The 69026-nt window shown below is 40.6% G+C and overlaps 3 protein-coding genes across 3 annotated transcripts in view; all 3 read left to right on the top strand.

Moving 5' to 3' along the window:
* The window catches only part of LOC134301978 (NACHT, LRR and PYD domains-containing protein 3-like), an 18518-nt gene extending 18421 nt beyond the window's left edge, over positions 1-97 (top strand). Inside the window, exon 6 of the mRNA XM_062986927.1 lies at positions 1-97. This exon is cut by the window's left edge and continues 81 nt beyond it. Coding sequence (XP_062842997.1) covers positions 1-97 — 97 coding nt within the window.
* An 11672-nt stretch (positions 98-11769) lies between these two features.
* LOC134301971 (cytosolic phospholipase A2 gamma-like) lies at positions 11770-33380 on the top strand. Its single transcript, XM_062986914.1, has 12 exons — positions 11770-11795; positions 14751-14859; positions 15616-15758; positions 15850-16045; positions 16859-17000; positions 17232-17378; positions 20183-20260; positions 25210-25338; positions 26467-26553; positions 28236-28393; positions 31946-32108; positions 33171-33380. The coding sequence occupies exons 1-12, from the start codon at positions 11770-11772 to the stop codon at positions 33353-33355; spliced, it is 1563 nt and encodes a 520-aa protein (XP_062842984.1). The 3' UTR covers positions 33356-33380.
* Positions 33381-57775: 24395 nt separating this feature from the next.
* mgp (matrix Gla protein) lies at positions 57776-67564 on the top strand. Its single transcript, XM_062990908.1, has 5 exons — positions 57776-57827; positions 65839-65908; positions 65989-66018; positions 66835-66901; positions 66997-67564. Exons 2-5 carry the CDS (start codon positions 65848-65850, stop codon positions 67136-67138), a joined length of 300 nt encoding a protein of 99 aa, XP_062846978.1. The 5' UTR covers positions 57776-57827; positions 65839-65847; the 3' UTR covers positions 67139-67564.
* The last annotated feature ends 1462 nt before the right edge of the window (positions 67565-69026 follow it).

The raw sequence follows: 69026 nt of genomic DNA, 5'->3' as shown, positions 1-69026 counted from the left end.
TCTAAATATCACTCGAAATAAACTGGGAGATTCGGGAGTGAAGCTTCTCTCTGCTGGACTGGAGAATCCTCACTGTAAACTGGAGAAACTGGGGTAAGATTATATCCTTCAGATTCACACATTCAGCATCAGTGTGCTGTGAATGATTTTGTTTTACTGTTCACTCAGCATTCAGCATAAAAAACTTAGAGATTTAACAAATTCTATTACAAGGTGGTGAGGATAAAAGACAGAGCCTCACCACCAGACAGATTTTGGGCTTAAGTGCAAGTACAGGACAGAATTAGGAAAGATACAGAGACGAAATATCATAGCAAAAATTTGTGGAAAGTAAAAGAAAAACTATTTACAGCCTAAGCTATGTAGTGGCCTGGAATACCAAAAATATAAACAGGGAAGGAGTTCGATAAGCGATGAGTCAGGTAGTCAAGTCTTTCCTCACATTGACTTTTATGAGGATCTAACTGTGGAAAAAGTAGAACAGCAACTGCAGTAAGCAAGCCAGCTACTCAGTCCATCAGCAATTGACATGTAATCATAACCTGATGCCTCTCACTCAATCTAAACTAAAAAAAAAAAAGGCGGGGACGAAAGAGATAAGGCAGGGAGTGGCGTCCTCAGGAATGTGAAAAATGGCAAAATCTGAGAGCTTTTTCTGAGTAAGGATGCAACAATGTCTGTCTACCTTAGCAACTAAGCTTTGTCATGTGACAGCTCTCAGACTTTGCCGATTTCCCTTGTACATATTTGGCTAGAAAACCTTAAACAAAAAGGGTAGTGTGGAAAAAAAACAGTGGCCAAAACAAAGTAACAAATGAAACCTCTGCAGCTTGCAATGAAGAAAGTGGATAAAAAAGAGATAAAGCAAAAATAGATAGCACTATGGACCACTGAGCAACAGGCCCTTAGCCCAGATAAGATTCTTTAGACGTTGTCTCAGGTTCAGGTGTGGACTGATATTAGGAATGCCTCAGGAATTAGCCGCAGTCCACTTTTTGTGAAGCTGTTTTTCTTGTCCTACCACATTGTCCTCTTCCAGCCAACTTTTCATTAATATGCTTTGACACAGCACTCAGCGAACAGCCAGGCTTTTTAGCAATGACCAAAAAAGGTTTTTTGACTTAGCCTCCCTGTGAAGGACGTTGATGATCATCTTCTGAACAACTGAACAACAAAGTCAGCAGTTTTCCCTGTGATTGTGTTTTTTGTATTGATCTAGACAAAGAGATACACATTATTTATACTGTTTGAATAGTAATTTACTCAAATTCTAATAATTTGAGATACTGGATATTGATTTTTATGAGCAATAAGCCAAATAACATTAAAACAAACAAGACTTGAAATGTGTCACTTCACATGTTTACCTTTTTTAATTAATTAAACTATGAACAAAATGAATTGTAATTTACTGAGACGTACTACTACTTATAATAGATACAATTATTATGTTTTGTGTAACAGATTATCAATTATAAATCAATTATAAAAAAATTTATTGTAAAATGAAGTGTATCATTGTTCTCTCTACAGGTTGGCGTCTTGTAGTATATCAGATGAAGGTTGTACTGCACTGGTTTCAGCTCTGAGATCAAACCCCTCACACCTGAGAGATCTGAATCTTTCTTTAAATAATATCGGAAAGCTAGGAGTGAAGCTTCTCTCTGCTGTACTGGAGAATCCTCACTGTGAACTGAAGTTACTGGGGTAAGATCATCTCTCTGAGATTCACACATGATCTGTTCCTCGTGTTCTAGCATGAATGTGTCCCTAAGCATAAAGCTGGACTATGGAACATGTGAAGGAGCTCCAGTGGCCTTTTCCCCATTTTGTCCAGATTTGTGGTCAGTCTTTTGACATTTTGAGGTTAGACTACTGCACTGCTGATCGGTCTTCCAATGTTTATTATCAGACCTTCACATCTACAGCCCCAAATCAGAAAAGAGTTTCTTACATTTACTTTGACTTTTATTTGATTGCAGACAGGATGAACCTGAGATATTTCATGTTTTATCTGCTCAACTTCATTTCATTTATTAATAAACATCCATTCTTGCATATCAGACCTGCAACACATTCCAAAAAAAGTTGGGACAGTAAAGCATTTACCACTTTGTAATGTTGGCACAGAGGAGACCAAGTGATTTAGTGTTTCAGCTTTTAATTTGTCTCGTTCTTCCTGCAAACACGTCTTAAGATGTGTAACAGTACAGGGTGGTCGTCGCACCACTTTCGTTTCAAAATCCTCCACACGTTCTCTATTGGGGACAGGCCAGGACTGCAGGCAGGCCAGTCCAGTACCCGTACCCTCTTCTTCTGCAGCCAGGCCTTTGTTATGTGTGCAGCATGTGGTTTTGCATCGTCTTGTTGAAAAATGCTGGACGTCCCTGGAAAAGATGACGTCTTGAAGGCAGCACATGTTGCTCTAAGATCTCAATGTACTTTTCTTGTAGCTGCCTGCATTCAATTCAACAGCATGATACTTGCCTACAAAGCCAAAAATAAACCAACTTTGACCTGCCTTAAGCATTTATCACCCACATCCTGTACCTCATAACTTTCAAAGTCTGGCTTGTCTTCCACCTTTCAGGACTCAAAAAGAAAGACATCAAGGAGCTTAGTTATTGTTTTAACAAAACACTGTGTTACAACTCTAATAAACAAACAAACATTGTTCTAATGTTTAATTTTGGCTGGTGGTTGCATAATAGAACTCAGCTTTCCTGTGTCCATGATGACGTAGTGCCACTAATTTACTAATACACTATTTTCTGTTAGCATGATCATGAAATTCAGTCCAGTTCATGGCTAAATCAGTTGTTTTTTATACTTCCAGATTGCCACCTCCAGATTGATAAAGACTGAGACAAAAAAAACTCAGTGGTTATAATGGAGACTGTACAGGATTCATGGGAAAGCTGGAGACCAAGTGTTCATCAAAGTTTTCAGTGTGTTATTGGATATTGAAGATAAACGACCTTAATGCAATTTCACCACCTTATTTGCTTAGAACTTTTAATATCTAATGTTCACTGTTTCACCTTTTAATATGAACAGAGCAAGAACAAAGGAGAGAGATAAACATTTAAGTATTCGGGCAAATTTTATATATACATTTTTTTTGTATTTTTATTTTTTTATTTTATTATTATACATTTATTATACATATAACATTACATTTTAAAATAAATTTTAGAAACTTGGACCTGATCCACTCTGCTGTATAATTGTAAAAATTCGGGTGATCGGGTGGTGCAGAGGTCTAATTAGCTAACACACCACAACTCCTAAAGGTCTGTATGAGGTTTCAAAACTTGCAAGTATATAAGAAGCAGCTGGCCCGCGGTCGAGTATTTCATGTATTCATGTCTATCAACCACTTTTACCTCTGCGTACCATTTCTTTGCAATTGCTGAACGTAAAATAAAAGATTTTTTTACCAAAAAAAAACTTATTTAGTAAATCAGAAATAACTTATAGGTTAACTTACTGTATGTTAACCTATTTTTGTGCATGTTCTATTTGAAGGACATAACAGTTTAAAGCTTTACATTTAAAAAGCTCATGATAGAAAATGTATAATTTGTTACACAAATCCTCTTAAAATATCATACAAAAGGTAAAGGCCATGAGAATATTTTACCATGTTTAAATGATGTTTACAATATTTTTACTCCAAAGTTTTAGTCAGTATAAGTGCTTGTCTGTAATGCCATTTACATTTCATTACTGTGGCAAAAGTTTGCAATCACCCTACCAAATTGTTAGTTTATAACTAATTCTGATCTGGGGGTATTGCAGTTGGATTAAAGAGAGTCCATATGGTCTCCAAAAGTCTCCAAACCTTTCCAACAGAAAACAATACTATATTGCAAAAACGCATCATTAATTAGTATTTTCTAGTGTCATTTTACAATACGTGTGCCTTTCTGCCTCTAAAAGCCTTCCAGACCAATTACAATAGACATGAACTCCACTAATTACCATCTTTTCAAAGCTTGATGTCAAAGGGTGTCAGAGTGCAAACAAGTCACCAAACTACTCAGACGAAACATTGATCAGTTTCATTGTCTGATTCAGGATGGAATTATGTGTTAAATGGATCCACAGGATTCAGATGAACATTATTGCACACGGTGAACAGGGTACTGACAGATATACATTGTTAAAAGATTTTAAATTCCGTTTAAGCAGAATGTATGTGTATATACTGTAAAGATTTTCTTCTGTTTCTAGATTATATATAGCTCAGAGGTCAGATGAGTCCATGTTTTAGCTTGTTTTTTTTTTTTTAAAGTGGACATCAAGTTTCCTGTGGCAAAAACTCAAAGGACCATCCAGACTTAAATTTTATATTTCTGCTTTTATTGCGATATACTCCTGACATTCTAAAACATTCTGTACTGCACACATCCATGACAGTTTACCACACACACATAGTTCTGCAACCCACTTGTTTATACCAGATATGGAGTTGTGTTTGTGCTGTTTTGTCTGCTGAAATCTTTTTTTAGTTTAACTTTTCTGCACTTGTTACAGAATGTTACCCCATTCTACATTACTGTCCATATATACACTGTAATAAAATTCAGATCTGCTATGAACAGATGACATGTGTCTCTCCTTTCTGAGCTCCTGGTAACAGAACAGAAGAACTTTGACAGATTAAAGTACTTGTATCTGAAGTAATCAGTTTCAGACCTTACAATTCAGGGACTGAACTAAATGGACCTGCTACATCCTTTCTTAAACAGGGTCAAGTCTTCACTGACCTGAATAAATCTGAACTGATCTTTACCAACAAACAAGTCTGAATGCTAGAAAAAAAATTAAAGAACATGATAACCACTGTGAATGAAATGCTCAGAGAGTAAGTTTATATGTGTAGCACATTTCATTCACAGAGGTCAATAAAAGTGTGTTAAATTGAAAGAAAATGTACAACCCCAAATCAGAAAATGTTGGGACTGCAGGGAAAATGTAAATAATAAAATACACAGAATTTCTTACATTTACTTTGACGTTTATTTGATTGCAGACAGAATTAATCTGAGATATTTCATTTTTTATCTGCTGCACTTCATTTCATTTATTAATAAACATCCATTCCTGCATTTCAGGCCTGCAACACATTCCAAAAAGCTTAGGATTAGGACTAAGGTTTTTGTCAGGTATTAAATGCACCCATGTAACAAAATGAGTTGCCACTGAGATACCAGTTTCTGAAGGAAAAATTTCTTGATTAATTTGAGTTGTAATGGTTAAATGTTCACTAGAAATGAAGTGATTTGATATGATGCACACTGTTAGGAATGTGGCTAGACGTACCTGATTGCCACTCCTGTAACCTATTTCTGGTTCTGCACTACATTGTTTTGTTTGGCTGAATTTATGTTGAAATGCTGTCTGTTACATTTAAAGATCTGTCTCTCATAGTTTTATATTCTCAGTTTAATTTGTGTTTGCTAATGTAGGCAGATCCACATGTTTAAAAAAACAAAATACATGATTTAGATTGAAAAACTTACAGCACCTCCTAAGTACACCATCAGACCCCTGTAACTGTTCAATAATATAGCTGCACATGTGCAATACCCATGTACTCAACACTGCCCCACCAACTCCAAGTTGCTACTGTTGGGCCCCTGAGCGTGGCCCTAAACCTTCAATTGCTAGATTTGTTGTCAGAATGACTGTTTTGTACTTTCTAACCTACATGACTAAGTCCCTTCTTGTTCATATGCCCAATGTGGCTGCCAAATGGCCAACTCTAGGAAGGTGAGAGGTTGTGCCAGGCATTTTGCATTTCAAAATTACTGAAGCCTTTGTGGTACATGACACAAAGCTCAGATATTGTTTAAAAACCTTGCCATGATCTATGCTCTGCCACGAGTTGTTTGGGGCTTTATGGCTTGTTTGTGTGTGTGTGTGTGTGTGTGTGTGTTTTGTGACACTGCAGTGTAACTTGTGTGCTCACTATGTTGTTGGGGAAAATGTAACATACCCATATGTATAAATATATGCTTATATGCCAATTAAACATTAATTATAGACTGCTGTAGACAAGAAGAAGCAAAAGAAGCGTGAACGGAAGCAAAAACTGCAGACAAGGCAAAGAGGGGTCTTTGAAATCATGAATCTAAAAATGCAGCTGACTGACACCTGGCAGAGAATACAACAAACCAGCGTATCCGCCCTAGTCTAGCGAATACGCTGCAGATGCATATGAGACACCTACAGCAAATAACCCAAAGTATTGAGGCAAGGCGATGCTTCATGCAACGAATAAATCCCCCTTACAGAGCTAGCCCATACGGGTGTTATGAAGATGATCTGTCTCATGGGTTAGCAACAATGAGAATGAATGGCTGGTAAAGGAAGTGGTTTGTAAAAAGTTCAAACCACAATGTTATGGTGCATAATTAATGAGTGTAAAATGTTCAAATAGATTTGCATGTTTTAGCTTCAAAACCGCAATGTATTTACTTAAAGCTAACCCCATCTATGAGGCTATAAAAAGGAATGTTTAGGAGTATACTTTGTCTTTAATTTCTTTGATTGCTTATGTGATAATATGGCGGAAACCGGAAGATAATTTCGACAACGCCACCCCCAGTGGGGTATAGGCCCCCGAGGGAAAAAGAGTTTTTAATTACAAACACCCCAAATTAATCACGGTTCCCACAATTCACATGATACCCGCACAATAGCTAACAAGTTCGTGCAATCAAGACAGAGACAAGGTTCTATTTCTAATCATATACATATTTATTTACTTTCGAACGTATTCCAAACATATTCTTAAATCTTTTGTTAAAATGGTTGCGCCCAAACACACACACACTCACTTAGTTACACACTACTGCGGGTATGGTTAGAGGTAGACCCACTAGAATAACACATCAAAATAACCAAACATAAAAGACATAAACCCACATACTAGAATAACACATCAAAATAACAAAACATAAAAAGACATAAACCCACATCTAAAAGATCAAATAAACAATATGATTAATACTATACAATACCCGTCAGGAATAGCTGAGCCCACGGAACCGGCAGTAAGGCAATTTACAAAACGGTGACAACACACACGCACAGTAAGCTATACACCCCAAGAGGGCACAGCAAAGCAGCATCACCAACCCAATAACTCGTGAAAACCGACAGGGAGGCCCACACAGGCCCCGTCGCCCAACTACCACCCCACAGGATGTATATAAAAATCAAAAAGGAAATCAGCCAACAAACAATAAAATAAAATAAACCAAATCACCAAAACAACGTGCTCAATAATAAGCAGTTAATACCCACTTACCACCCCACACCCTCGCACATACACTAATTAAAGTCAACCCACACACGCTGCCGTTTGCTATGGCGGCACACGGCCTCTCCCAATGAGGTACCGCCACCATCCAAAACGAGCGGCAGTGTGAAAATGTACTATAATAAAACACAATGGAAGCAAAACAGCAGCCGGAGTGAAGCCCGACGATGCAAAGCTGGTTATAGGCCCAGTAGAAGAGAGACGAAAGCACCTGGCATCCTACGAGGAAACAAATATTTCCAAATTAGCTAAGCTCATTAATAATTACTCTAACTCATAGTAGCAGCGATATAACAAAGCTGCACTACTTACCCAGAGTCCGATACTAATATACACCAAGCCCGAATCCACGGCAAAACCAGATAAAGCCCAAAAGAGCCACTTCGGAACACAGGCCGCCGAATACAATTCCCTCCGAAGAGAAACGTGAAAGTCCCTGTCTTTGTCTCCACAAGAAAATCGCTCGCAAGCGAACAATCGCAACGAAACCAATCCGGATAGCCAGGCGGAACTGCGTGAGACAGCCCAAGCTTGCTCTACTGGTCGTGTCTGCTCCGTGAATTTAAAGACTACCGCTAACGCTGGACAACAAGCCAGCGTAATGACGTAACCCGCGATGCGACACGGCTGCAGCACACTTAAAGGTGCCAAAGCACCACCACAATCTACCCCCCGCACCTTTTATCGTCGACCCGGCGATACCACATATACGTCCCCATATCCAAATTAAGGTAACATCAAGAATTTGGAATCGCCCCGCCAGGCAGCCGGTACGGGTTGGAATGTTGCCCCGCAGTGGCCCGGGTGGTACGACGTGGCAATTGCTCACCCCGGCAAGGGCTGCGACCTGGCGGCCCAATGGCCGACGGGCCCGCAGCTGAACTACTAAAAGGGGCATCCTGACGGTTCCAACCCAACCCCTCACCTCCCCCTGGAGCATAACCTTGGGGGGCATAAGGCCCAGCTGGAACGTATGGGCCGATGTTACCTGCCTGCTCCCCAAGAAGAACATCTTCCTCACTAGACAGCTCCCCTAACCCAGTGGGAATTGATTCTCCAGGGTGGGTCAACCCCAAATGATTATCAGGGGCCTGAGGCCCCACCAGTTCTTTCAGCATACTGCGATGCACGTGCTTCAGTTTCGTCGGATCACCGACAGGGGCAATGGTATACACGGCCCCAGCTTCCAAAGGAGCACGCACAACCGTGTATACCAAAGAGCTCCACCGGTCTTGGATTTTATTTCGACCCCGCACGCTAAGGTCACGAACGTACACCGACTGTCCTACTTTTAAAGCAGGGCTCCGCACCCGTACATCATGCTTGCCTTTGCGGTATTCCGCCGCCGCTACCAGACGTTCCCTAGCTCCCTCAAATGCCACTTGAAGCCGGGTCTGATGTTCCTGTATCCAATCACACACTCCTCCCTGAGCCGACGGCCGAATTCGGCCCAACAGAAAGTCCACTGGCAGTTGCGGCTCCTGTCCAAACATTAGGAAGTGTGGCGATTCTCCTGTGGACTGATGCGGAGTGGTGTTATAGCAGAATAGTACGTGTGGCAAACAAGTAGCCCAGTCGCGCTTACGAGAGACCGGCAGGGTGCGCAGCAAATTGTGCAACGTACGGTTGAACCGTTCGCATTGCCCGTTCCCAGCCGGGTGGTACGGGGTTGTTCGCGACTTCTGGATCCCGTACATACTGCACAATTGTTGGATTAATATGCCCTCGAAACAGCGCCCCTGGTCAGAATGAAGCCGACTAGGGATCCCAAACCTATAGAACCACTCCGTGATCAAGACCTGGGCCACGGTCGGGGCCCGCTGATCCCGTGTTGGAACTGCAATGGAGTACTTACTAAAGACGTCGGTAATTACCAAAACGTTCTCCACCCCACCCGTCGTAGGCTCCAGGACTGTAAAATCAACGGCGACTGTTTTGTTAGGCCGAGATGCCAACAAATGGCCCATAAACGTGGAGGCTGGCGGAGCCGTCTCCTTAGCCACCTGGCATCTAGGGCACTCCTCACACCACTGGCGTGGTGTGAGGAGTGGCCAGTAACACCGCTGCCGGACCAACTCGAGGGTCCGATTAACCCCTTGGTGGCCATGCTGTTGATGGAGTTGTCGCAGGACCTCTGACCGCAAAACAGCTGGCAGAAGCAACTGACGGCACTCCTCGCGACCACTGGGGTGCAGAACACGTCGATAAAGCACCCCTTCATTCTCAACTAACCGATCCCACTGGCGCAACAGGACGAGAGCCAAAGGCGAAAGGGCTTCCCGTTCTTCACGAGTTGGCCGCCTACGATCCTTCCAGAAGACCAGAACCGACTGAATAATAGGGTCACTCGCCTGTAAAGCACACAAATCTGGAGAAGCATGAGATGGCAATACCGAGACCACCAACTGGGAAGCTATAATGCGGTCTCCACAAGCTGCTACCTGTTGCAGCAACCTGGGGACCGCAGTCCCTGAGACCAGATCACCTGCCCCCTCTCCATCAGGTTGGTATTGCCGCGAAAGCGCGTCGGCATTACGGTTAGACTTTCCGGATCGATATTTAAGCTCAAAATCGAACGAGGCTAACTGCGCAGCCCATCGATGTTCTACGGCCCCTAGCTTCGCAGAGGCGAGATGGCTCAACGGGTTATTATCTGTATAAACTAAGCACTTCTGCCCCAGTAGATACTCCCGGAATTTCTCTATAATCGCCCACTTTAGGGCGAGAAACTCAAGTTTCATCGAGCTATAATTGCTCATGTTTCGCTCCGTCGGCCTCAAGGTCCTACTGGCGTACGCCACAGGCCGAACCTTTCCATCCACCTCCTGAGAAAGTACCGCACCTAAGCCACTATAGCTTGCGTCTACTTCCAGGATGAATGGCCGGCCGAAGTCCGCATACGCCAGTACTGGCGCAGCAACGAGCTTATTTTTGAGCCCATCGAAGCTCACCTCGCACTCCCCCGACCAGGCGTCCTGAAACCGCTGTCCCGAGGCCCGTCTAGATCGGCTCCCGCTTAATTCAGCTACCAACCGACTTAGAGCATAGAATTATTGACCATTGTAGGTTCATTGCTTGAGATATATTGTTTATAGGGACAAATATATTGTTTGCCTATTTCTTAGCAATAGAGTGTGTAATAGAGTAGAATTCTCAGAGGAGAGTTTAAGTTTTATTTTCAAAAATTATTGTAATCCATGTTTTATTTGTAACTGTTTATTATATTACTTGAGAAAATAAAGTGAATGAGAGATTGCCTCTCAGATGCGATAAAAGACTCCTGACTTAGTGTGAGTTTCTTACTCGTCTCAAACAAGCCCACAGACCTAGAAGATGCAAGATCAACCACTAACGCAGATCTTCAACTCCTATAAAGTCATCTTGCCTTAAGGTAAGTGCTGTAATCGGTAGGGGTGATTGGTATTGAAGGGACGGTTGATTTGTGTCTTTGAAAACAATGTCCATCCAATTTAAGCTGCTGATGTTGAGTCACATCTCTAGGATAATTAAAGCAAACAGAATGTACCTGACCAAAGTATGGACTGCAACAGCAATGGGTCTAAATTAGATGTTTACATTTTTAAACATAATTTTTAAAAAAACAACTAAAACCTATAATTTACCTTATCATTATGGTTAAGTATAGAAGGGTAGGTAAATAGGGCAACTCCGTCCATTCAAAGAAAACCAATAGCACGTCAAGTCAAGAGGTGTATATACTCTCTCTGTAAAACCCAATATTATGTGTGTTGTTTGTATGTATGCTTTTTTTTTAGAAAACCTAAAATGAACATAAAGTGTTTGTATTCATAAAAGTGTTTTGTAACAGATATGTGTAACAACCAGTAGAAATCACTGAAAGTCCAAAATTGCATAATATACAGTACCTGTCCTTTTACCAGTGTATGTAAACTTTTGACCTAAACTGAACTGCTTGTGATGGTAAAAACAAATAGTTTTATTTTTATTATTATTATTATTTTTGTGTAAATTGCCATTCTCTCATTTGTTTGCTACAGCTTGCTGTTCCCACCCTTGCACAAATTCTTCACACACACAGACACACACACACATACACACACCTAGAACAGATGACATGTATTGTTGTTTTTGTTGTTACTTGTTACTCATGGGAAACCTGCTGCTCTGTTCTCCTGCTGTAGCGTCTTGTCTCTATTAAACTTCTTTTAATCTCACACACCTTTAAACACAAACTCAGCCTTGTTACAAATTCATCATTTATTTTTACCATTTCACTGTGGACGTCTGTACCTGCATGTAAAGGTATGTACTGTACTTTTACTGCTTGATCAGATATTTTATGATGCAATGAAAGCAAATTAGATTTTCTGCTGCTGCTATGCAATGCTAATGCTAGTATTGCAGAATTAGCATTTTTTTTTACTAAACGTAAATGTTCTCTTAATGTTTTGTAGATGGGACTGTCAGAGAGTCATGAAAGGTAAAAATTGTAGCTAATGTATACGTTTAACAGACAAATTGTGAAAATGTACAAATGTTTAGGTAATTATGATAAACTTTTAACATATTTATAAAGAGTTTTGTACAACCCCAAATCAGAAAAAAAGTTGGGACAGTAGGGAAAATGCAAATAAAATAAAAACACAGTTTCTTACTTTGACTTTTATTTGATTGCAGACATAATGAACCTAAGATATTTCATGTTTTATCTGTTCAACTTCATTTCATTTATTAACAAACATCCATTCCTGCATTTCAGGCCTGCAACACATTCCAAAAATAGTTGGGACAGTAAAGCATTTACCTCTTTGTAATGTTGCCATTCCTTTCACCACACTTAAAAGACATTTTGGCCCTGAGGAGACCAAGTGATTTAGTGTTTCAGCTTTTATTTTGTCTCGTTCTTTCTTCAAACACGTCTTAAGATGTACAACAGTACGGGGTCGTCGTCATCGTCGCATTTTTCCTTTCAAAATTCTCCACAGATTATCTATTGGGGGACAGGTCAGGAATGCTGGCAGGCCAGTCCAGTACCCGTACCCTCTTCTTCCTCAGCCACGCCTTTGTAATGTGTGCAGCAGGTGGTTTTGCATCTTCTTGTTGAAAAATGCTGGATGTTCCTGGGAAAGACGACATCATGAAGGCAGCACATGTTGCTCTAAGATCTCAATGTACTTTTCTGTATTAATGCTGCATCACAGAAGTGTAAATGAACTGACACACCCGCATACCATGACAGACTCTGGCTTTTGGACTTGTTGCTGATAACAGTCTGGATGGTCCTTTTCATCTGATTACAATCACCTGTTGACATCGCCTGTTTGAAATCACATTATTATTTATATTTTATACCTCAATTCCAGCCCTAAATTGCCTATGTTGCAGGTCTGAAATGCAGGAATGGATGTTTATTAATAAATAAAATAAAGTTGAGCAGATAAAACATGAATATCTCAGGTTCACTGCAACTGTCTGCAATCAAATAAAAGTCAAAGTAAATGTAATAAACTCTGTGTTTATATTTTATTTACATTTTCCATACTTTTTCTGATTTTGGGTTGTAAATTAAAGAATTAGATGACACAGTAAACATGACATGACACTTTTTTGTAAATCTTGTTTTAATGTGGCGTTCTAGTAATGAAACGAAAACCAATATCACAAGTGTATAAACTATCATTACTGTTACTTTTGAATTTGATTTTGCCTTCATTTGTGCAATTGTATTATTAATATAATCATATTTACTTTGAATAATTTTACTACTATGACAACTGTTATTAGTATTTTTATTATTATTATTACTTTTTTTATTACTTTTTTGCCCTTTTATTACTTTTTGGTACTTGTTGACGGTCAAATCTGTCAAACGTATGTGGAAAATGTTATTATCTGACTGAACCAAGGTTGAACTTTTTGGCCATAATTCCAAAAGGTACGTTTGGCACAAAACCAACACTGTACATCACCAAAAAAAAAAAAAAACACTATACCAACAGTGACGTGTGAGGGTGGCAGCATTATGCTTTGTAGCTGGGGTTTTATGTTTGTTTGTTTGTTTGTTTTTTGGAAGAGGATTGAAACTGATCCCTTAGTCAAGGTGAAGGGAATTATGAACCGTTTCAGATATCAATATTGGCACAAAACCTCCAGGCCTCTGCCAAAAAGCATGACAACAACCCAAAGATCCACATCTTCCTCACCAACAAAAGGATGGCTTCATTACTGGGTCAACGTTTTGAAACGATCCAGCCAGAGCCCTGAGTCCTGAAGACCAGAGACTTGAATCCAATCATAAGTCTGTGGGGTGACCTGAAGAGGGCTGTGTACAGAGTATGCCAATTGCAAGAGCAAGACTGAATGTTGACAAAAAAGTAAATGGTGTCATAAAATTAAAAGGTGTTTCAAGAAAGTGTTAGTTTAAGGGTATGTATAGTAATGCAAAGGCAATATTGTGTTTTATTTTATTGCTCCACCTAAAAGATTTCAGTTTAAAACATCACAACTTGCTGGGAGATCAGTTTAATATCAATGAGACATATATGATATTACATATATACATATACAGATGGTACCTTGTAACTAATCCCCTAAACTCAAAATCTTTGAAACTTAAAACCCTTTATCAAGAATTTTGTACCTCCAAACTCAATGTTTCCTTTAAACTCAATGTGAGTGCGACTGCTGCTTTGTTCAGTGCTCGACTTGAGCGGTAAAACGTCATCAAAGTGTGAATATGAGACGAATCTTGAATAGTGTTGAATAACGGTCAGATCCAGTCTAAAAGCTCCACATGTATCTGTGTTTATCTGCATTTTCCCCACTGTTTCACTTTTAAACTTGTGTTACATCTCGAGCTTCTGAGAAACGCTGAGAATCAGCTTTTTAGAGAGTCTAAAACACTCATCGTTAAATAAAGCTTAACGTGGTTTAATGTATTAAAAGAACGACATAGAAACACTAAACTTCTCTTAATTGTTACTGCTCATTAGTTCTCTCCACTAATTAAGAAGCATAAGAAAACAATAAAGTAGTTACGATAAAGTGCATGTTTTATTGTTTTTTATTGATTTTTAACCGTTTTTAATTGTATTTCAGTGTTTTTATATTATATTTGTGTTATTTTCAGTGTATAAGGGTCAAAAACAACCTCATTATTTTACATTAACATAAAACATATGCAGTTCCGTGGGACCATGGAACACATTAACAGGTTTTCCATACATCCTTTTAGGAAAAATACCTTAAAACTCAACAACTTTTAAACTGAACACCACTCCCAGAACCAACTGACAATGAGTTTGAAGGTGCCACTGTATGTGTGTGTGTGTGTGTGTGTGTGTGTGTACCTCATTATATGATATTAAACTGATCTCCCAGCAATAACTTTTTTCCATTAAAGTAATAATCAAAGATGTATTACATTTTATTTTAGAGAGGTGACAGCTGGACACTCTCTGAATAGTGGTGAAACAGATCATGTAACATCGAGAAGAGAAACTGTTGTACACTGCTTAAAACTACATGACATATCCTGCACTGAGGTAAAACAGTTTATTAATAATAATATACTAAAATATACAGTACAAAGGGCAATTTCAGGTTTAGTATACTTTGTTTTAAAAAATAATAATAATATAGTCACGTTTTTCAGAGGTTTTAAAAATTAGTTCCTAAAATAAACAAGGATCCTTATAAATGGAAACAGAGTAATCAGATTAGTAGCTTTGGAACTTCCAATCTCTACGTATTCTGAACAGTACTCAACAATTTCAACATAATATTTCCTCAAAACAGAGAAACAGATCAGCAATCCAGTAGATAAATAATCTTAAAGAAGATCACTTACCTGGATGATGCGCACTAAGACTCACCTTCCCAGTTTTATAATACTGCTGCCCCAATTTTTTTCAAAATGTGCTGAAGGTATTAGAAAATGTACAGTATATCTGATCATGCAGTTTAGTTCATTGTACTGTTTTACTGTTTTAATCCTGTTCTGAACAGGATGTAAAAAGAAATGGCTTAAATCTTTACCAGTGCTGTCTTACCCAATCTGCATTATAGGTAATTAATTATTAGAATGATTAATTATTATGGTAATATTTTAATGATAATTAATTCTAATAGTACTAAACTATTCATTTGAAGGTCGCTGTTTTAAGCCCCACCAATGTCAAGTTGCAGTATGGCCCTTTGTTTAAGACACTTCGATGAAAGAATCTAAATGTTATCAGTGTAAATGATAGAGTATGTGCTGTGTTTAATACATGTGCAATGATCACGATGTTTGATTGCAGGATGTGGTGCCAAACATCGCTGTACTTGGTTCTGGGGGAGGTCTGAGAGCCATGGTGGCACTACTGGGATCACTGTGCCAGCTGGATAAAGAGGGATTACTAGACTGCATTATGTACCTGAGTGGAGTCTCCGGATCTACCTGGTACTGATATGAATGAACAGGAATTAAAAACTTAACATTTAAGTTGACTCCTGATTAACTACAGATCTTCTCTATTTTCTTTGCCCTTAAGGTGCATGGCATCATTATACAAAGAACCAGACTGGTCCACCCAACTGCAAGCTGTTACAGATGGCATAGTGGAAAGGCTTGTTAATGGTGAAGTTACAATTATGGAGAAAATAAACAAGTTGGTGCAATACTCTAAGTATGACAACTTTAGTCTCACACATGTCTGGGCTGTGTTTCTATCAGGAATAGTGAAAGAGGTAAGTAAGTAGTTTGTAAGAGCATTTAAAATGCTGTTTTTAGCCCTTATTTATTACATAAATGATAGCCACAACCTGAAACTTCACTTTAATTATTAAAGTAGATATTCATTTCTCATTCATTTTTCATATCTCAGTAAAGAGTGAGATAAACCAGCAGGCTTTTTACACAAGTCTACATTTATTTTAAACATGTGATAAAGCAACTCCTTAGAGTTCTGCATGTTAGACAGAGAAAGGAGGTGTTCAACACGTTAAAATTCTTGATACAAATGTTGGATTGAGTTAGACTAACCTCTATGTCCAATGTTCTTAATGAACTTTCTAGTTTAGGGGAAAGAAAAACATGCTGCTACAGTGAAAATGTGCTCATAACCTGATGCTACTATCAACATTTAACAGTAATTGTGTTGGCTGGCTGTGCCTTGTAGTTACACTCTGCATACTGCCTATAATTAATTGAAATAGCTTTTCCATAAAGGCTATTTTGGTGTAACAACTTGAACAATCAGCTTTAGTAGTGGACACTCCCTTCTATACAGCTGTGAGTACAGTAGATAATCTTTCCAATTCCCTTGTATTTGACGAAATTCAGGTGACTGTAACATGAATCCACAGACCTTTGATAATTCTTTCCAAATCTTTCTTATGTACATTGTATCTTAGATAGCAATAAAGATAGGAGTGTGTTTTGTAGGGTTGCAAAGTTTTAACATGCAGTCACGGACCAAAAATGTTGAGAACCCATGTTCTACGTAAACACTTTATGTTGGTGTCAGCACAACAAACAGCTTTGTGTATTTTTCTCTACAGCTTGATGAGCAAGTTCTTAATGAGCAGAAGGATGAGGACAGTGAAGATGACGGCAAAGAGTACAGTGACGATCACAGTGAAGACCCATATCCCATCTACACTGTGATTGATAAACAGTGCAAAAACCAAAAACTCCATAAAGGTATTGTATAATATGTGTATAATAAAATAAACGCTCTACACTTATTAAACACCTACTCTGGCACATTAATGTACTTATTTAATTGCCACCTTTTCAAATGTGGAATATTTAACCTAGCTAACTAAATAAAACTAGTTAGCTGGCCAACACATCAATTATAAACTGATGAGTGTGTGCATATGTCTGTATTGACTGTATAGGTTTAAAATGTTTGATTTTGTTTTTTTACAGATGTTTGGTTTGAAATCACTCCTCATGAAGCAGGTTATTCCCTCACTGGGGCGTTTGTGGACTCATCTTGGTTTGGAAGTGAATTTAATAAAGGAAAAAGACATGAAGAAAAGTCCTGTCCCAGTATTGACATGCTGTACCTACAAGGTAAAACTTTCAAAAAGAATTATTTTATAAATTGGAACAATATTTGTAAATTTAATGCAATTAAAACATTTCCATTGCCAATAAATAAAAATGCCAATTACAAAGTAAAATACAACTTGAAAAACAACTAGGCACCCAGGTGGTGCAGCGGAATATTCCCCTAGCACACCAGCACAGAGAGTCTGAACTTCTTAGTTTGAACACGGCTTTGCCACTGGTCGGCTGGGCGCCATCTAGCGGGTATACCTGGCAGTGCCTGCAGGGAGGGATGACCAGACCAGAATATGTGGGTGGGGTCTTCAACTATGTAAGGACCCTGATTGGCGGATAGAGACACCTGTGCAGAGTGCATGGGTTCTGTTAAGGACTGCGCGTGAGATAGAAGACTTCCCTCTTCAACTGCAAAAAATGGGGGATCCCCCAGCAGCGGAACAAAAATTGACAACGATAAATTGGTAGAAAATGGAAGAAAACACATATACAGTGTATCACAAAAGTGAGTACACCCCTCACATTTTTGCAAATATTTCATTATATCTTTTCATGGGACAACACTATAGACATGAAACTTGGATATAACTTAGAGTAGTCAGTGTACAACTTGTATAGCAGTGTAGATTTACTGTCTTCTGAAAATAACTCAACACACAGCCATTAATGTCTAAATGGCTGGCAACATAAGTGAGTACACCCCACAGTGAACATGTCCAAATTGTGCCCAAATGTGTCGTTGTCCCTCCCTGGTGTCATGTGTCAAGGTCCCAGGTGTAAATGGGGAGCAGGGCTGTTAAATTTGGTGTTTTGGGTACAATTCTCTCATACTGGCCACTGGATATTCAACATGGCACCTCATGGCAAAGAACTCTCTGAGGATGTAAGAAATAGAATTGTTACTCTCCACAAAGATGGCCTGGGCTATAAGAAGATTGCTAACACCCTGAAACTGAGCTACAGCACGGTGGCCAAGGTCATACAGCAATTTTCCAGGACAGGTTCCACTCGGAACAGGCTTCGCCAGGGTCGACCAAAGAAGTCGAGTCCACGTGTTCGGCGTCATATCCAGAGGTTGGCTTTAAAAAATAGACACATGAGTGCTGCCAGCATTGCTGCAGAGGTTGAAGATGTGGGAGGTCAGCCTGTCAGTGCTCAGACCATACGCCGCACACTGCATCAACTCGGTCTGCATGGTCGTCATCCCAGAAGGAAGCTGACGCACAAGAAAGCCAGCAAACAGTTTGCTGAAAACAAGCAGTCCAAGAACATGGATTACTGGAATGCCCTGTGGTCTGACGAGACCAAGATAAACTTGTTTGGCTCAGATGGTGTCCAGCATGTGTGGCGGCGCCCTGGTGAGAAGTACCAAGACAACTGTATCTTGCCTACAGTCAAGCATGGTGGTGGTAGCATCATGGTCTTGGGCTGCATGAGTGTTGCTGGCACTGGGGAGCTGCAGTTCATTGAGGGAAACATGAATTTCAACATGTACTGTGACATTCTGAAACAGAGCATGATCCCCTCCCTTCGAAAACTGGGCCTCATGGCAGTTTTCCAACAGGATAACGACCCCAAACACAACCTCCAAGATGACAACTGCCTTGCTGAGGAAGCTGAAGGTAAAGGTGATGGACTAAACCCAATTGAGCACCTGTGGCACATCCTCAAGTGGAAGGTGGAGGAGTTCAAGGTGTCTAACATCCACCAGCTCCGTGATGTCATCATGGAGGAGTGGAAGAGGATTCCAGTAGCAACCTGTGCAGCTTTGGTGAATTCCATGCCCAGGAGGGTTAAGGCAGTGCTGGATAATAATGGTGGTCACACAAAATATTGACACTTTGGGCACAATTTGGACATGTTCACTGTGGGGTGTACTCACTTATGTTGCCAGCCATTTAGACATTAATGGCTGTGTGTTGAGTTATTTTCAGAAGACAGTAAATCTACACTGCTATACAAGTTGTACACTGACTACTCTAAGTTATATCCAAGTTTCATGTCTATAGTGTTGTCCCATGAAAAGATATAATGAAATATTTGCAGAAATGTGAGGGGTGTACTCACTTTTGTGATACACTGTATATATATATTTGTGTTATACTTTACCTAAATGTTTTAAAGGATAATTCTAATTGTTATCATCTATAAACCTTGTCAGGTCAATACAAAACCTATTTTTATATTGTTGTATTGGTTTGGGTTGTATCTAATTTGTAATTGTTAACAGCTACTAGATTTGCTGTCATTAGATCACTATCACAAACTCTTGAGTTCACTACTGTTTTTTCAAGAGGTTGTAAAATAGTTTATATTATTACAGATGTTCTCAAGTTTATGAATATCTGTCAGAAGAAGTAATAAAATGAACAAACATATATCTATATGAGAACATACAGAGCTGTTTTCTCTGCAGGAGCTTTGTACACATCTCTTTCAGCATGTACAAGGCCACTGTGCCTCTGTAAACGGGCAAATTCTCGTAGAAAGACTCAGCATGTATGCGGACCATGCTTTTCTCTCTTTATTCTTTGGCCTGCACATTGACGAAACAGTAGGAGTCATTGTTAAAACTGCAATTAGGGAATAACCCCATCCAGCCATCCCTCCCTCAGACATGGCCAGTTGTGTCTGTAAATCACCTGACCTGGACAAACAATATTTATAGAGACACAAAATTTGGAAGCTTGTGATTGCAAATCAGCTGTAAAAATAAAGCTCTTTTCAACATCAGGTTCTCTCAGGATTAAATCTTGTGAGTTGTTTTGGTTGGTTTTTTTTTTATCATTTGTATCATTTGTAATATCTGCAAGGTCTATGTGGCAGTGCACTGGCTAAGAGGGCGGTGATTGTCTACTGGATACTGGACTGGCTACGTGATTTACTTACATGTATGTAATTTCCTGTTTTTTTAGCTACTAATTACAACTGCATTAAAATGTATTTACCAACAATTGAAGTAATCTGGTTTTACATACAGAAGCATATATGTAAGCTTTGACCTTTGTTTATAATCAATGTTTTATTTCTCTATAACTGCTAGATGAAGAAGTACAAGCCATGTCACCGGGACTGGAAGGGAAGCAGGGTCATGCGATACTCCTAGAAGTTCTGGGTTTAAATCTTTCTGTGTTAAAAGGCGAAGACTCTTCAGTTCACATCACAACCTTAAAAGAACTAATGAGAGGTTCTGTACACTTTAATTTATTACTCTTAAAAATTCTAACAAACAAAACAACATGTCTACTACGATTATTTTAACAATATACCATTGTTGAATCAGTTGAAGTCAAATGTTTACATATATTTAATGGTAATGTTAAGGGGTTTTTTTTCAGTTTTTGATTGTGATTGAATAATTATAACACATACTTTGTCAAATTAAATAATCTTACTCAAACATATAATAAGTTTTTTGGGGGGTTTCTAAAAATACAAAGATTATACAATACTTAAAGACTCAATGTAAATGCCGGTATAAAAAGTTATATTATATTATTTACTTTGTTAACACAACCTCCTAATACCTCTTTAGTGATTATGATTGACTACAGCTGATGACTTTGCCGTACCCCTGTGAATAAAACAAGTATGATTTTGTTCTATTTAACACTGTATTTAACACTTTCTTTTTGAAAGAATTCTGCTTTGGGGGTCAGAACCATCTAGACTCAAGTTTGATACAGTGTATGACGTTCTCCCAAGCCCAGCCAACTTGCATTGCTGGTGTTTGTCCAACTCTCCAGCATGCCCCCTGTGCCAGGGAAGAGGCTCCCTGGAGCACATCTTAAGCTGCTGCCCAAAAGCCCTGGGAGAGGGGATGTACAGGTGGCACCATGACCAGGTGTTGAAGGCAGTAGCTGACACTATCCATACTGGTATAACTTTGCCTTTGTCAAAGCTGGAGAAAGACGGCAACCTGAGCCCAGGTCATCAACTGGGATGTTAGCCCTAGTTCGTGACTGGCAGCTGGAGGTCGACCTCCAGTTGAGGTTCCCATAACACATTGCAAGAACGTCACTCAGGCCAGATTTGGTCTTATCATCAGACTCTTCTAAGCAGGTGGTGTTAGTGGAGCTCACTGTCCCCTGGGAAAACCATATGAGCGAAAAAAGGCAAAATATCTGGAGCTAATGGAGAAGTGTAAAAGGAATGGGTGAAAGAGCCGCTGTGAGCCTATACCATCAAGGTAACTGTGGATCAAAAGGGGTGATCCATGGCGTAGCTTCCTACTTGGACACAAGTCTGGGGCTGATCAACCCCGACTGGGATACCCAGGTGAGGGTGTCTGTTGATCTAAGACCCGAAACTCCCTATGACCCTGGGTTCATCACTGAAGATCCAAGTGTCCAAGTTGCACCACATGTTTTTTTCAGAACAACGAAGGCAGCATGTGGCAGATTTTTCAGTTACAGAAAAAAACAGTCCCAAGACATACATATCCCTACATGCGTGTGTGAACATTGACTTCAGCTGTACAACAGAACGAATATATGTAGAGCTGAAGAAATTGATGCAAGGCAATATTCATGGATAAAACAAATCCAAGGTGTTACAGCAAAATGGTCTTTTGGACTCGCTGCAGTTCTAAATAAACACACCCTTGCATGAAAACAATTTCTCTTGGATTCAAAATTTTTGGCTTTGATTCAAAACAAAGTTTGTGGTGTGAAGGTACATCAGACAGGTAATCATGCCTGCTGTCTTTATGAAGGAGGTGTCCTGGTGTACTGGAGTGCTTTGTACTCTGGCTGCAGTGGCCCTCGAAGCATTGTTGGTCCCATGCCTACAGCTCCCCACTTGGTTCTCTGTTTTTTTTTCTGGATTTAGGAAGCTTTTACTGCCTGTTGTATTCTTACTTTATTGTTTAAACTGGTGCCAGTGGCACATTATCCACATAAGGAGGCTCATTTATTGAAAGGGAGTGTTCTTGGCATGATTCACTTGTGAAACTGGGCCAGCAGGTCCTATACTAAAAGAGTGTGGCAGGACAGGTGTGAGCAACCAGCCTTTAAATAGGCATGATAGATAGATAGATAGATAGATAGATAGATAGATAGATAGATAGATAGATAGATAGATAGATAGATAGATAGATAGATAGATAGATAGATAGATAGATAGATAGATAGATAGATAGATACAGTGTATCACAAAAGTGAGTACACCCCTCACATTTCTGCAAATATTTCATTATATCTTTTCATGGGACAACACTATAGACATGAAACTTGGATATAACTTAGAGTAGTCAGTGTACAACTTGTATAGCAGTGTAGATTTACTGTCTTCTGAAAATAACTTAACACACAGCCATTAATGTCTAAATGGCTGGCAACATAAGTGAGTACACCCCACAGTGAACATGTCCAAATTGTGCCCAAAGTGTCAATATTTTGTGTGACCACCATTATTATCCAGCACTGCCTTAACCCTCCTGGGCATGGAATTCACCAGAGCTGCACAGGTTGCTACTGGAATCCTCTTCCACTCCTCCATGATGACATCACGGAGCTGGTGGATGTTAGACACCTTGAACTCCTCCACCTTCCATTTGAGGATGCGCCACAGGTGCATCCTCACCTGTGGCGAGGGTTTAGTCCATCACCTTTACCTTCAGCTTCCTCAGCAAGGCAGTTGTCATCTTGGAGGTTGTGTTTGGGGTCGTTATCCTGTTGGAAAACTGCCATGAGGCCCAGTTTTCGAATGGAGGGGATCATGCTCTGTTTCAGAATGTCACAGTACATGTTGGAATTCATGTTTCCCTCAATGAACCGCAGCTCCCCAGTGCCAGCAACACTCATGCAGCCCAAGACCATGATGCTACCACCACCATGCTTGACTGTAGGCAAGATACAGTTGTCTTGGTACTTCTCACCAGGGCGCCGCCACACATGCTGGACACCATCTGAGCCAAACAAGTTTATCTTGGTCTCGTCAGACCACAGGGCATTCCAGTAATCCATGTTCTTGGACTGCTTGTCTTCAGCAAACTGTTTGCGGGCTTTCTTGTGCGTCACCTTCCTTCTGGGATGACGACCATGCAGACCGAGTTGATGCAGTGTGCGGCGTATGGTCTGAGCACTGACAGGCTGACCTCCCACGTCTTCAACCTCTGCAGCAATGCTGGCAGCACTCATGTGTCTATTTTTTAAAGCCAACCTCTGGATATGACGCCGAACACGTGGACTCAACTTCTTTGGTCGACCCTGGCGAAGCCTGTTCCGAGTGGAACCTGTCCTGGAAAACCGCTGTATGACCTTGGCCACCATGCTGTAGCTCAGTTTCAGGGTGTTAGCAATCTTCTTATAGCCCAGGCCATCTTTGTGGAGAGCAACAATTCTATTTCTCACATCCTCAGAGAGTTCTTTGCCATGAGGTGCCATGTTGAATATCCAGTGGCCAGTATGAGAGAATTGTACCCAAAACACCAAATTTAACAGCCCTGCTCCCCATTTACACCTGGGACCTTGACACATGACACCAGGGAGGGACAACGACACATTTGGGCACAATTTGGACATGTTCACTGTGGGGTGTACTCACTTATGTTGCCAGCTATTTAGACATTAATGGCTGTGTGTTGAGTTATTTTCAGAAGACAGTAAATCTACACTGCTATACAAGCTGTACACTGACTACTCTAAGTTATATCCAAGTTTCATGTCTATAGTGTTGTCCCATGAAAAGATATAATGAAATATTTGCAGAAATGTGAGGGGTGTACTCACTTTTGTGATACACTGTAGATAGATAGATAGATACTTTATTTATCCTGAAGGAAATTATTGAACAAAATGCTACCACATGCACCTTTAACAAACTCAACAGCCATCACTAATGTGTTGAAATGGAAAGGGTTTTACCTAAAGTCCACCATTTTATTTTAATTTGTTAAAAATTAACATTAGGATTTAACTATAAGCAGGCACTTTATTATTTTGGACAGGTCAACATACTTGATGAAGGAGCTGACTGCTCTCATCTAAATTTACGGCATTTAGCAGACGCTTTTATTCAAAGCGACTTACAGTTGTGACAGTATACAGTCTAAGCAATTGAGGATTAAGGGCCTTGCTCAAGGGCCCAACAGTGGCAACCTGGCAGTGGTGAGGCTTAAACCGGCAATCCTCTGATTAGCAGTCCTGTACCTTAACCACTAGGCTACAGCTGTCCCAATATATAAATATATTAGCTTATTGATACCCAATATCACAGGTGCCGAGTTAAACTGCAGCATTAAAATCCAAAACTCTGAATTTGTATCAATACCATCTATCTTAATAAAATTTACATTTTAGAAGCATTAACGTTTTTGGGTTTATGGTGACTTTACACTGTAATGTTATTCTGTTTGAACAGGAGATACAGCTCAGGTGGCGCAGTAGTAAAATACACTAGCACACCAGAGCTAGGATTTCTAATACATTGTATCAAATCTCAGCTCTGCCATCTGGCTGGACTGGGCGGCTATATGAACAACGTTTGGCCTGTTGTTCATCCAGGTAGGGAGCCGGATAGGGACCTCATAACTGTTGCAATTATGACCTCTGCTGGCTGATTGATGGCGTCTGCACAAGGTAGAGGAATAATGCTGATCAGGGTGTGGATCTCAGTGCACAAGGCTGATCGCATATGAACTCGCCTCCTGCTGGTGAAAAGATGCAGTCGGCTACTCTCTGTGTGTGTCAGGTTGCTCTCCTTAATTGGGGCAGGGCTCAGCATCGGTAGAGAGGAAGCATAATGCAATTGGGTAAAGATTTTATGCACTACAATCGGGAGAAAAAGGGAGAAAAAGAATAAAAAAGAATGAACTGATAAAAAAATCTGTCTCTTACAGGTAAAAAATTTGATGATACCGGTGTTTACCCTGGAATCTGTATACTGGAAGGTTTAATCACACAAAAAGAAGCAGAGGAGTTCACACTGCCCGTGTGCAATTCTTACCTGCAATGGTTCCAGGGATGTGGTGAGTGGAAGACTATCATTGGTATATTTACTTTAAAAAGGACCACAAATGTATTTAACGCCTGTGTCATATTACATTTAAAAAAGTAGTTGCCTCATTCTTTTACATAATACCTGGTGGATGATTCTCAGCACTGCGTGGTGGTGGTGGTGTGTTAGTGTGTGTTGTGCTGGTATGAGTGCATCAGACACAGCAGCACTGATGGAGCACTAGTTGGTCCACCTTGTAGATGTAAAGTCAGAGATGATCGCTCATCTATTGCTGCTGTTTGGCTTCTAGACCTTCATCAGTGGTCACAGGACGCTGCCCTGTGACTGGATATTTTTGATTGGTGGACTATTCTCAGTCCAGCAGAGACAGTGAGGTGTTTAAAACTGCATCATCGTTGTTGTGTCTGATCCACTCATACCAGCACAACACACACTAACACACCACCACCATGTCAATGTCACTGCGGTGCTGAGAATGATCCACCACCTAAATAATACCTGCTCTGTGGGGGTCCTGTGGGGGTCCTGACCATTGAAGAACAGCATGAAAGGGAGCTAACAAAGCATGTAGAGAAACAGATTAACTAGTCAGTCATTGTAAAACTACAAAATGCTTCTATGTGGTAAGTGGAGCTGATAAAACGGACAGTGAGTGTAGAAACAAGGAGGTGGTTTTAATTTTATGGCTGATCAGTGTATATATGGCATTGGGACACTTGTCCACTTGACTGCCAAAGGTATTGGGACAGCTGACCATGACCTTGTTGGACATCCATTCCAAAACCATTTATATTCAATTGCTCCCACTTTCTGTTGTGGCTTCAATATTATCCACTTCTCTAGGAAGCCTTCTGACAAGACGTTGGAGTGTTTGTGGAACTCGATGCCTATTTAGTCAATAGAGTCAGTGAGGTCAGGTACGGATGTTAAAGGAGAAGTCCTGACCTGTAATCCAAGTGTAAAAAGTGTTGTGTTGGGTTGAGACCAGGGCTACAGTATGTGTAGGCAACTGGAGCTCTTTTGCACACAACTAGTCAAACCACATCTTTATAGACCTTATACTTGTGCTCAGAAATATACAATGACTAAGATCAGTTTAGCCCTGTGTAAGTGTATTTTGTTCCTCTTTTCTTGTTAGATGTATTAATTGGCGTTGCTAAAGCTTTAAAGCTAACTCTGAGTTGGACCTGGGGAACAACATACAACTTCCTTGATGAGATGACAGGTAAATAATTCAATTTAACAGAAAAGTGCACTTTTGTATAGTATTATACTCTTATGTGTAGAGTATGTACAACCCCCAAATCAGAAGAAGTTGGGACAGTATGGAAAATGCAAAAAATGTACATTTACTTTGACTTTTATGTGATGTCAGACAAAATGAACCTGAGATATTTCATGTTTTATCTGCTCAACTTCATTTAATTCATTAATAAACATCCATTCCTGCATTTCGGGCCTGCAACACATTCCAAAAAAAGTTGGGACGGTAAAGCATTTACCACTTTGTAATGTCGCTATTCCTTTTCACCACTTAAAAGATGTTTTGGCACCAGGGAGACCAAGTGATTTAGTGTTTCAGCTTTTATTTTGTCCCGTTCTTCCTGCAAATACGTCTTAAGATGTGCAACAGTTGTTGTGGGAATTCAAAATAACCCTTAAAGATTGACACAGACAACCAGGATAATGATAATAGCAAATAATCAATGTATTACTCAGCTGAGGACTAATCTCATAATGCACACACACACATGCCTTTACAGGAGAGAAAGGTGTATACCGTCGGCCCTATCACAGTATTTATACCCCGCTTTACTGCCACTTCAGGCTAACTCTTCTCAGCGACCCAGCTCAAGGCCAACCTTCCACACTAAACTTGTTTATCATCCTACAGAAAAAGTCAGTTTGTTAGAAACATGGCGTACCTCCACAAGAATGCACCAGTATCAAAACCGCACGTGCACCCCCGCACACACAGTCCCGACACCCATGCATTCCCACGAAAGCAAGAAGCCCATGCCAAGGTCAACATATCTCTGGACCTAAGAAACCTTCCAAAAGTCTCTTCTACCTCTGCTAATTGAACTCAGAAAGCAGAAACTTATGAGTTCAATGCAAATAACTAATAAAATATAAAATTTTCAGTCACACAGTACATGCAGCATTCTCCACACATTGTCTATTGGGGACAGGTCAGGACTGCTGGCAGGCCAGTCCAGTACCCGTACCCTCTTCCTCCGCAGCCATGGCTTTGTAATGTGTGCAGCAGGTGGTTTTGCATCATCTTGTTGAAAAATGCTGGACGTCCCTGGAAAAGACGACATCTTTAAGGCAGCACATGTTGCTCTAAGATCTTAATGTACTTTTGTTTTTAGTTTTTTACCTCATTACTAGCCTTAAATTGCCCCCATTCCAACTTCTTTTGGAATGTGTTGCAGGCCTGAAATGCAGGAATGGATGTTTATTAAGAAATAAAATGAAGTTGAGCAGATAAAACATGAAATATCTCAGGTTCTTCCTGTCTGCAATCAAATAAGTCAAAGTAAATGTAAGAAACTCTGTGTTTTTTTATTATTTGCATTTTATATGTAACTTTGTGTGTACATACTGTACATGTTTTTCTACTCAGTAATGGGTGTAACCAATTTCAGTTAATTCCACAAAGTATGTTGTGTTTGAGTTATGCTGTATCATTTCTGGTAAAGTTAAATCTGTATTTATGCTGGTCTAGAGTGTTACAGGGGACATACAGATCTCATACAGACCTGCTTTATTGTAATTGTTAAAATTCTGAAAACATTTTCCTCCAGACATAACAAAGCTCAAGAGTCTAAAACAACATGACAGTGTCCTTTTGTGTTGTGTGTAAACCTCATGCTCTATGTAATGTGTAACTGTTCTGATCAGTGAAAGACGTTGACCCCAGTGTCCTGAAATCAACAAAGAGAGAATATGAGGACGCTGGACTGTTACTCAACTCACCATACTTTTCAGTGCTCAGAAAAGAACGGAAAATTGATCTCATTATTTCCCTCGACTTCAGTGAAGACGACAATCATTTTAAGGTAGCACACACTCATACACAGTTATCAAAAAGTAATAATATTTTGTCAGAGGTATCTGTGTTTTCAGGGGTTTTTTTTTACATCTACATTTATGGCATTTAGCAGACGCTTTTATCCAAAGCAACTTACAGTTGAGACAGTATACAATCTAAGCAATTGAGGGGGCCTTGCTCAAGTGCCCACCAGTGGCAACCTGATAGTGGTGAGGCTAGAACCGGCAACCTTCTGATAACTGGACCAGTACCGTAACCACTAGGCTAGGGTTTTGTAGAAAGTAGGGATTTAACATGTATACAATCTACCCACAATGCGATACAATTCACGATACGATTTTTTCCCAATTTTTTTAAACAAAATGAAATTAAGTTTTATTTTATTATTTCTCTTAAAAAATAAAATCTTTTATTTACCTAAATAATGAAAGTCCATTTATTTCTGAGGTAGTAAAAAAAAACAAAATTAAATTTTAAAACAAATTCCACATTAAATAAATAAATGAATAATACTAATAAAGAAAGTCTCCTCACATAAATAAATGTGGCTCGAAATTCCTGTACAACTCTGTGTAGTGACGTCAACCAGGCGAGGTGAATAGCACCAGCGCCCTCTGCTGTTTAAAGTGAATATCGATTCATTTTACATGAGTTACAGATTTTTAACTGCCTTCTGGTGCATCGTTACATCCCTAGTAGAAAGAAAACAAAGTTGAAAGAAAACAGTGTTATTGGGTCAAATTTCCATTGTACAACCTGCACTGTCAAAAAATAGAACAGGTGAAATGCTAAAAACAGACAGACAGCATACATTTGTAAAATCACTTTAATCTGTATTTGTGAAAATGGCACAAAAATTTTTTACCCTATAAATAATTTATTATTAATTTATTTAAATATTATTTTTTAAATGTATGCTCAGTCCACGCTCGTGTTTTGGAGCAGGGGTAAACTAGGGCACTTCTGGCTGGTTGGGTGTCTACATACAGACATGATTAGCTATGTCTTGGGGGATGGGGGTCTAAGACTACCTGATGGATTGGTGTCCTGTCTAGGATGTTACTGTAATGCGTCCAGTAATTTTGGGGAAGCCAAACCCTCTGCAACACTGACAAAGATAAAGCACATTTGAGTCCGCAAAATGTTTCAAAAAGAGTCAGGACAGGAGCATGTTTCTACTTTTCTACTTATTTTTTTCTCTTTTTACACAATGCTCTAATAAAGCTGTTCATTGATAGTACATTAACATGCATTCATGGATGCTGACACTGATTTGGTGAAGTACTCCCGAACCTATGCAGTGATCCATCACAGAATCATGTTGGTGTTTAATGCACTGCCGTCATAAGGGATTGAGTGTCACAACTATTCAGCAGTGTTTTGTTTTGAGATCTTTAAATACATATATTATGCAGTAAATACTATGACAGTAATATACATGTAACCCTTGCAATAGCTCAATAATTACTAGGTGGATTATTTTCTCATGCACTTTTGGCCAAGTGGCAAGTCTCAACCCATCCCAAAAGACTAGAGCTTTCATGGATGGAGTATATATTTATAGAAGTAAAGCATTTCATACACATTATGGTAAAAAAAAAATATTTGGACACCTGACCATGAGCTTGTTGGACGTCCTATTTAAAAAACAAATGGTTTTAAAATAGCGTTACCTCTATGTGATCTTTTCAGCTCCTGAGAAAAGGCTTCTCACAAGACTTTGCACTATGTCTGTGGGAATTTGTGCCAATTTAGTTAAAAGTGCATTTGTATTTCTGGTCAAAAAAGCCTCAGTTGATGTTGCAGTTCATTCCGAAGCTGTTGAGTGGGAAAGGGCCTTCCCTAAACTGTTGCTGCAAAGTTAGAAGCCTATCATTTCCTTTATGTAATTGATTTATTACACCTGTTAGCAATCGTCGTGGCTCAAACACATGAATTTAGTCATTAGAGGGGGTGTCTCGGCCACTCAGGTGGCGCAGCGGTAAAATACACTAGCACACTAGAGCTGGGATTTCGAATACATCGTATGGAATCTCAGCTCTGCCATCCGACTGCACTGGGTGGCCACATGAACAATGATTGGCTGTTGTTCATACAGGGAGGGAGCTGGACCAGGGTTCCTCATAACTGGTGCAATTCCGACCTCTGCTGGCTGATTGATAGGAAATAATGCTGATCAGGGTGTGGCTCTATATGCACAAGGCCGATCCGCATATGAACTCGCCTCGTGCAGGTGAATAGATGCAGTCGGCTACTGCACACGTGTCAGAGGGTGTGCGTGTCAGTTGCGAAACTCCTCAGTCAGCAGGGTAGTTGGCTACAGCTAGATTAGGGGAGAAACTTGGGGGGAAAATTCGAAGAAAAAGAGAAGAAAAAAAAGAGTGTCCCAATACTTTTATCTATATAGTTTAGCTTGTATTAGTTATATTAGTTTATCTTGTGTTTAGATTTAGGTAAAAGGAAATGTACATAAACTGCATTTTGTTTAATTAGCATTTTATGTCATACTGCCCTACCCACAATGTATCGCTTTTCCATTGTACCAGCACCAATACTTATAAGAGAATTAAAATGGCATCACATAAATACGAAGTTTTTACAGCAGAAATACACTGGTGCAAAAACAAAATAAATAAAAATGTAACCAACAGATGGAGCACATAGAAGAACATAGAACCAATAATTTACTTATAATTTGTTATATTTCTATTTTTGTAGTTGTGGTAATGTTGTTAAATTAACAAAAAATTGGAAATATTGTTAAAGTTTTGTAATAATAATAATAATTCACAATCATTAATTATATTATCATTATAAAACATTATTTTCCATTTCCGATAGCCCACAAATAGAAATAAAAAGGTGCTTTGCTTCACCCTTTGATGACTTACAATCATATTGGGGAACAATGAATTTTATCATAAAATCTTTGAGAGGAATGGAAGATCATCGGTCTATGAGCTGTAGCTGATGTGGACCTTGGGGTTACGCAGCAAGACAACGAGAGTTCTGGAGCATACTAGTCAATGTTCTGACTTGTACCAAAACCACAAATGAGCAGTTTAGAAAACCTAGCCGTGTGTCTTGCTCCACAGTGATGTGAAAGACGTGGGGTTAAATCCCCTATCATAACTTAAATTCAGATTATCTGTGGAAATATAAGGTCTCATGAACATGGTTTAGGGATGGGGTTAAATCCGCCATCACAACTTAAATTCAGATTATCTGTGGGAATATAGGGTTTTATGAACATGGTTTAGGGATGAGGTTAAATCCCCCATCATAACTTAAATATAGGTAATTCATGACAATACAGATATTTCTGTGTATGCGGTTAAATCCCCCATAATAACACAACCAGCAACCTTTTGAACATTAGTCCAGTACCTAAACCACCTAGGCTACAACTGCTGTAAGAACTGTTTTTTTCTTATTTGCATTTTCCACGTTGTCCCAACTTTTTCTGATTTGGGGTTGTAATTGATTTATTACACCTGTTAGCTATCGTTGTGTCTTATGCATGCTACAAAGCTTAGTAATTTTTTCTTGTGTCCTACAGACATTGGATGCAGCTGCTGAAAAGTGCAAAGAGGCAGAGATTGATTTTCCTGACGTGTCTCACATGCATGATCGAGAACCACTGGATTTTTATGTGTTTAAGGGCAATGAAAACGCTCCGACGGTGATCCACATTCCTCTGTTCAACGCCATTAACTGTCCAGGTATCTACAGCACACTTAAAACTAATAAAGAAAAACATTAAAGGCAGGTTTACAGATTGTTACACCCTTTTTCATCAAACTGGTTTTACTGGCTGCTGGACAGTAATCGTAGGTGGATAAATTATACAAACAGCTTTCTGAAATGCTGTATACTTGTTGGGTCATGTAGATTTATTTATTTATTAGGCTTGTAACGTCATGTTTTATACACTTTGGTTACATTCAGGACATGGCAGGTAGTTACTCATTATACAAGATAAATCAATTGTTGACTTTGACAATTTAGTGTCTCCAATTCACCTCACTTGTGTGTCTTTGGACTGTGGGAGGAAACCCGGAGCACCTGGAGGAAACCCACACAGTCACAGGGAGAACGTGCAAGCTCCACACAGAAGCAGTGTGGCAGTGTCTGTGTGGGTTTCCTCCTGGAGCTCCGGTTTCCTCCCACAGTCCAAAGACACACAAGTGAGGTGAATTGGAGATACAAAATTAACTGGATATACTACAAAGTGTGTTTGGTGTGATGGACTGGCAACCTGTTTGGAGTGTTTCCTGCCCTTCGCCTGGTAAATCAGACCCACTGTGATTCTGACTTCAGCACACTTAAAACTAATAAAAAATAACGTTAAAGGCAGGTTTACAGATTGTTACACCCATCTTCAAATTGGTTCTACAGGCTGCTGGATAGTAATCATAGGTGGATAAGTTATATAAACAGCTTTCTGAAATGCTGTATACTGGTGATGGACTGGCAAACTGTTCGGAGTGTTTCCTGGCCTTCGCCTGGTAAATCAGACCCACTGTGACCCTGACTAGGATAAAGTGGTGGTAAAACCACTGAATGAATGTTCAGCACATATGAGCACTTGTGTCCAGCTTACTCACCCAGTCTATCATTACAAGCATGAACCGCCTATCAGCTTGGCCTCTATGGGCCTAAAACTGGGCTTGACAAGTTCAAGGGTTTTTATATATGAAACATGCAACCCACAGTGACCCTGAACAGGATGAAGACGTTGGTAGAAATATCAATAAATCAATTTCACTGCACATGTTTTTCAGGAGAAGTTGAGGCGTGGAGGAGAAATTTCAGCACCACGACGCTGCATTACACTGCTGAGATGATCACAGATCTGATAGAGAAAGCTGAACTGAACATCAGAAACAACAAAGAGAAACTACTGAGAGAAATTAAAAACATCATCGAGCAGAAGCAGAAAACCAAAGGGACCAAAAAGGAAAAATAAGTAAAAACTGTCAGTGCTCTAAACATCAGTGATTTTGGATAATGAAACTAGGTAACTAGGTATCTATCTATCTATCTATCTATCTATCTATCTATCTATCTATCTATCTATCTATCTATCTATCTATCTATCTAAATATGAAAAACATACTATAGGTAACAAATGTGGTGGTGAATACAGCCATTATTATCCATGTTATTAGCTAATTAGCACTATTATTAGCGTTTCTTAGACAGTGTTACCTTGAAACTCAATGTCAATTGGTTCTAGGAGCGGCGTAGAGTTTAAAAGATGTTGAGTTTTAAGGTATTTTTTCCCATAGGGATGTTTGGGAAACCTGTTAATGCATCCATGGTCTCGTGGAACTGCATATATTTTAGTCTAATGTAAAATAATGAGGTTGTTTTTGACACTTATACACCGAAAATAACACAAATATAATATAAAAACACTGAAATACAATTAAAAACAGTTCGAAATCAATAAAAAGCTGCACTTTACTCTTACTTCTTTATTGTTTCCTTATGCTTCTTAATGTTGGAGATGCTTGATCTTGGAACACTGTATCACGCTTAGTACTGGCGCATTTACTTGAGAAGTGCCTTAACGTGGCTTATTGTACTAAAATGAGCAGTAATAATGAAGAGAAGTTTAGTGTTTCTGTCTCCTTCTTTTACTACATCAAACCACATTAAGCTTTATTTGTAATGAGAAGCGTTTTAGACTCTGGGAGAAGCTGATTCTGATTCTCACAATTTCTCAGAACCTCGAGCTGTAACACAAGTTTAAAAGTGAAACAGGGAGGAAAATCCAGATAAACACAGATACATGTGAAGCTTTCAGACTGGATTTGACGCTTATTCCACACTAATGCAGATTCGTCTCATATTCACACTTTGATTACGTTTTAGCGCTGAACAAAGCGGCTGTTCATTGTTCAAGAAACTGTTTACAAGAGTGTTCAGATGTATATGGCCAAAATGGATTGAACAGAGAGGTTATTTTACCTACTGTAGCCTTTCTGTCAGCTTGAACCAGTCTGGCCTTTCTTTGGTGATCCCTCGTCAACAAGACTGTCACTCACTTGATGTTTTATTTCTGCATTGTTCTGGTGCTCACTGATTAGCTATGAAATATGTACTAATGTTTCATGTTATAAAATGGTACCTGTAATTATATACACCTATTGATTAATAGTGGAAATGAATAAAAAAAAGATTAAAAAAAAACAAAAACAAGCACTTCACCGTGAGCAGTTGAGATGTGTGTACCTGTCGGGTGATGAAGGAAGGCTTTGCAGGAAGAGGCCCGTAGTCGAGTCACCTTGCATCTGTTGATGCTTCTCTCTGGCCCTATTCCACAATACTTTGCTCAGGTGCCTTTGTCCAATGACTGAGGTGTTTTAATGGGACTGAAGCACTCTCTGTTTCAAGGTCAGCACGTGTTGTGCAATTCTGTGAAGAGGTTGGATTCTCTACACGCAGCCAAATAGGAAGCTTACCTTGACCGGTGGTAGAGTTCAAAAGTGGACAATTCAACTCAAATCCAAACTTGCAAAAACTCGAACGGTGCACTGAATCAACTGAGCCGACTCGTTTGGCCAAGTTGATTTACTGGGGGTGAAGTTTCCTTCAGCTCCACAAGATAAAGCTTCCCAGAGAGAAGCATACTGTTGCCTCAAAGTTAGAAGCATGGTTTTATTTAATATACTTGATATTAAAGCTCTCTTAACTGTAGGCAAGGTTGATACACCTGAATTTAATAATAAGCAGATACTTTTGGTCATATAGTATTTATATATGATATCTGTTTCCTCAGTTAAGTGATTTTCCTCTTCACAATTCCCACAGTAACAGTATTAATTCTTAATACTTCAATTCTTATACTTGGTTATGCATTTGTCCACTTGAAAGTCTTTCCATCTAGCCCGCCATCATAAAATGTTTTAATATAATTCTTATAGTTTCACAGTTTTTATTATTATTATTTGTAAGATTGGGTGTTAGGAGTGGCAGTAGGCCAGTCAAGGTTTTTTGAAACCACGAAGCGAACACCACACACAGGACTCAAAGGTGAGATTTAACAGGTATACTAAATACTCAGGGCAGGAGGGACTTTGAAGGAGCAGTGAGGGAATCATGAGGCTGGGATGGCGGCTGGAGGAACCAGCAGGAACACAGGAGACAGAAGAGGAGGAAGGTGGCGATGAACAGGGGATCCAGGAGAAGGGTAGGGCTTGCGTCCAAGAACAAAAGAAGCAGGGGATCCAGGAGAAGACAAAAATCAGGATTAAGGTGAGCCGATCAGACCCAACAGTGGTGCCAACAGACAATCCAGCAAAGACTGGGGGGAAACCAGGGGTTTTTAAATGCTGGTTGATGAGGAGCAGATTGGGAACACGAGTTATTGGGTGTGAAGTTCCCTTCAGCTCCACCAGATGTCGCCAAAGCTTCCCAGAGAGGAGCATAAGGAAAACACATGCACAGAGGGGCTCCTGACATTGGGACCAGTTTGGGGTGCCACAAACAGGGAAATTATTGACTAAGCTGTCGTGACTGTGAGAAGTTTGTGAACCACAGCTATATATGCCCATTTTTAACTATCTGTTAGGAATAAGTCTAACTGAAAAAGCCAAACCCACTAATGAGAAGGGTTGCTGACATACATCTGGTCATGCAGTTTATTATAATATATAATTATACATATTAAACTACAAACCCCCAAGTTGGGACGTTTTTGTAAAATGCATTAAAATGATCAACTTTATTGAATTCTGTAAATGGACACATTTAATTAATTCAATAATTTAATGCACTTCAAAAAATTAGAGTGAAAAAATTATAGAATATTCAAGTTCCACAATGAGCAGGTGAGTTGGTAATAGGTGAGAGAATCATGATTGGGTATGAAAGGAGGATCCGAGTTCTGTACAAGCAATGATGGGTCATGGCTCACCACTTTGATAGATTCAGACAATCTGGAGATATCTCAGTCTATGTATGACAAACCACTAAATGTGAGCTCTCAGACGACGTTGCTTGAGAAACCGTCAAGCTACTGTGATAAATATAGCCACATGGACTTGTGAGTACTTCAAAAAAGCATTGTTACTTAACACAGCCCACCACTGCATCAAGAAATGCAACCTGAAACGCTAGTACACACAGAGCAAGCTGTACATTAATTATATGCAGAAACGCTGCAGAGTTTTTGGGCCCAAGCTCATCTCAGATGAGTTGTGTCAGATGAGTCCACGGTTCAGCTTGTTTTTGGGAAAAACTAACTTTAACTAACAAGAGACACATGCTGCCAGCAAAGCAACATCTTTTCCCAAGAGGTCTGTGGTTATTTTAGCAAGAAACCAGAATAGCCAGAGAAGACCTATATAAACATAGGGAAAAAATCCAAAACTCCTAACAGACATTGAATAGAGACACCCAATCTAGTAGCTGCACTACTGTACCAACCTGTGTGATGCTGGTATATCTTATAATGGTGTAATGTATTGGGGCAAACATACTCAGGTTGATCACCCAAGTTAAAGAAAGCATCAAAGAACAGATATAATTTGGGTGGTGGACCATTCTGGTAGCTCAGGAGTTTTGGTACTAAACTGTTGATCAGAATGTTGATGGTTTTGGCCCCATATCACTGTTGGTCAGCAAGGTCCTTAAACCTGAATCTGTGTTCCACCTCAGGTAAAGTAGCTTTTGATGGATTTGTGTTTGCCAAATGCTTAAATGTAATGTACAGGGGGTGGATGTAATGTTTGGCTGGTCAGCATGTGTCTGATAGTAATGTTATTAAGACAGAGAACCCTGTACTTGACTGTGAGCAGCATAGAGGCAGGGCAGTTGTAGCCTAGTGGTTAAGGTACTGGACTAGTAAGTAGCAGAGCAGTAGTAAGCTGAAGGTCAGAGGTTCAAGCCCCACCACTCCAGGTTGCCACTGTTGGGCCTCAATTGTTGGGCCTTAACCCTCAATTGCTTAGACTGTATAATGTAAGTCACTTTGGATAAAAGCATCTGCTAAATGCTGAAAATGTAAAAATATACGTAGAACCCTGTTCTGTCACGACCGTGACAGAAGGGCAGTGGTAGCTCAGTGGTGAGAGTACTGGACTTGTAATCAGAAGGTTGCCAGTTCAAGCCTCAAGTCTTCTCTACCAAGTTGCCGCTGTTGGGCCCTTGAGCAATATTGTTTTTTATGACTTATTGTGTTATGTTGCTTGCACTGACTGGTTTAAGGTAAAATATTAGTATTTTGGGATCTCTTACTGCATGCTGCATCAAAGCACTAGACAGGCTGGGTCATCATTCTGATCTTATGCTCATTACATTTCTTCTGGAGATTAACGTGGCATATGTTGGCAGCAATAAGATGGCGCTTCACTCCTGCATAGTCTGACATTCTTTCTTAAGGCACCTATCAGCCTCTCTGGCACTTCGTAGGGCTGCCGAGACATGAATCAGTGGCGAGGCTCCAGGGGCAGAATGTGATCCAGAATGTTAGTTTTCCTGGCTTCTGTTCAATATTAGCTGAATGCGCTTCTAACAGTTGGTGCAGCTCTGTCTGTTTTTCAGTACTCAGATGTGCCAGGCTTACTTCTACTGGTCTGTACTGCCAGTACCTCTCCTGTCTCAACCCGAGTGCTTGCACGAAGGAGGTGGTTTCCTGGTATGACTCTTTCTGCTCCTCACACTGCCAGAAGACTGGCATTGGCATGGTAAATTAGAATTACTTACCTCTATATGATCTCATATATTGTTGGGTCTATTTTTACCCCAGTGTGTATAAGCCTTTCTACATGGACATAAACTTACTAGTGGAAAAAAAGAGGAGAAGCAGAACCTTTCGGCCAGGATAAAATTCCTTCAAATATCATTTATTTTCTTGGCTTGTAGTAACTCGTTCCCATGTGGTCTTATAAAGGTCCATTGTTCCCTTTTCTGGCTCAATGTACAAAAGCTCAAACAGAGAACGTGCCAGTTTATGCCTGAGGAAACTTACAGTATGTAAACAACAAAAGAGCAACCATATTTACCATATTATCAAGCTGTGTGTCCACGCCAAACCTAAGTAGCATTTATTTAATCATCCTATTTATCAAAGACGATCAGTTTGAGGCAGAGTGTTGATTTGGGCTCCAATGTCAAGCTAGCAGTGAAGGTGATCCATCTGCTGGCCAATAAAGACTTTCTCCACAAGCTATTAGCGGATGGGGTAAAATAGAGCAGTTGTATTGCAGTAGTTAAGGTACTGGCATAGTAATTGGAAGGCTGCTGGTTCAATTCCCAATGTTACCAACAGCCGAAAAAGAAATAGAAATAGACAGAGTATTGAAACAATATATTTGGATTGACTCCATTCATTTACCTTATCTCTTTGAAACAGCCCTGATCTGTCGAGGCATAGACTCCACTAGACCCCTGAAAGTGTACTATGTTTGGAGGCCAAGTCAACACCTTAAACTTGCTTTGTGGCAGGGCGCATCATCCTGCTGAAAGAGGCCACAGCCATCAGGGAATACCGTTTCCATGAAAGGGGGTGCATGGGCTGCAACAATGCTTAGGTAGGTGCTACATGTCAAAGTAACATCCACATGGACGACTGGACCCAAGGTTTTCCAGCAGAACATCACCCAAAGCATCACACTGCCTCCGCCGACTTAGCCTTCTTCCGATAGTGCATCCTGGTGCCGTGTGTTCCCCAGGTAAGCGATGCACTAACAGGTGCCGTGATGAAGAGATGATCAGTGTTATTCACTTTACCTGTCAGTGGTCATAATGTTATGCCTCGTCTGTGTAATAGGCCTACTCGATTACTATAAATGACACGTCCTTTTTATTTGAATGAGATTATTACACTCCTTCATTAAAGCAACTGTTTCCTGACCAATTAAACATACACACTTCCCTTTGAAATCTGTGACAAATCTTTCTTTGGAGCCACCATGAAGTTCAGGAACATTAATGCAGGTGTAACGTCGTTACTGTTTTGACTTATGAAACAAGATGCTGTGGTAAGTTTTAGACTGGTTTTATGTGATAGCGACAACCAGTGTTCAAACTAGGAATGACTTCTTTTAGACCTTAGACCTGTGGGCCACTTTTAAAAAACCTCACAGGCCATTTCAGAAAGGGTAGCGGGCCACCCCTGCTCTAGAACAACCTTAAGAGTGTGTGTTCAGTTCATGTCTGACTACAGCTTGTTTAACTGCACTTAATAAACAAGATGTGTTTTACTATCTATAGCAGGGGTGTCAAACTCATTTTTACTGAGGGCCACATCTGCATCATGGTGGTCCTCAAAGGGCAGATTGTAACGTATCCTGCTGTGATTGCAGTCTGTCTTTTAAGTCTTGGACAATTTGTTGTTTTTCTTGGAGGCTAAATTCTGTGTTTGGTGTTTAAAATGCTAAATATATACTGTATATTTATAATGTCTATCTACATTTACACTGTACTCCATTACCACAGACGCTTTAGCTTTGATTACGGCACGCATTCGCTGTGGCATCGTTTCCACAAGCTTCTGCAATGTCACAACATTTATTTCTGTCCAGAGTTGCAAACATTTTTCCCAAAAGATCACATCCCAAAGATTCTCAATGGGGTTCAGGTCTGGACTCTGTGGTGGCCAATCCATGTGTGAAAATGATGTCTCATGCTCCCTGAACCACTCTTTCACAATTAGAGCCCGATGAATCCTGGCATTGTCATCTTGGAATATGCCCGTGCCATCAGGAAAGAAAAAATCCACTGATGGAATAACCTGGTGGTTCAGTATATTCAGGTAGTCAGCTGACCTCATTCTTTGGGCTTATAACGTTGCTGAACCTAGACCTGACCGACTGCAGCAACCCCAGATCATAGCACTGCCCCCACAGGCTTGTACGGTAGGCACTAGGCATGATGGGTGCATCACTTCAGCCGCCTCTCTTCTTACACTGATGCGCCCGTCACTCTGGAACAGGGTAAATCTGGACTCATCAGACCACATGACCTTCTTCCATTGCTCCAGAGTCCAATCTTTATGCTCCCTAGCAAATTGAAGCGGTTTTTGCCGGTTAGCCTCACTGACAAGTGGTTTTCTTAAGGCTACACAACTGTTTAGTCCCAATCCCTTGAGTTCCCTTCGAATTGTGCGTGTAGAAATGCTCTTACTTTCACTATTAAACATCCCTGAGTTCTACTGTAGTTTTTCTACCATTTGATTTCACCAAACGTTTAAGTGATCGCCGATCACGTTCATTCAAGATTTTTTTCCGACCACATTCCTTCCTGGAAGATGATGTTTCCCCCCCACTGTCCTTCCACTTTTTAATAATGCGTTGGACAGTTCTTAACTCGATTTTAGTAGTTTCAGCTTCTCCTTAGATGTTTTCTCTGCTTGATGCATGCCAATAATTTGACCCTTCTGAAACAGATTAACATCTTTTCCCTGCTTTTAAATTAGTATTTAGTTTGGAACCTGTGTGTTAGTGTGAGTGTATGTTACACCCTGTCTGCAGTAATCATATTTTAACCATGTTTTTTTATTAGATTTTGTAATGGACCAATAACACGACCTTTCAATGTTTATTTTCATCCGCCTCTTTCTCTCAACAGAAACTGAACGTTCATTGATATCCTGTGGTCTTTGGCAGTACCAGTCTAAAGGGTGAATGTGGAATGCTGGGATTGGCATCAGATGTGGCGGGCGGGAACACACCCATCCACCACCCCAACACACAAACACCCACACACAGATAGAGGCACTGAAATCATTTTAATGAGCAACCTAAATAGAAACACTGGTTCATTATTACCGGGGTGCCAGACTTTCACTCATTTGTTTTATAATTTATTGTTCATACACTGCAGATTACCCTTACCTATCACATCTGTACAAGTCAACTGTGTGTGTATGTGTGTGTGTTTGACGTCATTTCTAAGTACATCTGTTTTGCAACTGGATGCCCTTACAAAGAATTAATAGGGCCCTATTTATGGGTGCCTAAAGTTTAGGAGAATTGCACTTATTCAAAAAACAGGAGCTAATTAAGAGCAGAAGAGGAGCATAGCTGGAAGTGTCAATGCTGCAAAAAACTGTTGGCTCCTGAGTTTGTTGGGTTCGACAAAACATCACATCTAGGGTTGCCCCCCTCACGTCCGCTTTCTATTCACGAAGGAAAGCCTCCTTGGTTTTAAAGAGTGCTACCTCTTCATAATTATGTAATCTTATGTAATCAACTAGGCCACAGTCAACTGTGCATACAAAGGCCAATTTTCCTTCCACCTTCCATAAAGGTGGACAGCAGGTGGACTAGTTACATAACACTGTCCCTTGATGTGAGTGACTGAGTGAGTCACATAACTGTGTGAATGGGATGAGTCCTGAACTGGACTGGTGTTTTGTGCAAGCTGTTCTCCCACCTTTCACACTGCTGTGGAGAAAGTCTGGCCCACTGGAGCTTATTTACACTGGAGGGCTTTTGAGTTGCACATTTGAGGTCATCTTATGGCATCTCACTGGGATTAGTTAGGACTTTGACTAGGCCACTTTAAAACTTTAGTTATGCTTCTTCTGAGCCATTGTAGCAGGACTTGCTCTGTTGCTTTATATTGATACAGTATCTTGCTGCAAAGCCAAATTTTGCTTTAGCTTAAGATTGTATATTGATTACCTGAATTTTTTTGTTAGTTATGACAAGTTGACCAGTTCTATAGCAGCGAAACATCACACCACAGTCTGTGTTTGTTTTATCAGACTCAGATTTAGACTCAGCTTTATTGTCATTCAAAACCATGTATATGATTAGAACAAAATGCAGTTACTTAGGTCTCAGTGTGTGTAACATAATAAAATATATATAAAAATAACTATGTTAAGTATAAAATAAAACTTAAGACTTAAAAAAAACTGGAAGAAATAGCTAAGATCAAGTATTTTAAATATTTACATTTGCAAGTATGCCATATGTGATGGGATATTTTTTATGGCATTTTAAAAGTACAAGTACGAGTGATAGACTTCACTTTACATCTTTAATTTATGTCACAAATACACCGTATGGACAAAGGTTTTGCAACACTTCTTCTATGTAAATATGGAATAACAATAACATTAATTACAATTGCTAACAGGTGTTATAAATATATACACACTGATTAGGCATAACATTATGACCACCTCCCCAATATTATGTTGGTCGCCCTTTTGCTGCCAAAACAGCCCTGCAACTGTGATTCTCTGTGTATTCTGACATCTTTCTTCTTCAGCTATTTGAGCTACAGTAGCTCGTCTGTTGGATTGGACCACACGGACCAGCCTTCTCTCCCCACGTGCATCGATGAGCCTTGGCCGCCCATGACCCTGTCACTGGTTTACCACTGTTCGTTCGTTGGACCACTTTTGATAGATACTGACCACTACAGACCGGGACACACCCCACAAGAGCTGCAGTTTTGGAGATGCTCTGACCCAGTCATATAGCCATCACAATTTGGCCCTCATCAAACTCACTCAAATCCTCACACTTGTCAATTTTTCCTGCTCCTAACATCAGCTCTGAGGATAAAATGTTCACTTGCTGCCGAATATATCCCACCCACTAACAGGTGCCGTGATGAAGAGATAATCAGTGTTATTCACTTCACCTGTCAGTGGTTAAAATGTTATTCCTGGGCCTCGCTCAGCGGCCCAACAGGATTGAATCAGGAACCTTCTGATCACTGGTCTAGTACTGTAACCACTGAGCTAGCACTGCCCAATCACTGCGCTACTCAAAGTCATAGTGAGCCTACCTAGAGACCTAAGCACAAGGCAGCAAAAAAGCCTAGACGAGCAGTGCGTCCTCTGGACCTGTCCTAGTTTGGAGGGCATGATGGCTGTTCATTTCAGTCCCCATTGGGGAGATGTGTCCTTTGTACCTGTCAGTATCAGGAAAGAAGCCACAGTCTCTGTCTGTATGCGCCCCAGTTAGGAGGTGTGTCCATTGTACCCATCAGTCCCAGACATACACGGTCTCTGTCTGGGTCAGTCCCAGTTAGGAGGTGTGTCCTCTGTAGGTGTCAGTATAACCTTAAAGTAAAGTTCACTCTTTACTCTAGGCTGCATTTTGGGTAAACCACAGTGTGAACTTTCCAAACCTCTAAATACATGTTTGTATAGACAGGGGTACGTTTGTTTTGACGGTTTTAAAGGTGCTGGAGGAAATGAAGAAATTATGAAATCTGGATAGTCAGTAGGACACAATGTCAGTAAGTTCACAATTCATTAGCAGTAAACTATGGTCATAACTACAGTACAACCACCACCTAAATATGTATTAGAACTAAACCTGTGATAGCTTTCTTAATTCAGAGCTACGCTGAACCCCTGGTCACTTCCTATATACAGAACTGCGCTAAAGAGTTGGCTCCATATTTAATTGGTCACTGGTTATGGCACTTAGCACTTTATTTATTTATTTTGGTACATTTTTCTGCACTGGAATGACTATTACTGGATACTAAATGTTGCTGGGGAAATATAATTGCTAAAAAAAAAAAAAAAGGTGGTGTAGCAGACTGTTATGCTAGCCAAGTATCAAGGTTCAAATCTCAGAGGTGCTACTGGCTGGCCGAGTGTCCAGATAGAAAAGATTAGTTATGTCTGGAGTTGGGGCTGAACCCCTTATGATGAATTGGTGCTCTGTTGATGGTATTCCTGCCTTGATTCTAGTGTTTCCCAGTGCAACTGCTGTGATTTAAATACAATTGCTGTGATTTAAATACAACTGCTGTGATTTAAATACAATTGCTGTGATTTAAATACTACCTTTTACCCAAACTTAGTTTAAAACAGCACAAAAATGATATTTAATGATGTTATTACTTTATCAGCATTATTGATTTGTGTAAATATATTGTAATTCCTAATTTAAAGTTTGCGACACTTACCAAATAAGTTAGAACACATAGGCTTGGGAATACATTAGACAACTCTTGAGACACCTTGTCAGTTGAGCAGCTGAAGTGTCGTATCAAGCACTAGCACACCAGCGCTGAGATTTTGAACTACCCAAGTTTGAATCTCAGCATGCCTGCACGATATCTCACAATGGATGTCAGCTCATCATATAAAACTTAATCCCAGTAAGACAGAGCTGTTACTTATTCCTGGAGAACAATCCCCAACCCAGGACCTAGTTATCTCTCTTGATGACTCCCAGATCAGACCGTCTGATAATGTAAGAAGCCTTGGTGTCATCCTGGATAACCAGCTGACCTTCTCTCCTCATGTAGCCAGCATGACAAGAGCAGGCCGGTTCCTCCTCTACAGCATCAGCAAGATTCGTCCATTTCTCTCCATGGAAGCTACTCAGATTCTTGTGCAGTCACTTGTAATCTCACGGTTGGACTACTACAACTCCCCCCTAGAAGGTGCTATAATGTCCACGATTAAACCGTTGCAATTCATTCAAAATGCAGCTGCCCATCTGGTTTTTAATCAACCTAAACACTGCCACATCACCCCACTGCTGCATTCTCTTCACTGGCTTCCTGTAGCTGCACACATTCAGTTTAAAACACTGATGCTCGCCTACAAAGTCAAAAATGGACCAGCCCCAAACTACCTTTGAGGTCTAATCAAACCCAACTCTGTACCACGCAACCTCCGAGCCACTAATCTCACTCGACTTGATCCTCCACCCAGGACTCGAGGAAGATGAGCATCAAGGCTCTTCTCTGTACTTTCACCCAAGTGGTGGAACAAGCTTCCTCTGTCTGTCCGAACATCTGAGTCTCTTGCTGTCTTTAAAAGACAATTAAAAACCCTCATCACCTCTTTACTAAGCATTTAAACTGACTTGTACTAACACTCATTCATTTCCTGCAAAAAAAAACAAAAAACACTTTGGTTCTAACAGGTTTCAGCTGATTTGTGCTCTTGGACTGTTGTTTACTTAAACTAGAGTAAGGTAATGTTTACTATGGAAGCACTACTGTAAGTCGCTCTGGATAAGAGCGACTGCTAAATGCCGAACAAAATTGGCCACTAGTCTGGACTAAAAAGGGGGGCGGTTCCTCAACGCAGTGAAAAGACTCTCCATGCGACCGGCATCATGCCCAAATCCACATGTCTGGCAAATATACCCTCCTCAGACGTGAATGGGGGCCCCAGCAGTGGAAGACTAACTGGCTACGCTACATTGGGTGAAAAATTGAGAAAATGCATAAATAAAATAGGAAAAAATGAGGAAAAAATCCACTTTCAACTACAACAATTGGTGTCCTCAGTTAACAGGAGATGTGATGTAACACAGTTGATAAGTTGAAGCATTAAATGTCTTTGTTCTGTCTGGCCAAAATGATTTGCAAATAATCAATAATAAACAATTGCTGTTTCTAGTTACATTTTCCATGTCCCAACTTTTTTGAACTGGTTTAAAAGTAAGCAAAAGTAAACAGGTAAGAACAAATGGACTCACTTGAGCTTAGCGTGGCTCTCTGTACGCGATGCGACTCTGTGTGGGAACCCAACACTGGCAGGTGATAAGAAGTGGTGGCGCAGCGGTAAAAACACATGCTGGAACCAGAGCTGGATCTCGAATACATCGTATCAAATCTAAGCTCTGCCTGCCGGCTGGGCTGAGCAGCTGCATGAAAAACAATTGGCCTGTTGTTCAGATATGGGCGGGATTAAGCTGGATAGGGTCTCTCTCTCACAACTAATGCAATTACGACCTCTGCTGGCTGATTGATGGCACCTGCACAGAGATGAGAAAAGAGTGCGCTGATCAGGGTGTGTCTCTCCGTACACAGTGCTGATCCGCATTGCACTCGTCAAAGTGTAGGTGATAAGATGCATCCGGCTGCTGCCCACGTGTCGGAGGGGGCGTGGGTTAGCTTCGTTCTCCTCAATCAGAGCAGGGATTGGCATTGGTGGAGAGGAAGCATGACGCAATCGGGCAATTGGACGAGTTAAAAAGGGAGAAAAAGGGGAGAAATGTATAAATAGAATAATAAAAAAAAGAAGTGGCTGCAGATCGGACACGTGTCTGAAAGGGCGCGTGGTGAGCCGTCTGTCCTAGATTAGATCAGGGGTTGTGAAAGCGACAGCGGATTCACACTTGGGAATTTGGAACTGACTAAATAGGGAGATAATAAACATCCAGACAAATAGAAAAAGAAGAATATATGAAGGTGAGGACAAAATATGATATTTAGGTACAAAAAAAGGAAAGGACTAAAGTGGACACAGTGCCATAATAGGTAAAAACAGGTCTCAACAAATTCAGGCATCATGGAAAGTGAAGATAAATTGAGCAGTGCAGGAAGGGCAGACAGTGGTGCAGACAAAATTAGGCACTTCCGAAAGTACCAGAGACAAAATTGGCCATTTGAAGAGGTGGTCGAGCGAGATGAGCTGGTGCTAAAAGTGCTGGGGTATTAAAAAGCGTGGTGAGACGGGACAAAACCGTATCGTATGTGTGTGTGGGGGGGTCTGTTAGACTTTTACTGGAACCACAAATATTTTAATACACACACACACTGTGTGTAATGGTGTGTGAGTCTGTAAGTGAGTGCCAAACAAGCAGAGTGGTACTGGCACCACTCAGACTGTTTTGATACACCAAATGCCACACACACACACACACACACACATACACAAAATGGAGCCTTATTTTACAGATACACTTAATAGCAGCAATACAGTTATTAGATTGTCTTCTACACAAACAATCAATGTAAGAATTGGGTGGAACTTTTATGAATGTGAGGGGGTTTGATTAATGAAAAGACCAACTAATATACAACCCCAAATCAGAAAAGGTTGGCACAGTATGGAAAATGTAAATAATAAAAATAAAAACACAGAGTTTCTTACATTTACTTTGACTTTTATTTGATGTCAGACAGGATGAAACTGAGATATTTCATGTTTTATCTGCTCAACTTCATTTCATTTATTAATAAACATCCATTCCTGCATTTCAGGCCTACAACACATTCCAAAAAAGTTGGGACGGTAATGAATTAACCACTTTGTAATGTTGCCTTTCCTTTTCACCACACTTAAAAGATATTTTGGCACCAAGGAGACCAAGTGATTAAGTGTTTCGGCTTTTATTTTGTCTCGTTCTTTCTGCAAACACGTCTTTAGATGTGTAACAGTACGGGGGGTTGTCGCTGTCGCATTTTCCCTTTCAAAATTCTCCACACATTCTATATTGGGGACAGGTCAGGACTGCAGGCAGGCCAGTCCAGTACCCGTACTCTCTTCTTCCTCAGCCATGTCTTTGTAATGTGTGTAGCATGTCACATCATTATTTAGTTTTCTCACGTCATTACTAGCCCTAAATTGCCCCTGTTCCAACTTTTTTTGGAATGTGTTGGCCTGAAATGCAGGAATGGATGTTTATTAATAAATGAAATGAAGTTGAGCAGATAAAAGATGAAATATCTCAGATTCATCTTGTCTGACATCAATAAAAGTTTCGGGGGTCTGTCCGAAAACCTTGTGATCTCTCTACATAGATGCATTTTACGTCATCCTACACTTGTGAGAAGAGGGCGTGTCTAAATTCTTATATCCCTCAAAATGCTTCTACTGAGGCGCCTTAATTCTGAGTGAAAATAGGGGCAAGCCGTAGCCTAGTGGTTAAAGTACTGGACTAGTAACCAGAAGGTTGCTGGTTCAAGCCCCACCACTGCCAGGTTGCTGTTGTTGGGCCTTTGAGCAAGGCCCTTAACCCTCAATTGCTCAGACTGTATACTGTAACTGTAATGTAAGTCGCTTTGGAAGAAGGCCGAAAATGTAAATGAATGTCCTACGCTTCCTCAGCACTGAAGGCAATCCCAGCATTCAGTGCAGCATGACTTTTCTCACAAAAAAACTACAAACGAATGCGAAGCAACCAATGGCGTTCTTTTCAATTTATAATATAAATAAATTGTCAGTTATGTTTAATTTCTATAAATGTGCACGAGTGTTGTTTATTTGTAAATTCAGGCTCGTCCAGGACAGTTTAACTGTTTTCGATACACAGAGGGAGACGTTAGCTGGCGTGCTAGCAGGTTTGAACGTCCTGAGGCTAACTGTGTTAGCTTAGTAAGATAAAACTGCAGTGACATAATCGGTGTAATCTCTGTATAAGTAGAGCGTCTAAATAATCTGATTATGAGTTCCATGTCTTATTAGAATCCTCTCTACTGAGGCAGCTGATCAGGTAGGTTTAAACAGCAAAACTTGATTTTGAACCGTGGAACTGTGGGAGGAAACCGGAGCTCCCGGAAGAAACCCACACACACACACAGAAAGGATCCGGACTGCTCCACCTGGGAATCGAACCCAGGACCTTCTTGCTGTGAGGCCACCGAGTTGCCCAACAATTATTTGTGAAACATTTTGTCTTTGTTATTTAATGAATGAATTTACATGGAAACTTTGCGTCTCTGGTAACTAAATCAGTTACATTTGGTGAACTGGTGTATTTACATTTTCAGTTTTTATCCAAACAACCTACAATACAGTAATAGTATTTGTCTAAGCAATTGAGGGTTAAGGGCCTCGCTCAAGAGCCCAACAGTGGCTACCCTTTAGTGTGTCTCTAGACAAAAAAAATGGGTCGTAACTAATAATAATTGAATCAACAAATTTTAACATGCACCAACGAATAAACTTGTACATGAACACCTCCTTGTGGAGGCTTTATGTTACATCTTGTAAACCACAGTGGGACCAGATTGCCACCATTTGTATTAATTATTTATGTTTCGCTTTGTGTTTCCAGCCATAATGACCATCTTGAAGCAAAATCTCAACATCAACCAGTAAGTTAAAGCTTGGGTAAAAATGGGTCTTCCAAATGGACAATGACCCCAAGCATACTTTTAAAGTTGTGGCAAAATGGCTTAAGAACAATACATTGAAGGTAATGGGCAGCTGTAGCCTAGTGGTTAAAATACTGGACTAGTAATCAGAAGGTTGCCGGTTCAAGCGGTTCAAGAAGCGTCTGCTAAATGCTGAAAATGTAAATGTACATGTAATGGAGTGGCCAACACAATGTCCTGACTTTAATTCAAGTCAAACAATTAATTCAATTTAAGTCAAACAATGTGAAGGTAACGTTCCCAGATACCGACCACGTGTATGTAAACTTCTGAGCCACTAAGAATGTAAAGGAAAAAATAAAAGCTGAAATAAATAATAGTCTCTTATGTTATTCTGACTTTTTACATTCTTAACATATAGTTGTAATCCTAACTGACCCAAAAAAGGGAATATGGACCAGGATTAAAGTGCAGGAACTGTTTATGACTGGGGCTGAGGCATATATAAACTTATGACTTCAACCATAGTTTAATTAGTTTAGTGCCCATTTAGGTACCACAACACACACACACACACACACACACACATATGGTACAGAGTCTTCCAGACACTACATCACTCTATCCTAACAAGGACTTTATGTTATTAGGATGTTTTTATGATTATTTTTATGATATTTTGTCCAGATGTTGATCAGTGTGAGTTAAAAACAAATCAGGTGAATGTAACACAGACCGCTTTGTGCAACAGGGTGTGATATTTTTAGCAGTTCCTACAAACAAAGATCACATTCATTACTGGTATGAATCTCCTAAATCACTGAGCGTTAGTGTGAAGTGTTTTTCTGTGTGCGATTACAGAATATTTCCAGACTCCTCTCAAATATTTAGATGTTTTGCCCTGATGTGGTCACGGAATAAATTATTATAGAAAGTGTATTTTATTTTGGCTTCACCTACTAATAAATGAAATCAAGCACACAGCCATATATTAAAACCTCCTTGTTTCTACACTCACTGTCTATTTTATCAGCTCCACTTACCATATAGAAGCACTTTGTAGTTCTCCAATTACTGACTGTAGTCCATCTGTTTCTCTGCATGCTTTGTTAGCCCCTTTCATGCTGTTCTTCAATGGTCAGGACCCCCACAGGACCACCAAAGAGCAGGTATTATTTAGGTGGTGGATCATTCTCAGCACTGCAGTGACACTGACATGGTGGTGGTGTGTTAGTGTGTGTTGTGCTGGTATGAGTGGATCAGACACAGCAGTGCTGTCACTGCTGGATTGAGAATACTCCACCAACCAAAAATATCCAGCCAACAGCGCCCTGTGTGCAGCGTCCTGTGACCACTGATGAAGGTCTAGAAGATGACCAACTCAAACAGCAGCAATAGATGAGCGATCGTCTCTAACTTTACATCTACAAGTTGGACCAACTAGGTAGAAGTGTCTAATAGAGTGGACAGTGAGTGGACACAGTATTTAAAAACTACAGCAGCGCTGCTGTGTCTGATCCACTCATACCAGCACAACACACACTAACACACCACCACCATGTCAGTGTCACTGCAGTGCTGAGATTGATCCACCACCTAAATAATACCTGCTCTGTGGTGGTCTTTTGGGGGTCCTGACCATTGAAGAACAGGGTGAAAGGGGGCTAACAAAGCATGCAGAGAAACAGATGGACTACAGTCAGTAATTGTAGAACTACAAAGTGCTTCTATATGGTAAGTGGAGCTGATAAAATGGACAGTGAGTGTAGAAACGAGAGAAATGGTCGAATCTTCCTGATGTTGTAGAGGAGGAACCGGGACGCTCTCGTCATGCTTGCTACACACGGAGAGAAGGTCAGCTGGTTATCCAGGACAACACCAAGGCTTCTTACATTATAAGATGGTCTGATCCGGGAGTCATCAAGAGACATGACTAGGTCCTGGGTTGGAGATTGATCTCCAGGAATGAGTAACAGCTCTGTCTTGCTGGGATTGAGTTTTAGATGATGAGCTGACATCCATTGTAAGATACCGTGCAGACATGCTGAGATGCGAGCTGAGACTTGTGTGTCTGAAGGAGGAAATGACAGAATGAGCGTCATCTGACAGAATGAGTGTCATCTGCATAGGAGTGGTAAGAGAAGCCATGGGAGGCTATGACCTTACCCAGAGAGCGAGTGTAGATAGCAAAAAGAAGTGGACCAAGTACAGAGCCCTGAGGAACACCGGTTGAACACTTGGTAAGAGCGTCCTTGGCCTTTACGCACTAAAATTCCTGATTCCTTTAATGGTTTAATGATATTATGCTCTGTAGAGGGAGAAATATGCAAATCCCTTCCAATCGTTCTTTGAGGTTCATTGTTTTTAAACATTTCAATAATTTTTTCATACATTTGTTGACAAACTGGACGCCTTTCCTGGATGCTGCTTTTGTACCAAACCATGATTATAATTACCTGTTTAAAATCACATCATTATTTAGTTTTTTCACCTCATTACTAGCCCTAAATTGCCCCCGTCTCAACTTTGTTTGAAATGTGTTGCAGGCCTGAAATGCAGGAATAGATGTTTATTAATAAATGAAATGAAGTTGAGCAGATACAACATGAAATATCTCAGGTTCATCCTGTCTGACATCAAATAAAAGTCAAAGTGAATATAAGAAACACTGCTGTATGTTTTTTTACACATCATACTTTGTTACTAACCTTTTCGGAATTGTTTTGATAGGAATTCATGTTTTTAGCAAACAGCTTTGTGGGAATTCACTTTTTTCAGGGAATTGGGTTTGTGGGAATTTAATTTGGGTTTTCCACACCACATTTTGCCCACAGGCCACATATACAGAATGACCACATAACCTCAGTGTCTTCCTCATGTCCTAACCCATCATGATTATTCAAACCAGCCTCAGTCAGACCAGCATTTAGTTACACTGAAGTGACATTTCCAAAGTACTTGGGCTTGGTTTGTATTTGCTGCCACTATTCCGCTGCTGGAGAATGTTTTTGTGAACTCTCCAAGCTCAAGCTTGTGTAAGTCTTTTCATTTTCACATGTGTGTGAACCTGGCTGGATGATCTGTCATGTGTGTGTGTGTGTGTGTGTGTGTGTGTGTGTGTGTTGTTCTTATAACGATTTGGTTTTACTCACCTGAATCAAAATTCCTTCAGAACCATGAAAGAAGCATCTGTGTTTTTAATCTCGCCATCTCTCAAATTCTCCATGTTTATTACATTCAGTTCCTTTAAACAGACCCTATGCCAGCCATGGGCCACCCACCCTAATACACACACACACACACACACACACACACACACACACACAGGTCACACACACACATGCGTGATAAACATCGGCTTCAATCCCTGTCTGACTTTCAGGTCCTCTGACTCTACCTTTCCATGTTTATGAAATTCAGATCCAGACAGTTGATGGTGTGTCACGCACAGTCAAAACACACACACACACACACACACACACACACACACACTACACCTGGTGGTAAAACCAGTTGTTGAATTAAAGGTGCAATGACGTTTTCACAAGTCGGATTCTGTTTTTGAATCAAGATTTTTCATTTATTACTAAAATATTCATTTTTGATTATTTATTCATTTATTAATTAATTCATTGTCTGTTTCACCACCTCTTTATCCTGAACAGGTCACCAGTGCAGACAAAAATATGTTAAAAAAATAATAAAGTAAAGAAATTCTATTAGTACTTTGTTGCAGGAACTGTTTCTGGAAGCAGCTTTGTGGTTCAACCTTGACCTTTTTATTGTTTTGTTTTGTTTTATGCATTTTCTCCCCTTTTTCTGCCTTTTTAGCGCGTCCAATTGCCCGATTGCATAAGCTTCCTCTCCACCAATGCTGATCCCCGCTCTGATTGAGTTTTTTTGTGTCCTAAAATTAGCATTAGCTGTTAGTGTAGCATAGTTCAGAGATGGGGAGTTCATCCTGCAGCTCAAAACAAAACAATGGGCCCTGAAACCTCGGACAAATTTCCACCTGTACAGCTTCTTTCCCAAAACGTGACTATATCTGGCAAAAGTAGGAGAACTTGCAAAACTTCTACAAGAAGCAAGAAAGAGGGTCCCACTGAGAGGGAACTTGTCCCTGCCCACTTGTCACATGTTGTATCAACTGTAAAAGCTGTTAGTGCATATGATGAACAGAAAAACTCGTACTGGCACTCACTTCAAACAATCTGCAGTACTGTGGAATCAAATCCCATAATTGGTGGAGATCATTGACGCTCAGGCACAATGCCATCTGCACAGAGATGGGTGGGGGTAACGGCTAGATTGGGAAAAAAATACTAATACTTGGTGGACATCATGATTCAGGCAGGTGCGTTAGGCTAGATGGAATTATTTCATCTTTGCAAGAGCTTAAAAGAAGCTATATTGGGCGCTCAGGTGGTGCAGCAGTTAAACACAACGATTGGCTCATCCGTTGGGTTGGATACCAAAGGGCAGTGGTTCTCAAACTTTTTAGACCAAGTACCACCCATTATCAAACCAAAACTTCCAAGTACCACCTACGTTAATCATCACAGAACCACATATGGCACACATTAATTAGGTGTGTGTGTATATATATATTAGTGATGGGAATTATGGCTTCTTGAAGGGAGTCGGATCTTTTGGCTCGGTTCCTTTTAAAGAGACGTTCAAAAAAATGGCTCTTCGTTCTTCGGGAGGCGCTACTGGGTAAACTATAAGACCCAGATATTAATATCAAATGTTGCTACCTTCAAACAACACTTGAATAAGAAAAAAAGGATTTATTTTAAAAGTAAAAAAAACTACAGAGAAGAGACAGACTGTGGTTGCATTTCATTAAGTTTCAGAAAAATCCTCTCTTGTATTTAACACAATTAAACAAGTTTATAGTTTATTTCTCAATTATTTGTCATTATACTACTAGCTCTCTCTCTCTCTCTCTCTCTCTCTCTCTCTCTCTCTCTCTATCTCTCTCTCTGTGTGTGTGTGTGTGTCTCGCTCGCTCGCTCTCCGCGATACTGAAAGTGTTTCGGATTTGAATATCGACAATAAACAGCTCTTATTACGACTTACGATTAATTCCCTCTACTGATGGAAGCTGAATGGGTGGATTACAGCCGATAAGAACTGCGCAGAAATAAAAGGCTCGGTTCCTTTCGTTCATTTCAAAGATCCGTTCAATAGAATCGGATCGTTCGCGAACGACCCATCACTAGTATATCTGCAGTTAGTATTTCAGTGAGAGGGATGCGCCTGTTTAGCGGAGCACAGCCTTGTGATGTCATAAACGAGATCAGTGAGCTTCAAACACAGATCTGGCCCTGATAAAAGTGAGAGAGCTACTGATAACTTTACTGATAAAGTTTCGGAAATTCCGAGATGGAAACCGCGAACGTGAAGTATAGACGTAATGAAGTACGGTGGCTGCGTAGCCCCGAATATTTTAAAAACACATTAGTTTTAATACAATTTGTTTTCATTAAACTGATTTTATTAAAACAGAATTATAAAAACTTTGAAACAGATTTTATTAGTAATTTACACAATTTGTTTCATATTATTTTTTTTATTCATAATTTTTAAATTATTTATTTTTCTGGTGCATGTAATTACTTTTCCGAGATTATCTGGCATACCACCTCGTGCTGCTTCACGTACCACCAGTGGTACGCGTACCACAGTTTGAGAACCACTGCCAAAGGAGATTCCTCATTACTGATGCAGTTAAGACCTGGCTGATCAGTGGTGCTGCACAGAGATGGGGGAGCATGAAGATCAGGTTACTGCACACATATTGGAGGAGCGTGTGTTAGTCACGGCCAGTAGTAGAGGTCAGCAGCAGTAGAGAGGAAGCAAAATATTTACATTTATAGCATTTAGCAGAGGCTTTTATCCAAAGTGACTCACAGTAATGTGACAGTGTACTGTCTAAGCAATGGAAGGTTAAAGGCCTTGCTCAAGGGCTCAACAGTGGCAATCTGGCAGAGGTGAGGCTTGAACCAGCAACCTTTCAATTACTAGCCCAGTACCTTAACCACTAGGCTACAACTGCTACAACAATCTGGTAATCAGCTACGACTAGATTGAGAGGGAAACTGGGGAAAATGGTAATTATAATAATAATAATAGTAATAATAAGTATAATAAAAGTAATAATAATAATGATAATGATAATAATAATAATAGTAATAATAATGATAATAATATTAATAATAACAATGATAATAATAATAATAATGATTATAATATAATAACGATGATTATAATAATGATAATAATAATAATAATGATAATAATAATGATTATAATAATGATAATAATAATAATAATAGTAGCAGTAATAATAATAATAATGATAGTAATGATAATAATAATAATAATAATAATAATAATAATGATGATGATGATAATGATAGTAATAGTAAGAATAATAATAATCATAATAATTCTAGGTAATCCTGATTCAGACAGGTGCATCAGGCTAGATGATGAATGCATCTCTGCTGGAGCTTAAAAGAAGCTCAGTTTAATGCACCACAACTACTGCTCTTTACCCAGGATGTTTAAAAGCCTAATCTGTACTAAAACACAAAGAGTGCTCAAGATGAACCCAGTAGGGATGCTCACTTCAACCTAACTTGATCAACACTCGCCCAGACTATACTCTTCAACAAGCAGAGAAAGTTAAAGGTATCCCGGATGCCTGTTAAAAAGACATAACTGTATGCCTGATGGAGTTTAAAAGAAAGCTGTGTAATCACTTCACACATGTTAAAATGTGTGTTAAAATGTGTTAAGGACAAGAGGGGACAAATGGTGCCAGTTCTTTTAAAGCCCACTCCTTGAAACTGGAGTTACACCCAAAAATCCATTTCTCATTGCCCGTCCAGGGGCGTTGTCTGTTTGAAGAGATGCTGTTCTTATATTTTCCCAGTAATGTGATGCCAAAAGTCCTGATGCCTTTTCCTCAACAAGACTGAGAAAACACATCGGCATCATGTCCACAGATTTCAAAACGGGAGGAAAATGAAGCGGAACAGCTGGCAGATTTCTTAGAGCATTACATCCTTCTCCAGCGGGAATATTACAGGCTTTCAGAGGGAACGAATCAGCTTACTTAATTATACTATTAATGGCAAAAATACAACTGCATAAAGTATTAATGGGAGTGGAGAGGGGAATTTCAACTGGATGAAATCACATTCAGCTCAGACAGTCCATTAAAAATCCTCTTTCTACAGAAGTATCTATAATCAAACCTTTGATAAAGAATCTTTATTGTTATTAATTCATTCACCAAGAGACATGTCTGCTGCAGACACTGCCAATTATGCCCTCTAGACGGTGCCCTGCCGACCAGTGGCAACGCCGATTTTTGAACCGAGGAGTTACGGTGGGTCTGTTTCATTGTGTGAAAGGTAGGAAACACTCTGGACAGGTCACCAGTCCATCACAGTACAAAACACACACACACACACCACCTAGGGCAGCTTAGTATTTTCAGTTAATCTGACTGCATGTCTTTGGACTGTGGGAGAAAACCGGAGATCCCGGAGGAAACCCACACACACACAGGGAGAACAAACTCCACACAGAAAGGATTCTGGATACCCAGCTGAGGAATCAAACCCAGGACCATCTTGCTGTGAGGCAACAGCGCGACCCCCTGCACCATTGTGGTGTGTAACATCGTACCATCCAGTAGTAAAGAGGAGGTGGAAGAGATTTGGGCAGGAGCCCTGATACTAAGAAGGCCATGCTGGAATCATCTTATTCGGTAGCACATTTAAGACAATAGTAATTATTAATAATACAATAGAAATCTCAGTTCTATTGTAGTTTATACACTATATGGCCAAAAGTATTTAGATGCCTGACCATGACCTTGTTGTTTCATTTCAAACTCAAAATACAGTATATTAAAACAGAGTGACCTCCCTGTGTGATCTTTTCAGCTTAAACAACAACCACTTTTCTGAGAAAGCTTCTCACAAAATATGTCTGTGGGAATTTGTTACCATTCAGTTCTAAGAGCATTTGTATGATGTTGGTCAAGAAAGCCTTAGTCGATGTTCCAGTTCATTCCAAAGCTGTTGAGTGGGGCTGAGGCCAGGGTCTCTGTGCAGCTTTTCTTCACGTCTTTATAGAGCTTGCTTTGTGCACACAGGACAAGTCATGCTGGAACAGGAAAGGGTCTTCCCTAAACTGTTGCTGCAAAGTTGGAGGCATTTCATTTCCGTTAGCAACTGTTGTGCCTAAAACACATGAATTGAATTATTTAGAAGTGGCGTCCCAATACGTTTGTCCATAAAGTGTATGTCATATAGTCCCTATTTATATTTTGGGCGGGTACTGTGTGTGTGTGTGTGTGTGTGTGTGTGTATGTGTGTGTCTGAGTGAGTGTGTGTGTGTGTGTGAGGTAATAGTCTGGTGTGATTCACTAAAGGCTGGAGCTGGAAAAGGCTGATAGAAGGAATGAAGGAATGTAGACAGAGGAAAGAAAGTGAGACAGAAAGTGTGTGTGGGTGTGTGTGGGTTGGTGGGTGTCTCTGTGTTGAGGGGTGGGGGTCTAACTGATTTATAAAGGCTCAGATCTTCTTGCAGAAGGCAACAGAATCTACCACATAAACACAGAGTTTTCCACCAGGCTTCACACAGAGGTAAGTTAAAGACACACACACACACTGCTGTATAAAGTGTATATAAACTTGTATAAGACTTTTATTTCATGACAGTCTTTGCATTTTACTGTTTTTGTATCTGTGACTGAATGATTGAAACAAATTATTTTGCTTTCTTGAATTCAAATTATTGTGGGATTTCTAAGAATTTGCTGGGTCAAAAATATACACCTTACTTTAATGCAACTTGTATCACTTGCATTCCAGCAGCTTTGTTGTGTTGTGGATTTGATTTTGAGTGAATTTAAAGACTGTTTTTACCATCAATTTGCCCTTAATCACTCACAATGATGAAGTGATTTTGAATCCATTTGTATTTATGACATTTATGCCTAGTTCACACTACACAATTTATGCCCTGATTTTCGTTGGCGACTGGTCGGCGCTAGATTTGCCGGCTCGGGAGCAACTCGGCATTTGCTTGGTGATAGAAACTCGGCTCTCAATCGCTATGTGTGAACTACTCAACAACTCGATCCGAATCGAGATTTCTAGCATGTCAGATATCTGATCTGAGTTGGCCAACTGGCAATGAGTGCTATGTAGAACAGCCAATGAGAACACAAGATACGGTGTGAGGGGAAACGCAGTGGAGGTGTGTAAAAGGTGGTACAGGGGCTTAATATACCAGAATACTTCAGTACACACACAAGTATTACAGTATTTCTGACCTGATCGTTCTCTACAAAACACCGACACTGCATTGCAAAAAATATTTATTAACCTCCAACTTACTATAGAACAATCCATGCTGTTTGTGTTGCCAAATCCACTCAGATTCATTTATTTTTCCTCTTTGTTTTTACGCTGCACATCAGCACACAAACTTTGATCGCTCACTACTTGTTGACGTGCATTTTTGGACGTGGTGTCATTAAACCTTTCATCACTCGCGTTTGTTTTCGTGACAGAACGTAGTTTGGGAGACCAGAGAAGCTCGCCTGCGATTCCAGTTGGTGATAGATGGTGTAGTGTGAAACCCACTATCGCCGACCAGTCGTGTAGTGTGAAAGCCACACCGACTTGAAAGACTCCCGATTACAAGAGATCCAGTCGTGTAATGTGAACTGTACAGCGACCTGATGACTTGGAAAGTCATGTTGTGTGAACTTGGCATTAGCAAAAGCTTTTATCCAAAGCAACTAACAATTATGACTTATTACAATTTAAGCAATTGAGGGTTCAGGGCCTTGCTCTGGGGCCCAACAGTGGCATTGTGGTGGTGGTGGTGGGGCTTAAACTGGCAACATTCTGTCCAGTACATTAACCGCTGAGCTACCACTGCACTAACTTGTCCTAGTCTGACCATTTGCTGTGCCACTCCAAATTGTTAATCCCCTAGCACACCAGCGCTGAGATTCTGATCTGCTACCAGTCGGCTGGGCGCCCTCTAGCGGGCATAATTGGCAGTACCTGCAGCAGACAAAATAGGCTATTAAAAGTCTGCCTGGTGGTTAAACGCCTAGGCTGCATCCGAAATCTCATACTTCCATACTGAACAGTATGCGAGAGCAGTACGCGAGAGCGGTTAGTGTGTCCGAATACGTAGTATACATTAAACGGTACGTGAAAAGTACCCGGATGACCTACTGCCTGGCCAGCCATTTTTGAGTATGCAAACGATGCACACTTACGGTCCGATGATCTATCCCATAATTCAATTGGAGCTGCAAAGACGTTCGTAGTGAAGACAAACATTAAAGATGTTATGATTTAGTACAACCCTGAATAACGTTATGAGCAGCTTTATGGAGAAAAACAGAATTAAGTTTGTCTAATGTTAAAATTGTTATAACTGTGGTGATGTGATGTCATGTATCATGTGACGTTGGTAAGATGACGGACGTAATACATACGAGGTTGCGTGCATACTGTACACTTGCGTACTGAAAGAACGTACTGCTTTACCGGCGTAGTGTGCACTGCCTCAAGTTTAGTACGTACTGTTCAAGTATGTGATTTCGGATGCAGCCCTAGACTACAAAGGTGGTGGGGTCTTCAATGCTGTGTAAGGACCTTGGTTAGTAGCCCGAGGCGCCTGTACAGTAAGTGGAGGAGCACGGAGATCTGGACGTGGCCCAGATATCCTCCTCGGACACGACCGGAGTCTCCAGCAGTGGAAGACGAATTGATTTCGCTAAATTGGGAGAAAAGGGGAAAAATGCATAAACAAAATAGCAACAACAACAAAAAAAGATATGATTGATTGGACATAGTTCAATAGGAAATTCACACCTGAGTCTATAGCTCCCAAAATTTAAGGTCCCAAAAGGTCCTGTGCAGAAATGGAGGATCCTCTTTGATAAACAACAACATCTGCAGCACATCAAATGGCTATTTTATCCATTCAAAATCAAATCCACAACACAGTAAAGTGTGAAAAAAGTCAAGCGGTCAGAAAATCTTCAACACCAATATCCACAGTATGGGTTCTAATCATTCAGTCACAGATAAAGAACACAAATCACCGACCAGGCATAACATTATGAGCACTGACAGGTCAAGTACATAACACTGATTATCTCTTCATCACGGCACCTGTTAGTGGGGGGGATATATTAGGCAGAAAGTGAACATCTTATCCTCAAAGTTGATGTTAGAAGCAAGAAAAATGGACGATCGTGAAGATTTGGGCGAGTTTGATGAGGGCCAAATTGTGATGGCTAGACGACTGGGTCAGAGCATCTCCAAAACTGCAGCTCTGGTAGGGTGTTCCCAGTCTGCAGTGGTCAGTATCTATCAAAAGTGGTCCAAGGATGGAACAGTGGTAAACCGGCGACAGGGTCATGGGCCATGGGCCAAGGCTCATTGATGCATGTGGGAAGCGAATGCTGGCCCGTGTGGTCCAACAGACGAGCTACTGTAGCTCAAACTGCTGAAGAAGTTAATGCTGGTTCTGATAGAAAGGTGTCAGAATGCACAGAGCATCGGTTTGTTGCATATGGGGCACATAATTAGGAAGGTGGTCATAATGTTATGCCTGATTGGTTCTGTGTGTCTAACCGCTTTATAAAGGCTCATATCTTCTTGCAAAAGGCAACTGGTGTAATCTTCATCTTTAGGACGCAATTGAGGGTTACAGGCCTTGCTCAGGGGCCCAACAGTGGCAACTTGGTGGTGCTGGGGCTTGAACCGGCAACCTTCTGAATACTAGTCCAGTACCTTAACCACCAAATTGTGTCACTTCAGCCAAAAGTGTATTTGTGAGGTCGGACGCTGATGCTTTACCAGATGGCCTGGCTCACATTCAGCATTCCAGCTTACCCCAAAGGCGTTCATTGAGGTTCAAATCGGGGCTCTGTGCAGGCCACTGGAGCTCCTCCACACCAAACCATATATCTTTATGGACCTTGCTTGGTGCACAGGACCACAGTCATAATGTTGCTTCAAAGCTTTAAGCATAGATTTTATAGGTTTGGTTTTAAACACTAATTAGCAATAGAGCTGGCTGGAGCACAGTGTCCACATACTTTTGGCCCTATAATATATCTCCAGCTCATTTCTGTTTCCACTGATACCGCTATGCTTTGAACCTTGTTTATTCACTCATCACCATGATGCTAATTGTCCATTTTAACAGCAGCCCATAACCTCTGTTGCACCACTCCAGTGTTAAATATAAACCCTGTGTATAAAAGTGCAGTCAGAAATGCAGCACCTGCTGAGGCGAACCCGAAATGTGCTCACATAAAGCCTCCGAGCCTCGAAAATAAACACAAACACACTCACATAAAACCCACAAACTCCAGAGTCAGGACAAACACTACCCGTATATAACTCTGCAGCCGAGCAACGTATACCGGAGACACTCATATGGATTCTGGATTTAACACACACACGTACACACACACAGACATGTTTACACGCAAAACAGAATCACAACACCAACACCTGTCATCCTTGCTAAAAGAGTAATATCAGTGGGGTCCCAGAAAATTCTAAACACAGGGGGTCCAGGAGGACATTGAGATACTAAAACTACACCATAATTATGGACTGCACACCAAAAAGAAGTCATAAAAAGGAGATTTTTTCCTGGGTGATCAAAACTGGTGTAGCAGTCTATCACACATTCATATAACATTTTAAGAAACACAGTCTCAGCATTTCTGACTGCAGGTGAATGAACCACATTTGCAAGAAAAATATACATTTATCCTTTTATCCAAAGCGACTTTCAGTACTGTGGCAGTGTATACAGTCTAAGCAATTGAGGGTTAAAAGCAAAAAAAAGCAGTATTCTGGCAGTGATGGGGCTTAAACCAGTGACCTTCTAATTACTAGTCCAGAACCTTAACCACTATGCTACGACTTGCCCTTGTGGAACATACTGGTTCCATATGTATCTTTCAACACTATGCATTGCACGAACAGGGTCACATGGCTATGCAAACAGACCAAAACTGCTATAGAGGATGGCATTTTACAAAAATTAGACCAATCCAGGATCAGATTTTGTTTAGTAGCTTGAGTAGTACAGCGGTAAATTATGTGAACCCACTTCCACTGGGATCAAGGGTTCTAATCCCTAGCTGTGCTATTGGCCGGTCGAGCATCTACACTATATCCATGAAACTTGGATATAAGTTAGAGTAGTCAGTGTACAGCTTGTATAGCAGTGTAGATTTACTGTCTTCTGAAAATAACTCAACACACAGCCATTAATGTCTAAATAGCTGGCAACATAAGTGAGTACACCCCACAGTGAACATGTCCAAATTGTGCCCAAATGTGTCGTTGTCCCTCCCTGGTGTCATGTGTCAAGGTCCCAGGTGTAAATGGGAAGCAGGGCTGTTAAATTTTGTGTTTTGGGTACAATTCTCTCATACTGGCCACTGGATATTCAACATGGCACCTCATGGCAAAGAACTCTCTGAGGATGTGAGAAATAGAATTGTTGCTCTCCACAAAGATGGCCTGGGCTATAAGAAGATTGCTAACACCCTGAAATTGAGCTACAGCATGGTGGCCAAGGTCATACAGCGGTTTTCCAGGACAGGTTCCACTCGGAACAGGCTTCGCCAGGGTCGACCAAAGAAGTTGAGTCCACGTGTTCGGCGTCATATCCAGAGGTTGGCTTTAAAAAATAGACACATGAGTGCTGCCAGCATTGCTGCAGAGGTTGAAGACGTGGGAGGTCAGCCTGTCAGTGCTCAGACCATACGCCGCACACTGCATCAACTCGGTCTGCATGGTCGTCATCCCAGAAGGAAGCTGACGCACAAGAAAGCCCGCAAACAGTTTGCTGAAGACAAGCAGTCCAAGAACATGGATTACTGGAATGCCCTGTGGTCTGACGAGACCAAGATAAACTTGTTTGGCTCAGATGGTGTCCAGCATGTGTGGCGGCGCCCTGGTGAGAAGTACCAAGACAACTGTATCTTGCCTACAGTCAAGCATGGTGGTGGTAGCATCATGGTCTTGGGCTGTGTTGAGTGTTGCTGGCACTGGGGAGCTGCGGTTCATTGAGGGAAACATGAATTCCAACATGTACTGTGACATTCTGAAACAGAGCATGATCCCCTCCCTTCGAAAACTGGCAGTTTTCCAACAGGATAACGACCCCAAACACAACCTCCAAGATGACAACTGCCTTGCTGAGGAAGCTGAAGGTAAAGGTGATGGACTAAACCCAATTGAGCACCTGTGGCGCATCCTCAAGTGGAAGGTGGAGGAGTTCAAGGTGTCTAACATCCACCAGCTCCGTGATGTCATCATGGAGGAGTGGAAGAGGATTCCAGTAGCAACCTGTGCAGCTCTGGTGAATTCCATGCCCAGGAGGGTTAAGGCAGTGCTGGATAATAATGGTGGTCACACAAAATATTGACACTTTGGGCACAATTTGGACATGTTCACTGTGGGGTGTACTCACTTATGTTGCCAGCCATTTAGACATTAATGGCTGTGTGTTGAGTTATTTTCAGAAGACAGTAAATCTACACTGCTATACAAGTTGTACACTGACTACTCTAAGTTATATCCAAGTTTCATGTCTATAGTGTTGTCCTATGAAAAGATATAATGAAATATTTGCAGAAATGTGAGGGGTGTACTCACTTTTGTGATACACTGTACATTCACATTTACATTATAGGCATTAAGCAGACGCCTTTATCCAAAGTGACTTACAGTACTGTGACAGCATACAGTCTAAGCAATTGAGGGTTAAGGGCCCAAAAGCAGCAACAGAGCTTGAACCAGTGACCTTCTGATTACTAGTCCAGTACCCCCCCCCTTTTTCCCCCCAGTCTAGTTGTGTCTAATTACCCTGATTGCGTCCTCTATACTGATTCGACCCTTCACCGCTGACTGAGGACGCCTCTCAACTGACACACGCCCCCTCCGGCATGTACAGTCAGTACAGACTGCATTTTTTCACCTGCACGAGTCGAGTTCATACACTGACGAGCACTGTGTGTGGAGGGCCACACCCCCATCAGCATTATTCCTCAGCCCTGTGCAGGCGCCATAAGTTAGCCAGCAGGGGCCGCAGTCGCACCAGTTATGATGACTTTGATCCGATATTTCACCCCTATGAACAATAGCCAGTCATTGTTCATGCAGCCGCCCAGCCCAGTCGGAAGGCAGAGCTGAGATTCGATATGATGTATGTACGCCACCTGAGCAGCTTACTAGTCCAGTACCTTAACCACTAGGCTACAACATCCTTCGATTGACTATGTGACTATGGGTGTGTTCGAAAACCTAGTGAGCCGCCTTGCTGTCTTACTGCCTACATAGGCAGCTGCCTCAGTAGAGAGGATTCTAATAGATCATGGACTTATAAGGCAGGTTATTTGAAAACACTACTTTTGCTTACTAAGCCAACACAATTAGCATCATGCCATTCAAACCAATGGGATGAGGTGGCACAGCGCGCTAGCATGTCAACTAACGTCCCTCTTCATGTACCGAAAATGTTTAAATTTGCTGACAAGCCCGAACTTGCAAATAAAAACACTTGCGCAAGTTTATACAAATTCAAAATGAATAATAATTTATTTACGTTTGAAAATAACATGTTAGTTAGATATATATGGAATGAAAATGATATATATAAAATGAAACTTGATATATATATAATGAAAACTGATATATATAAAATGAAAACTGATATATATATATCAGTATTCATTCCATACATATCAGTTTCATTTTCTATATATCGTTTTTATTCCATATATATCAGCTTCATTCCAAATATATATATATATAAATCTTGTTTATAGGTATTCAGATATTTTCCTATACCATGTAAAGCCCATTTACAGCTGCAATTACAGCTGCAGGTCATCTTGAATACGTCTCGACAAGCTTTGCACACCTGGATTTAGGCGATTTATCCCATTATTTCTAAGAGGACTTTCACAAACTTGCCTTGAAGTCACTCCAGTGTTGTTCTGGCTCTATACTTTGGTTCACTGTTGTGTTGAAAAAGTATGTTTTTGTGGATTCAAATCCATAAAGTGCACAAAAATGTCAGGATATTTTGTGAATTTACCAAGTATTGTGTAAAGCAGTTGAAATGTGGTGCCATTTTAAACATAGAGTAGATTGGTATCATGTAGCATGGCTCCTGGGTGCCTGATTGATTGTCACATAAACCAGATTTTTTCTTCCTTTTAGCTGCTCCTGTATTTAGGGGCCACCACAGTAAATCATTCTGGCCTACATACTTCATTTGGTACAGTTCTTACACTGGATGCCCTTCCTGATATAACCCCAATTAATTTTATCCAGGCTTGGGATCTGCACTGAGAGCACACTGACAAGTGCACCAGCCAGTGGGTAGGCTGGTCAGTCACCTCCCATAACCAATAACGTTTGTGTAGACACGATAGCACTGCTGAGATTTGAACCCTGAACCCTGCATGTTTAATGTCAGTTGGGTTTCAGTTTGGAAATCATTGTGCAAGACGTAAACGTGTAACTGTAACGTGTAATGATTAGAACTCACAACTCTACTTTATCCTTTATGTGCTTGTTACAGGTGAGAACCATGCAGTCCACCCTCCAGTGTCTGACCTTGTTTGCCATCCTGGCAGTTGCTGTTTGTTATGGTTGGTAACATCCTACATATTTACATACAGCACGTGTAATAGCACACACACTAATTAATGTATTCTCTGTTTCTCTACAGACTCTGCTGAGAGTAACGAGTCATATGAAGGTAAATATAAAACTAAGCTCATGTACTGGGATTAGTTTTGGAGGTATAGAGCATCATGTGTGGCATGTACATGGTGATCCATGTGGTTTCTAGGTTGTGGCTAAATGGTTGTTATGGTGTTTCTTCTGGTTGGTAGGATGTTATTAAGTGTATGTATCTCTCTAACCCTAATCCTAACCTGAGATGTTGCTGGGTGGTTGCTGTGGTGTTCTAGGTGATTTCAGGTTATTGCTTAGCATTGCTATGCTATCTTTTGTGTTGATCAGTGGTTGCTTTGGTATCCTTGGCAGTTGATAGAGTGTGACTAGCTGGCTGCTGTGATATTCTATGTAGCTGCCAGGCTTTTGCTAGCTTATTGCTATGACATTCCAGGCGGCTTCTAAAAGACCTGTTGCAGGTGGTTGGTAAGATATTTCTAAGCTCTTGCTATGAGGTTCTAGGTGGTTGTTGCTTAGTGTGCTGTGTGGTTGTACCGGTGGTTGTTAGGGTATTGCCAAGTGGTTGCTAATATGTCGATTAGAGCTTACTTTGTTATCTTAGGTGATTGCTAGGATGTTGCTCATTATTTGATGTGGTGCTCTGGGTAGTATGAGTGATGTTGCTAGGTGGTCAATATAATGATTTTGGTTTTTACCCTAGCAACACCCTAGCAACCACCTAGGATAAGCATAGCTACAAACTTTAAATTGGATAACAATTATGTTGGACGTTGCAATTATTTATTATACATGCTGTGTGTTATAACCGTAATGCGCATGAAGCTTAGTCTTGCTTTCTTTGTGTGTGTGTGTGTGTGTGTGTGTGTGTGTGTCACAGATCTGTTCCTGAGGCCCAACAGAGCAAATACATTCATTGGTGCTGCAAATCGCAACTACTACAGAAGGTACACACACACACACACACTAATGTTATGCGTGAACTAGGTCTTCTGTTGTAATTATTGATACAAATACTAATTTGTGTGTGTGTGTGATTCAGGTTTAAGTCTCCAGCAGAACAGCGCTCTGAGATTTGTGAGAGTTACAACCCATGTCGAGTGATGGCGTATCGCTACGGTTCCCAGAGGGCGTATAACACCTACTTCGGAAATCCTCTATTCAACAACCGCCACCGCTACTAAGATTGAGACGAACACACACTGTGGACGTATCGAACACAGACTGATCTTATATTTCATATTCTTATAATCTCAACCATGTTATATTCATCTATATTACACACACTCATTGTTTTTATTTGTATTTTTCTGATGGACAATGGTAATGGATTCAAATAAATAAACTAGATCAACTAAATCAAACCACGTGTGGATGAAAATAGATCAAGTCAGACTAGATTTAACTAGATTGGTGTAAAAAAAGAGATCAGATTAAAACAGATTAGATGACAGCATTAGATCAGATTAAATCAGATGTATTGAAGATTCTACACGTCTGGGTTTGATCAGATGAGATCAGAAATGTTGGATGTAATGAGACTTACAGCATATCATACCTTATTATACTACACAAACATTCTTATCACATTATTACATCATAGTTTACTCTTAAACGTCTTATTTTAAATCTATTTTTGACTATGATCAATAAAATGACTTCTCTCTGAACTATTAGGTGTGAATTGCTGTGTTATTTTAAAGGTCGTTACGTCAAAGGTCCTGGGTTCGATTCCCAGGTGAAGCGGTCCGGGTCCTTTCTGTGCGTAGTTTGCATGTTCTCCCCGGGTTTCTTCCAGGAGCTGTAGTTCACATAGCTGTTTTAGTTCACAATGAGGCTGTTTGACATAGCACTCACTGCCAGTTGGGCAACTCAGATTCAGATATTTGACATGTTAGATATACAGTGTATCACAAAAGTGAGTACACCCCTCACATTTCTGCAAATATTTCATTATATCTTTTCATGGGACAACACTATAGACATGAAACTTGGATATAACTTAGAGTAGTCAGTGTACAACTTGTATAGCAGTGTAGATTTACTGTCTTCTGAAAATAACTCAACACACAGCCATTAATGTCTAAATGGCTGGCAACATAAGTGAGTACACCCCACAGTGAACATGTCCAAATTGTGCCCAAAGTGTCAATATTTTGTGTGACCACCATTATTATCCAGCACTGCCTTAACCCTCCTGGGCATGGAATTCACCAGAGCTGCACAGGTTGCTACTGGAATCCTCTTCCACTCCTCCATGATGACATCACGGAGCTGGTGGATGTTAGACACCTTGAACTCCTCCACCTTCCACTTGAGGATGCGCCACAGGTGCTCAATTGGGTTTAGTCCATCACCTTTACCTTCAGCTTCCTCAGCAAGGCAGTTGTCATCTTGGAGGATGTGTTTGGGGTCGTTATCCTGTTGGAAAACTGCCATGAGGCCCAGTTTTCGAAGGGAGGGGATCATGCTCTGTTTCAGAATGTCACAGTACATGTTGGAATTCATGTTTCCCTCAATGAACTGCAGCTCCCCAGTGCCAGCAACACTCATGCAGCCCAAGACCATGATGCTACCACCACCATGCTTGACTGTAGGCAAGATACAGTTGTCTTGGTACTTCTCACCAGGGCGCCGCCACACATGCTGGACACCATCTGAGCCAAACAAGTTTATCTTGGTCTCGTCAGACCACAGGGCATTCCAGTAATCCATGTTCTTGGACTGCTTGTCTTCAGCAAACTGTTTGCGGGCTTTCTTGTGCGTCAGCTTCCTTCTGGGATGACGACCATGCAGACCGAGTTGATGCAGTGTGCGGCGTATGGTCTGAGCACTGACAGGCTGACCTCCCACGTCTTCAACCTCTGCAGCAATGCTGGCAGCACTCATGTGTCTATTTTTTAAAGCCAACCTCTGGATATGACGCCGAACACGTGGACTCAACTTCTTTGGTCGACCCTGGCGAAGCCTGTTCCGAGTGGAACCTGTCCTGGAAAACCGCTGTATGACCTTGGCCACCATGCTGTAGCTCAGTTTCAGGGTGTTAGCAATCTTCTTATAGCCCAGGCCATC

The sequence above is a fragment of the Trichomycterus rosablanca genome, chromosome 2, assembly GCF_030014385.1.
Source record: "Trichomycterus rosablanca isolate fTriRos1 chromosome 2, fTriRos1.hap1, whole genome shotgun sequence".
Lineage (NCBI taxonomy): Eukaryota > Metazoa > Chordata > Actinopteri > Siluriformes > Trichomycteridae > Trichomycterus > Trichomycterus rosablanca.
Note: the sequence above shows the minus strand (reverse complement) of the source record. Positions and strands in the feature narration are given on the sequence as shown.

Excerpts from the sequence above, each read along its gene's own strand:
- mgp (XM_062990908.1), top strand. The coding sequence starts at position 65,848 with ATGCAGTCCACCCTCCAGTGTCTGACCTTGTTTGCCATCCTGGCAGTT. Across the intron at positions 65,909-65,988 it reads GGCAGTTGCTGTTTGTTATG|ACTCTGCTGAGAGTAACGAG; the intron begins GTTGGTAACATC and ends GTTTCTCTACAG. Across the intron at positions 66,902-66,996 it reads AATCGCAACTACTACAGAAG|GTTTAAGTCTCCAGCAGAAC; the intron begins GTACACACACAC and ends TGTGTGATTCAG.
- LOC134301971 (XM_062986914.1), top strand. The coding sequence starts at position 11,770 with ATGGGACTGTCAGAGAGTCATGAAAG. Across the intron at positions 11,796-14,750 it reads CTGTCAGAGAGTCATGAAAG|AGAGGTGACAGCTGGACACT; the intron begins GTAAAAATTGTA and ends ATTTTATTTTAG. Across the intron at positions 25,339-26,466 it reads GCAATGGTTCCAGGGATGTG|ATGTATTAATTGGCGTTGCT; the intron begins GTGAGTGGAAGA and ends TTTTCTTGTTAG.